At 41.1% G+C, this 68,497-nt stretch overlaps 1 protein-coding gene across 10 annotated transcripts; it reads right to left on the reverse strand.

Moving 5' to 3' along the window:
* Nucleotides 1-21,627: 21,627 nt before the first annotated feature.
* On the reverse strand, nt 21,628-41,010 carry LOC308292098 (membrane cofactor protein-like). 10 transcript variants are annotated; one of them, XM_080734330.1, is made up of 15 exons: nt 40,415-41,006; nt 35,457-35,569; nt 34,179-34,379; nt 33,803-33,902; nt 33,158-33,237; nt 32,891-33,067; nt 32,479-32,658; nt 31,129-31,308; nt 29,013-29,057; nt 27,903-27,971; nt 27,151-27,183; nt 26,796-26,852; nt 25,126-25,192; nt 24,145-24,213; nt 21,628-23,858 (listed from the first exon to the last, which is right to left on the reverse strand). In XM_080734330.1, exons 2-14 carry the CDS (start codon nt 35,506-35,508, stop codon nt 24,153-24,155), a joined length of 1,302 nt encoding a protein of 433 aa, XP_080590456.1. In that variant the 5' UTR covers nt 35,509-35,569; nt 40,415-41,006; the 3' UTR covers nt 21,628-23,858; nt 24,145-24,152. The 10 variants fall into 10 exon arrangements, with proteins under 10 accessions (XP_080590456.1, XP_080590464.1, XP_080590459.1 ...); XM_080734338.1 differs by lacking the exon at nt 31,129-31,308 and having other exon boundaries at nt 40,415-41,008; XM_080734333.1 differs by lacking the exon at nt 29,013-29,057.
* Between the last annotated feature and the right edge of the window lie 27,487 nt (nt 41,011-68,497).

The raw sequence follows: 68,497 nt of genomic DNA on the forward strand, positions 1-68,497 counted from the left end.
ACAACGCGTGCGTTCCGTAATGCAATTCCAATGGTGAAAGCCACCCGGAGAAGCAATGGCGGACCGACAGCCCCAAAATACCTGTATGAGTGTCTCAAAGAATAGGCTGTTAATTATCCAATTACACTGCTTTTTTCCCCATTTATAGCTTTGAAACATCAAACTGTCCTTCCTTCCACCCTTTAGCAGAGTCATCGGCCGCTGAACCCTTCTATCCATCTATCTGTCTTTGGTTGTCCCATCTCCTATAAGCTTTGACTTCCATGCAGCTCCCAGCGCCCTTTGACCCACACCCAGGCCACTGTTTCTCTCTACTCTAAATTACTTCATTTACACTCTGTCGTCACCAAAGTGTAAATCAGGCTTAAAACTCCTTCACCCATCCCTCTGTCAGTCGTGTGCAGCGTGTGAGAGAGGCCGGGGCAGTCAGAGTTTATGAACACATCTCAGCTGGTTGTTTTAACTGTGGGGTGGGTCCCCAATTCGGCGTAGCCTCAGCTTCCATGAAATACGTCATGTTTTCCTTCTAAGCGCCAAGACGCGCCCTGTCTCCCCCCATGTTGATGGTGAGATAATACAAGGGGGAAACGTTGAGCTGGGAATATTAGCAGTGCAAAAAAACGACTACTTTGAATCAGAGAAATAACTGGTGTCAATTATGAGATTATTATAAATTCTGAGGCACTGTATGTTTGCTCAGCCAGAGCAACTTTGGAAATGTTCTGTGCAAGAACTAAATTTGAATTGGTTAGCCTCCGGTTAGAAGATTTCACATTATACTTTCTTGTACGCTTGCCAGAGAATAAATGAGGCTTTAGTGTCACTGATGAAGCACACATTAGGCTACTACACTATCTTAACCAAAAGTCAGGGGTCTTCAACAGGGGGTCCGGGACCCCCAGGGGGTCCTCAGAGTTACTACAGGGGGGCCACCAAATCTTTGTGTGATAAGAACTACAGTAGCATCCCTATTCTGAGGAGGACATTAGCCAAAAATAGCAGATATACAAGCTCACAACGCTGTAGATCAGCTATTTTCAGCAAAGAGCTTTGGTGTAGAGTTTAAATGTCTGAAAAATCACTTTAACAGAAATCCAACATGCACTGATGTTAGTGTTGTCAAACAAGTCTATGAAGCTATATATGAAAAGGTTGAAGACCACTGCATTAAGTAATGGTGCTGCTTCATGTACCCCAAACTGTTTTGCTGCAGTTTGTCATGCCTTCCATTGCTTCTGCGACTTCTGTCCTCTTCAGAAGTTTCCTGAGGCGGCTATGGACAGGGAATGTTTACCAACTTCCTTCCTCACTCTAACATTACACTGACTGGATGCTTGGCTCTCAACAAGACAGGCAAACAATGTGACCTCTGTAAGGCAGCACAGGATAACCTCTGCTAACAGGCCTTTCCACTGAAATAATACATATGTCCATGGGGCACTTACAGGTTTTTCTCCCTGCTGGATTCTCTTTTCCACAGCGCAGAAAAGCTAGAAGTCACATACATTAAAGAAGACACAATGACAGTCCTTAAACACCAAGCTTGCATGCTGAAAATATTCAACTAAAAAGTATCATAGTAGAGTATCATTATACTACTTATAAATCTTTAAAAGGCACAAGAAAGTAGAAACCAAGTCAAACAGATAACGGCAACAACACCCAATAAATAGACTCATATTCCCAATCCCAATTCCCAAGATGCTAGTTAATGGGCTGGGTGAACATTGACAGCCGAGTAGAAGGGAATGGGATATCTTTAGAGCCAGAGCAATGATTGGAGAACTGGCTGCAAGCTCAAGTCTTGCCTTGGAGGAGGAGGGGGAGAAAGCCATGCTTTCTTCATAAGCATCAATAAACAAGAGTTCAAAATGTACTGGACCACAATGTACAATATCTGACTGTTAGCTCTGTAAATCAAGTAAATCAATAAAATAAATGGCTCAGCTAGAGTCATAAGACTCAAACAAAGCAGACTCTCAGCAAGACGGTCAGACAAGGACAAACCAAGTTACAGGCTGGTGTAAATCATGGTGTAAATATCTGTGGATGCTGGTAGGTGGGTGATAACTATGGGTTATAATTAAGGCTGCAACTATTTAAAAAAATAATAATAATCATTTTGATTAATCAAATCGAGAAGAGCAAAGAATAGACTAATGATTCATTGACCACTTAAGAGCTGTGAGCTTGTATATCTGCTATTTTTCAATAGTTAAAGCACAAAATAATGCGTAATAATGTGTTCCCAGTCTAAATGGGTTAAACCCCCTCCCCCTATGAAGAACATTCATGGGGGGCCCGCAGTGAATCCTTGTACCCAGGGCCCAGAATTTGGTGCGACACCCCTGAGTACACCACACTCAACACCACACTTCTTCACAATGTAATACTGGGTTATTGATAGAACTCGTTGCCTCCATGCTAGAGCCCACTTTAAGGCAAACTGCAAACATGAGCCATCTTTGTTGACACAAGTGTTTCTACGACTGGCAAAGGGCAAGCGTCACATGGGCACCATCTGACCCCTGTGGGATGACATCTCTCACCTCCACTTTGGTGGAATGTAACTGAGTGTTCAAAATGTAACCAAATGGACCTGTAAGGAGGACCCTTAAAATGTCCATTTGGTTCATTTTGTAGTACGCTCACAGAGTTACAAATGGCCAAATGAAGGGATTTTCGGTGATACTTAAAACATGCACTGTGTACTAGGCTACAGTACAGGATGCGTGCACGTGAACACATTTACACATCACACAATGCACATGTGAAGAATGAGGAGTGGCCCGATATACCACTAGTTCCCAAACTTTGTAGATTGACATCTAGAAGCGAAATGTTATATCTCCCTAGCTCTGGTCCATAGCGTTAGAAGGATTTCTAACACTATGGACCAGAGCTAATCTCCCTGGGACCAAAACTAGTAAAGAAATAGCAGATCTACAAGCTCACAACGTGTCACGACGTCATAGACTGTTGAAAAATCACACCCGTGTGAAGTGGAGCTGTGTGTGTGTGTGTGTGTGTGTGTGTGTGTGTGTGTGTGTGTGTGTGTGTGTGTGTGTGTGTGTGTGTGTGTGATCATGTGTACCGATTTTTGTGACATTTGAAGAAAATATGTAGGAAAAGGAGCAAAAAGTGTGTTTTGGAGAAAATTCAAGATGGCGGAAAATCTATCATGGCGCAAATGGGCGTGGCCTATATGGGGAGATGCGTCATGACCCAAGGAATCCAGGGAAAAAATAATTTAAATTTTCCGACCTACGGTTCAAGAGTTACAGGCCAAAACGTAAAGTGGGGTGTTATGGCGCCACCATGCGGCCAAATGACACAATTATTTTTTATTTAATCCTTGAAATCATTATGAACCTCCTCTCCAAGTCTTGAAACTCTAGCCCCTATGGTTTGCGAGAGACAAATAATTGAATGTGAGTTTTTGCAATTCCCATTATAAGTCAATGGGGAAAATTAATTCACTAATAAATTAATATCAATTAAAATATAGAACCTTTCTCTTAGAAAAGTAATAGCCCACGATTCCCGAGTAAGCCGGTCGATTTGACATATGGCGCGAGTGTGTGGTGGCAAAACTGTGGGACTAGTGGCGTGCCGAAGTTTAGGAAGTTCAGGCTACATACACACAGACAGACACACACACACACACACAGACAGACCCACACGGCCACGTATAGGGAGCCTGTGCTTCACACAGCTCCAAAAATATGGACGGTGGAAAGCCATTGGTTTCTATGCTGCACAAATGAAGCTTTTTTGGCTGTTGTATGGGTGACACCATCATTGTAGAAATCAACGTTCATTGGTAGAAATGATACCATCTCGAATGTTGTTGGCTGCCAACGGTCACGTGCAACCGCAGGGATACATGGGACATTGTCTTGAGCTTGCCGAAAATAAAGCACACAAAGAAGAATCATCTCAAGCCTATGATCAAAAGCCCCTCCAACAGCATACCCTGCTATAATATCAATATAATATAAATTGGTCCATATTTTCACAAAGCGCATATCATGGTGATTAAAACAAGGCTTTAAACTAGCAACAGGAACCATAAAGTATTTATGACAATCAAATGTAAAAGTTCAGGGGAAATGGATGGAATCCTATGGAGAACATGTTGCTTCTGGTGCCAGAACAGCGCAACTCGCAACTAGCGGCCAATCATAGGAACTTTCAGTTCCGTGTTGCTTCATTTTAAATCGGGACAACTACACCCCTGCACGACGTGATGTGTTGTGAGCTTGTAGGTCTGCCATTCTCACTACTTTTTAATAATTAATATTTGTTTACATTTATGGAATTTCTTGACATTTCTTTTAGAAAAAGTAGGCCTATTAAATGATTTTGAAATACATTTTTATATAAACTATACAATATATATATATATATATATATATATATATATTTTTTTTTTTTTTTTAAGAATGAAAAAAGAAATAAAATATATATTTACACAGTCACAATCCATAAAAATGGGTCCTCTGCTATACAGATTCATTCTATCAAAACAACATGCATCATGGATGGGAGAACCCAGCAGGAATGTGCTCCTCAGATTCAATGATGAGATCCACATTAAGGGAGGGGCCATTCATAAGGCAAAGAATATGGGGCCCCAGTGACTGATGTGCACTCATGAGGGAGTGGTGCCCTGACACACCCACCCGGTCCTGTCCCATCGGCCAGTCCCGCCAAAGTCTAGCCCTCGGCGCATAACTAACTTCTCACGAAACAGCCTTGTGACACATTGCTGACCCAGGATTCCATGTCTAATCAATTTTATGTATAAAATGTGATGCTGTTTTTCCCCCCAGTAATTCAGAGCACACACAAGGTCCTGTCTTTCCACAATGTATTAATGCATGACAGAATCTTAAATTGGTTTGAGATAACAACAACAACTTGTATTTAGGACTACCTTTTTAAAACTATGTTATGAAGTGCTTTACAGCAAGAAATGAAGAAAATGTACAAAAACAAGATAATATGAAAGATGTCACAGAGTGGATGTTCTACTACCCCTGCAGAGGATGGTTGCCTAAACAATGAGTAGTAGCCTATTGTAGCCTATACACATTATAGCTGATATACTATCACCAGGCCTCTGTGGTGTCATCTTATTCAGGCACATCTGCTGTAGTAGGAAACAGTCTGGAAAGCATTGTCTCATCTTTGATGCTACTGTATGTACATTGCTTGTTTGCTGCACTCATTAAGAAATGATGATCCCTCCAATTCACTCAGACATTTAGAGGTGGCTACTCGAAAATGTTCTTCCTTTTTTATGATATCATCTGCATAGTAGGCCTACTGTGTTCTATCTATCTGTCATTCAATGTTATACGACTCCAACAAGGGAAAATCCCAGTTGTCCTACGCCCAGTTGTCCAACGTCCCAGTTGTCCTACTTTGTCCTACTGTAGCCTGGCCCTAAAACAAGCCATAGGCTTTTTTGGGTGTAGCCTATATCCTTTTAGTTGACCATGTACAAGTGAACTGTAGGCTACTATCATGAAACTGTACCGTTTCCTATGCAAACTTCTAATAAAGTCATCAATCAAGCAATCAATCAATCAATCAATCAATCAAACAAACAAACATTTATACATTTGAGTGTGCCATCAAAGCATGGCATGGAGTCACAAATTGTCCATAGATAGCTCTAATGTAATCCAAGTATCTGACAAGAAGAGGAGCCATATAGTCTTCAAGGTATATACTATGGTACAATCAATAATGAGCACACACATTGATAGGCTTTAACGAGGAAACAAACCCACAGACACTGATGGTTGGTTTGTAATATGCTTGGGTTAGGACGCCCCCTGCTGTGGCTACTACCTAATGACATATCAGGGGCAAAGTTGAACCTATTTCTACGCATGCTCAGTGTTATTTGGAACAATGCAGCATCAGAATCATCAGAAAGTGCGAGAATAATATAATTTTGTATTATGATAACTTGCCATGTCTTTTTTTTAATAGAGTGGTTCCAATGCATATGATACAAAATGCAGATCAATAACAAAAATGTGATATAGGCCTATTTAGCCCATATATATTACGTGTGTGTGCAAAAAAAGGACTCAAATCGTGGTGGTTAATGCATGTTTGTAATAATAATCAAAATCTACAAAGTAACTAGTAACTAAAGTTTCCAATAAATAGCAGTGGAGTAAAAGTACAATATTTGGATCTGAGATAAAGTGGAAAAGAAGTAAAGGAAATTGGAAATAATCAAGTACAAATACATCTATCTATCTACTGCATAGTACTGTGTTCTATTTGTCTGTCATTCAATGTTATATGAGATACTTAAATGGTTTCCAGTGGAAATAAGCTTAGTCTTTTCATGGATCTCCTTTTAGTAGACCTTGTACCAGTGAACTGTACCGTCATGAAACTGTACCTTTTCCTATGCAAACTTCTAATAAAGTCTTCAATCAATCAATCAATCAATCAAAATGGTACAGTGTGTGTGTGTGTGTGTGTGTGTGTGTGTGTGTGTGTGTGTGTGTGTGCGCATGCGTGCGTGCGCGTGCTGTGCGTGTGCGTGTGTTCCTGCAGCTTTTGACAAAAACATGTTGCACATCTATGCCATCTACACTACTCGCTAGGGGCGCTGCTGCGTCTGTTAGTAAACATGCGTCAAAAGCACGTGACTCCGTCGACGCAATTCAAGTACGTTTCAGCGCAGCGACCAATCAAAGAGCGGGGGTGTGTGAGTTGTGGGAGGTGCTTTGGTGTGTGGACATCATGCGAAAATGTCGATGGAAGGATCGCAGGCACTGGCAGCCAGGCAGGGACCGTGCTGAATTAAACCACCCAGGGAGCAACAGAATGATGCTGGGCTGCTGCTGGATGGATCCACAACAAGAGACGCGCTGCAGTGCAGGTACAGTAATAAGTCCTTCTCCCCATATTCCTAGAGGATCCGTTCGTTTCCATCAGATGCATCATGGACACACACTTCACCACCATAACCGTTGGTTGGCCTGATGATGAAACTGAAGTTCATTTCCTTTATATTAAACCACTGTTTCCCAAACAGTGGGTCGGGACCCATTTGTGGGTCGCGGACACATTTTTATCATGGGTCCATTCATTTTTGTTTATGTTTTACATTAAATTCAATTATATATTTTTTCCAGTAATGTCATGAAGAAATCAAAGAAAAATCAAAGACATTCGAAAACCAATGTTTAAGAATTAGTGAAAGCTCACAACGTGCTGCGAAGCGACGCGTTGTGAGCTTAAAGTTGTAGATTGGCTATTTTATCTAGTTTGGGACCCAAGCAAACGTCTAATAATTTCTATGTTGGGTCTCGAGCTAAAAAGTTTTGGAACCACTGTATTAAACCACCTATTCCTCCTCATCGTGTTCTGTAGGCTACGTCCGACCAAAGTCAGAAAAATGAATTCAAATGGTTCTCCTCACGTTTCGTGGCGGCAATAAAACGTTTTAGAATTTAGATTGTTTTAAATAACTTTTCTTTAATAAACAGTGCAATGATTCAAGGTGGCAGGTCTGAGAGGGATGGAGAGGAGAGGAGGAGAGGAGAGGGATGCTGCGCGTGGCTCACAAACAATGTGTCGCTCATGAAGATGTTGCGCAGTTCAATTTGACCCTGTGGTTAGTCGTGCTGATGAATCTGGTAGCCCTTTCCCCCCATTATATCACTTGTATTATTATTTGTATTTATTTATTTATTGATAAATAGTTCATCATTTGTGACTGACGGTTCAGCTTTTTTATTATCATCAATAAATGACTTGACTTAAATAATATTGAAACGAATATAATACTAGGCCACCAATACGTCAAAATGAATTGTAAATGTAATTACTATTAGGCTTTGTTCTTGTTCTACGTCGTTCATGAACTTGGGATTATGTAATGACTGTTGTTCTCTCTTGTTCAACATGTAGGCCTACAGGTTGTATAAAACCTGTTATTCCTTTAAGTTATGTGAATAACTTTTACTAGTTCTCTCTTGTAGTGCCTGCTGTGTCATGCCCTCGACTCAGCTCCGTGAATCCAGAGGTTTCTATATGTGATGCGCACTTTTTATTACTGATGTAAACAAACCCTCCAAACCATTACTCGCACTCACCACGAGATGGCGCTATTCGGCGGTTGTAGACCCTGAGCTCCAACCCAGTCTATGGCTCCAACATGAGCATTTAATTTAATGTTGTAGAAAGACTCAACTGAACGCAATATTAGCCAATTATTATATAAAGTATTAAGATAATGCTACACTGCAATGAAACAGGATTGTGAGAATATGTTTGCTCCTATCAAAAAATATGGTATGATAATTATGGTGCAAACAACAAAATACTTTAACAAATGTAACTTTGTAATTGCCTTCTGCATAACAATTGATTACTTTCTCTTTTTACAGATTAAATGAGTGTCTCAACATGGTGTCTCAATACAGCACTCAGCTGTTGATTTGTCAAACTTCTTTTACAGGTAAGCCAATTATTTATTAATTGCTCATCAATGTTTGTGTGTTGAGCCTGAGGACACTCTGGAAGACGAGATGCTGCATCTCAAGTGTTTAATCCTCCAATAAAATGTTCAAATCAAATCAAAGTTGCCTTGCCAAAAATAGCTGACAAACTCTCAACAAGCTTTTGTGAGCTTGTAGATTGTCTATTTTTGATGCACAACATGACATGCAACAAAGGTATATAATATATGGAAGAAACCTAAGCATTAATAGTGTTTTATGCAATCTGTCGGCGAAGAGCTGTCATTTGTGTTCGTGCTTTTGTGGGATATGCAGCTTCCATTTCAACAACATCAAGGCACCTTCCCTGGAAGAGATTAAGATTTAGGAAGTGGACCAGACGCAGCTGTGGGATGATGTGGCTAAAATTAACACACAGTCCTGTCAATGAAGAGTACAAATAGCAGACAGGAAGCGCTACAATTTCCGTGCATCAGTCAGTCCAAAAAAACATCAACACCAATTCCCAATGTTCATGTTAAAGGCACAGGTAGCTTTGAGGGGTTTTATATTCAGAAGTGCTGAACTGAGAAAATGGGTTGCTATAATACAGTATGTGACAGTATTTACTGCTACAGACAGATTTAATGCCTACCCTATTTGCTGTATCAACCATTATTAACTCATTATACAGTGTGTAGCTTGTATTTAAACTATATTAATTGTTGCACCGGAAAGTATGTTATTTTCTTCATTATTGTTTAATTAAATATCACAATCAAAATGACTGTTAAAGGTGATACACCATGCATTTAAAAAGTATTTATGTCATATTGTTTATGTCCCAAAAACGTTTTTCAAAAGGTTTGAGGCTAAATTACCACTCCTGAATAGAGAGCCTCTCTCATTTTTGAATGGCTCTCAGAGCATTTCAGCTGCAGTACCACCTTTGGCCTGAACTGCGCCACCCCCCCAAAATCTTTTTGAAAAAAAAATTTTTTTGGAAAAAAAAAATCTTTTGAAAAAAAAATTTTTTTTTTTTGAAAAAAAAAAAAAAAAAATCTTCAAAAACGGCCGATGATGACGTCACAATCGGCAGCAAATCTGGACAGCCTGTTTTAAGAACCCGTGGGATACTTTTAACCTTTGCCTTCTCCAAACCAGAGAAAGACACAACGGTAAGAAATGGGACTTTGTGAGGATAGAAGGTGCTAGTGGGACCCCAAAAAAAGGTTTTAAAATAGGAAAAGTTAAATTTCATGGTGTATCACCTTTAAGTTTCTTTACACGCTTCCAAAATGTAACAGTATCCTGGGCTGGTACCTAGACTGAGTGTCTACTCAAGAGGAGTAGCTACTGTAGGCCGCACTCAACTGTTTGTGTCTAAAACAGTTGATCAATAATCTGATCAATAATCCCGGCATGTACGAGTCTCCTCAGAGTGATCATGCTTTGATCTCTCAGATCCCTTGCATTTCACATACTGTATAGCTTGTGGCTGAAAGCTGACTCTTTTTGCTAATACTCTCTCGTACATTAAAATCCTAAGTATTCATTTAACCCCTGAAAGTGTACAAACGGGACCGTAAGGGTCCATTTTGGTTCTATTAGTACACTAGGGAGTTAAATTGATATGGGACTTTCCTGTATATCTCACTTCTGTAACATGATGCTGTGAGGCCCAGGGCCTCAATCTCCAGCTGGGAATGAAGGGACATCGTACTATGTAATCACATCATGGTTACTGGATGAGACAATATAGTGTATCTGCAACAAGCAGATGATTACCGGTATCAAAAGTAGAGGGGGGGGGGGGGGGGGTCTGCTTTGACAGTGGGTGCAGACAAAGCTTTGAAACATCTATTGTCAGCGCAATCAAACAACAAAGTATCATATAATAGTAATTGGCTGTAGCCCAATCTTTGAGTCGTAGTCAGCAATTGTGAAGTTGGCAGAACATTTTAAACCAAGAAAATAGGTTAAATCCAGTGCTTGAACACTACTAAAATATGTGGCTTTTGAAGGCTTTTGCTGAACGCAGATTTCTGTGTGCAGCTCTTCTTGATAAATAATAATGGAAATGAACAGAAAAAACATAAATCATCTTTGTTTACACTTTGTAGGCTGAGACAAAGGTCTCGTTTTAGCTCAGCTCATAAAGGGGACTTTGTGCGTCAGAACTGCAGACAGACCTAATAACCACAGTCTTGGTGAGAACAGGGGAGCTTATAACAGGGAAAGAACAGTTCTTCCCCTTGGACCTGCTGGATGCTGGTACTGTCCTGGGTAAAGTACGTTTTAATGTTGCAGCGATAGCAGTGGTAATATTCACTGTGCTGCAACAGACAAAATTAGACATGGATTTCGAGGCCCTCAACCACGTTCCACTCGATCAGTGCATTCAAATGTGGTTTTGAATGGACAAAAACAACATTTTATTATTAGACAACTATTCCCCCAGACTAGTGTAGTTATGTTATCCTAATAGAACTTAACCACATGTGCCCTATATACTTTATTGTATGACATGTTGTGAGCCTGCTTATAGATTTGCCATTTCATTCATTTTGAAAGATTTCAAGGGAGAAGTTTTACATTTTCACCTAAAATGACATGCCAAGCCAGCCAGGTTCAAAGTGTCCCCACATGCAGTCTCGAAGTACGACTCAGTCACTTCCTTAGGCTCAGCTCCAGAGGAGGTTCAAAAGGGTTACCGTCTAGGCAGGCTCTTCCTCTACCTTTCAACCTTTCCTCTTGGCTTTCTCCAACAGTTTTGATTATCTGGAGTCTCAGGTGTGACGGTTACTGTTCAGTCTGCAGAAGCATAATATGGTTGAGTGAAAAAAGAAACTACATTATATGTTTGTGTTGTACTTCAACAGAGCTGTTTTTTCTTTCTTTTGTCTTCTCTCCACAGCTAAAAATGTCTCATTTCCATAAGAAATTAAGAAGTTGCCAAACAAGGTATGTGAACCATCAGATAAAGCAGCTAATGGCTAAATCTTGAAATAAATCCTGCTAATGATTAACAAAGCCAAAACAGACTGTCAAGACAAGGGCACAGTCCATTTAAAGATACTACTACTGTAGATCTTTGCTAAGATGTAAAACACAGAAGAGTATACTTTAACCACTTGAACCGTAGAGTACCTGTTCTATTCTGAAGCAAACATTTTGTGAAAAGTAACAAATCCACAAGCTTGCAACCTGTAGTGCTGCGACACTTTGTGAAGCTTGTAGGTCAGCTATTTTCATGAAATATGATCTAGATGACTGGAGGGACAAAATGGGGCATAAATAGACCCCTGTAGGACGCCGGTCAAATCTTCTTGTAGATCAGCTATTTTTGCTACTTTTGTGTGACACTGTATAAGTAGGGCATTAATTTACAAAAACAAACAAACATAAGAATATGGAGATACAAGGTTTCTGCTCGACAGTAACAATATATTTTATATCATCATATACGGTTTTATATATTAAATAAATCTCTGAGTGTTAACTCTGAGTGTAAGAATGTAAGACCTTTTAGTCAGCCTCCCAGGTTTTGCAAAGCTGCTGTAAACAGCTCCTAGACCTGAAACAGGAAGTACAGCAGATAGGCCTGTTCATGGTCACATGGCATCATTGACGTCACGCTCCCTATTTATTTTGAGTCTACGCCACTCTGATATCTGGAAGCAAAGATGATGGCGTTCAGATGTGGCTTTATTAGCCCCATCTCAAAACAAGATGACTAACTAGTCCCGTCAATGACGTCAACCAGAGCACCAGAAAACAAACGTAAACGTACTAGGGCATACGCTCGGAGTTTTGTGGCATCCCTCGTTAGACAATTGTTAAAAAACAAGCGACAAAAAAAAAGTCCATCTGAGTGGTTATGCAACTAACGCAGAAGTCTGCAATGTGCCTTTAAAATCAGTAGGTTGTCAGGTGATCGAGGAGGAAACAGGCAGCTCAGCTCACAGACGGAGGAGCCGGAGTTTTTCCTCTTGCTGAGAGCGGCGAGCAGAGCACCAGAGAGACGGGTAGCGGAGAGGGAGAGAGACCCAATTAAAAGCTGGCCACAGGGGGGGAATGGGGACACAGCGGTGTCACAGAATGGGCGACAGGGAGCCATGCAAGCCGTCCCTTTTAAACTGCAGCTCTGCTTGTGCTTTGCCTCCTTGCGTGGCAGCTGGCAAGTGCCTGGCTGGCTTGACTAGTTCAAGAAGCTGCTGCGTATGTGAAGCACAGCAGCGGCAACAAAAAAAAAGGAAAGCACACAGAGAAATAATTGCTGCGTCACACTGAGGAACAGGAGTAGTGGGGTTTGTAGTGTGTGGATTGTGTCTGCGAGTGCGCGCGCGTGTGTTTGTTGTGTACCGCACGTACATGCGTACTTGATCTGTTTGTGTTATGTGTGTCAGTTCAAACCAAGAAGTCTAAGAGAGCAATTCTGCTGTTGCAACAAGATAAAAATAGAGTGTGCTTGTGTTTGAGAGGCAGGCAGGGAGAGAGAGAGAGAGAGAGAGAGAGAGAGAGAGAGAGAGGGAGAGAGAAAGAGAGAGATATAGGGAGGAAAGGAGAGCAAGTCAGAGTGAGAGCGAGAGTAAGAGAGGTTTTGGATTAGTTGCTACGTCACTTTTTCACATGTGTGTTGGGGGGGGGGGGGGGGTCAGTGGCTAAGATAACAGGAGCTCAGAGTCATCGGATTTTCCACCTGAGAGTAGACGGACAACCTCGGCTTCCTCCTCCCCTTCCTCCTCCTCCTCGGTAGTTTTCATCTGCTTTGCCTGTCGCAACAATACACACGCGCGTGTGTGTGTGCGCACTGTGTAGTTCCTGTGGGCTGGTATCGGGAGTTTCAACATGGATGCTGAAGATGGTACACAGTTTCTCTGGGTCTGAGCCTGGTTGTTTTGATGGAATGGTAAGGTTTGTGTCCGGCTGGCTGAGAGGCAGCGAAAGGGTTAACGAGAAAATATTCTGGAGGGTTCTTATTATCGAGGCAAAGCGCACTCTCCCGAATGTTTTGCTGAGAATTATCGAGGTAATCAAATATCGCCGCTTTGCCAACATCACTTTGACTGACACAGATGATTACGTGTTTCGAAATAGATGAGTGTGATCTTGCATTATGTGCCGTCTGATCTATTACCAAACTACATTGCAATACGCATGATTCATATATAGGTGCGAGCAGGTAAATACTACAGCATTGTAATGGTAGTGATGAGAGGTGGCATTTTATTTTCATTACTTTCAACAATAGAGGGTAGCATTTCACCACATACTGTTGCTACACAACATACAGAAAGCACACACGGTATATACGACTGTTGATGTCTGTCCTACTTGTTGTGGTTAACTCTTGATGGAGTTGGAAAGGACAGAGGGAGGATGGAGTGAGGCCGAGGCGTCCGGGAGGGCAGGGGCAGGCAGGAGTCCAGGCTGTATGTCGTTTTTCACACAACAGACCTGCTCAGAGCCTGTGACTGGTGGCGGTTTTGTCATGTGATTCGTTTTGTCCCTCTGGAGGCCGCCGGGATTCGGCGAAACCCTTCTCAGGACACAATTGTTTCTGCGTAGTTAGTAGACACAGAGGAGGTGACGCAGTCATCTCTGGGGCTGGATTTATTCTAGTACACAGCGCTTGTACCCTCCTCTCTACCCCCCCCCCTCTCTGTGTCGTTCCCTCTGTCTTTCTTGGTGAAAAGGGGAAAATGGCATTGCTCGGGATCAGAGACAGACATAGAAAAGAGGGAGCAGGGAGAATCAGAGGGAGACAGAGAGAAGTTGTTTACCTTGTGTCTTGGTGACTCTGCATTGGCAGTACTCCAATTCACATGTGCTGGACTTCCTAATGCTGCTGCATCACGGGCCTCTGTGCCAAAGCTGGCCTCTCATTGGCTGGGAGGAGCTCCTCTAACTCTCCGAGCACCGCTGCAGTTTTTTATTGGCTAAACAGAAAGAAGCAAAAGGAGTGCATAATTTGATTGGTTAAGAAGTATTGCTCTCGTTCTAACATTGTAGGGGCAAAGTCTCATGCTGATGAGAAACAGGACATTAATATTGTACCTTTCTTTGTGCTATGTTGCTAAAAGGTTTTGCTTGTGTCCAGCTGTGTAGGTGTGTGTGTGTGTGTGTGTGTGTGTGTGTGTGTGTGTGTGTGTGTGTGTGTGTGTGTGTGTGTGTGTGTGTGTGTGTGTGTTGTAAAACTTTGTTTGCTTCCTGCTGACGCAGGCCTTGGGAGAATCATTGCAAGAAGACTGTTCCAGCTTGCAAGTCTCTCATACCAGTCTGCGTTCAGGGCAGCCGCTCAGAACATAGAAAAGGTCCCTGACACAAGAGATGACTTCGGCAAGGCAAGTTAATATGTGTAGCACATTTCATCATGCCACAGAGCCCAATAAACACATTATAGGCAAATTTATGTTCTGGCGTTCAAAAGTTGCCAGATTCTGAGATGATGCCAGAATGTCTACAGTATGTCTGCCAATGGTCTGCAATGCAGCTGCCACTGCTACAGTCCATCTCTCACTACCTCTTTGCTCTAAAGCCTGATTTATCGCAATGTGTTGTGTAGATCTGCTATTTTAGGCATGCGGCACTATCATAGAAAGGAGAATAAATTATGCGTAACTCTTTCTTGCACACACACTAGGGGTGGGCAATATATCAATATTATATCGATATTGTGATATGAGACTAGATAACTGCAATTTTGGATATTATGACACCGTCATATGGTATAAGTGTTGTCTTTTCTCACTTAAGCCTTATTTAATTAATATTTTCTAAAATTGTCAAACATTGTGAAAATAGAAGATCTACAAGCTCACATCAAGCTCACATTTGAACTTGTTAGTTTTAACAACATTTGAAAAACGTAAACGTATTGTCACAATATCAATAGAGGAATTTGGTCAAAAATATAGTTATTTGATTTTGTCCATAATGCCCAGACCTAACACACACAGCAATGCAGACTCAATGCAATGGTTTAAACTCCCTTCAACTCGCCACTGTGGGGGGCTGGAGGCTCATTTCTTATGAATTGTCAATAATGAGCCGGTTAAGCTATGGTCAGACAACATCTGAAATGCAAGCTGATGCGTCAGACATCATTTCCTAAGTGCCGGTTTTAGGGTGTGTAGTTCATTTGACTAGTGATATTTTTAGAAGTGAGGGAAGGCACGCATGCAACATGAAAACATATTGTATGCACATATAAAAACATTACATACATCATTTAAGATGCACACAAACAGAAAGAAGCAATGTGGGAACAGTGCTCTGTGCAGTGTGAATATGTAATCAAGCAACTATTGGAAACATCTGTGGAGCTGGGTAGAATGGTGAGGGATTGACTGCTGTGAGACAACGGTAACACTTTATAAAGTCGCCTCTATAATGCATTATAATCGCAATTTTAATGCATTATAATAATGCGCTTATAGGGCATTATAACCTCATTATAAATGTTTGTAATCATGTATGACAACTTATAACAGAGTTTATAATGTATTATAAGTGTTGGTCAAAATGCATTATAAATGCAACTAAAGACACTTTAGAACTAGCTAAGTTAAGGTAGTTATAATGTGCTGTTCCACTGATTTTATAATGCATTATGACCAGCACTTATAATACATTATAACCAGCACTTATAATACATTATTAATGTTGTTATAAGTTGTCATAAATGATTATAAACATTTTACTGTATAATGATTGTTATAATGCCCTATATCGCATTATAATGTATTACAAATGCGATTATAATGTATTATAGAGTATAGAAGTGACCTTTAAAGGGATATTCCACAAAACCTTTGGTCATTTTATTGTCTAATCAGGCTTTTATGAACACCCTGAACAGTTTTTAATTTGCTTGATTCAATATTTAGATATTTGATGTAAATGTTATCAGGCCCTTCAGGCCCAGTTCCTCTCCACATACACACCCAATGTAACTTCAAGCTCCATTTTAACCATGACAGATTCATTAAAAACACCCATTATTCTTTCTGGTGACTCATAGTAACCTCCTAATACATGAGCAGGCTGTGTTCTTTTCAATAACTTAAAAAAATAACAGGTGTTTTTAATGAATCTATCATGGTTAGAATGGAGTTTGAAGTTACAATGGGTGTGTATGTGGAGGCCTCCTGCAGGAGGAGGGCCTGGTAACATTTACATCAAATATCTAAATATTTAATTAAGCAAATTAAAAACTGTTCAGGGTGTTCATAAAAGCCTGAAAATGACCAAAAGTCTTTTTGAAAGTGAAATATCCCTTTAAGTAAAGTGTGCCATTGGCCAATATGGGTATCCCTGGGTGTCCTGACCGGTTACATCCTGTATCTGTTAACTCTCCATGCCTCCTGTCCCTTTAAATCTTTTAGTAGCATTTCACAACCAGGGCACGCAAGCAACAAACAACCCGAAAAATAAAACTACCGGGTTGGGTTGAGGAACCAGACACCTACTGAAACATGCAGCCGTCACAGTGACTATCAATCAAACAAACACACACACACACACACACACACACACACACACACACACACACACACACACACACACACACACGCACACACACACGCACCTACTGTATATACTAACACACCTTGCAGCTGGTTCTCTCATTTTATAAATCAAAGTAAATATGCATCTCAAAACAGGAGCCTGGGTTGTTTGGCAGCATAGTCATAACCTCCATGACCTGGCTGTGACATGCACTGTGTGTGTGTGTGTGTGTGTGTGTGTGTGTGTGTGTGTGTGTGTGTAGTGGGAATGTTGTTTGCAGTGAATTGCCAGTGGTTAACAACATGGTAGAGTGATAGCAATAACAAAAGTGGGACAAATAGGGCATTGAAGGAAGATAGTTAGATAGTTTTGTAAGTCTGCTTAAGCATTTGGCACCAGTTGTGCGTACTGGCGACTACCTGTCCCTGCCCCACCCTCTCAGCACATTGTTGCTGTCTCTCTTTGTGCGTCATGAACTCTGTGCCAGTGGCTGACAACCACTTCCTTGGTTTCTTCCGTAGTGGTGGGTGAGCCATGGACTCAATGCCAGTCTACCAAGAACTGGAGGGGAGAGGAACCTCTAGATTACATGGCAGGACATGGCATCAATCCATCTACAAGTATGTGCTGCAGGTAAGAATACATGTCAAGATAAGCAATAACCATGTGCTGTTTCAGTTGTCTTTTCAGCTCTTTGTGCATCCATTGACCATATTCACATAGTGGCCATTTTGCAGTTATGATTTTGCTCAAGGCAAAATGGCCACCATGTGAACATGGTCAACTCTGGATCAAATATCAAATGAGTGAGAAAGTTGTTGTGTTCTCAGGTTTTCTGTTTCATCACTCACTTTCTCTCTACTTCCCTCTCTTCTCTCTGCTTTCTGGCCTGATCCGTGGCACCGAGTTAAACCTTCCCTGGGATGAAGAAAGAACGCATTACATCTGGAGTACCTTCCAGAGTCCAGGAGGGTGCAGCTGAGGTTCCCTTGCTTTCATGCTGGTGCATTTAAAAACACAGTTAAATGAAATATATATATATAGTTCTCTACTCCCATTCACAAGGGTCCATTAATAATTCAGCCATGGGCATCAGCATAATGGAGGACTGATAAGGCATAAAAAACTTTAGTTTCCAGTTAACTTGCTGTTAGAGGAAGCATGACTCAAAGAGAACTGTTCTGTTGTTACGTGGGAAAGTGCACCACACTGATCTTATCTACAGTAAGTGCCACACAATGATGACAAGGGCTTAAGTTTTCAGGTGGTCACCTTCAAATGACTCTGTGAGAAACATGTGCCCCCCCCCCCTATTGTGTAGTGTGCACTCAAGTAAACTTCAACAAAATCTTCTACTGTATCATAAAATACTTAAATACTGGCTTGATAATGGTGTGCCTGTACCTCTTATCAAACGGAAACACAAATATCAAGCTACAAAATATATCAAAAATATCAAAGCTGACTTAAACGGAACCACATTTTTAACAAACAGGCCCAGATTAACCAGCCATAGGCCGTTGAACTATATAGATATTTGAGCACCCCCAACCCCTATATCCTATCCAAAACACACATTTCAGCATGAAAACAAACTGACTTGTTTTCTTTATGCACTGTAGTACACAATATACTGTATCCCATATTAATAGTATATTGAACCTCTATAATAAGTTTATAATAAGTTAAATTGGCCAATTCGTTTAACCAATTAAACCCACTAGACTTTGTAAACTGGACCTGAGTTCGCTCTATACTGTTCCAGAATATAGTTCATACATAGATTTGTGCCAGCGCAAGACATCTTTATCTCATTTCACTAGTTTGTAAAATAATGTTACATTCTTTTAAAGCACCTGTCGTGTCAAATACTACTTATACACCGGGCAGTCTCCAGAGGAGGTATCATCGGTAGCACATCTATCAGAACAGTATCGCAGGTAGCCTTTGCTACAATACAGCAGTGTTTTGTTTTATCATACAAATCTTAAAATATCTTCTTGGTGAGGTGTATCATCAACATGCAATACATGTATTTAATATTCTTAGTGTTTTCCACTGTTGTGTTGGATATGAGGTGTTTTATGTCATAGAAGGACAGCTTTGCACAGAAATACTCCCCTTGGAAGCTGGTTTCAGATGGTGGCTTAGAGTATTGTCATCTATCTAGCACCATTTGAAATCAGTGTTCTTGGGGTGGGAAGTATGTTTCTCTGTGGCACTGACCAGCACCATGCAAGTGTACAGTGCTGGGTTGACCAACTACAGTATTGACAAACACAGTTTGGAAGTATCACTCACAGATTCTTCTCAGCGGTCGACTTTGACATCAAGGCATTGTCCTCTCTCCAAGGTTGACCGATTTCTTTTGGTGTTTAGAGTGTTATTGTTTCTAGCACCATTTGAAATCGGTTACAATGAAGGACAGATCTCATCTTGAACCAAACAGGAAACAGAAGTCACTTTCAAGGACCTGAAACAAGGACTTGTTCACCTGGACATTCTAAATTAATTTGTGAATAGATGAGCAAATGTATTTAAAGCAAACTGAATAATTAAATGATTCAGTAGGATGAGGTACAAGCCAGATGACACAGGAGAAATGTTTTCAATTTTGTTAAACTTGGCAACTATTACGTTGTTAGACATGCAATTAAAATGTAAATTAAGACTTCTCAAAATACTTAAAACATGATTTACAATGTTGTTGTAGGCATGTTACACCCAGGCAAGTCCACTAGATGGCACTGTGTCAATGTTGACATATTCCAGTATTTGTTTGTCTGGATGGGAGTCTCCAGACTAAAAACAGATGATGTTGATAGAACATAAACCCACTGAACTAAACAATCCAGTGAGTGCAAGAGCAAGAATGGAATACGCAAAGCAACATGAAAAATGATATTAAGAAATATAATTGGTTGAACCAATGGCTGGGATAGTTTTGTTTTTCCAAACTACTTCCAAATACTGTATTGTTAATTATGTACAGTGTAAGTCTATTTCTTGTCAATGATATAATAAAATGTTTTGATCTTCGTATATTTTCATAATTCCAATGGACAGTAAAGTGTCATGTACAGATAGTACAGTAATTACACCTACAGTATAGATATAAATCACTGCTTGTTTGGCATGCAATGTGTGCATATAGCCTACTGTACAATGCCAAAGATTCTTTTAAGACAGGCCAAGTTCAGTTTTCATATTCAATAGGGTTATAATATCTTTATCTATCTTATATATATATATATAAGATACAGCCATTGTAATTATTTTTTTATTTTATTTTATGTTCAGTTGTATAGCGTTACTGTGTAAAACATAATTATTTTTGCCATGGACCACTTTGAACCTAGTGTTCCTATTGTAGTCCATGGGCCATACGAGTTGTCGCTCTCAGAAATGTGGCAAGGGTTACTTAGCATTTTTGAGAAGCTCTATGTCTGTAGATTATATTTTGGTATGATAACCCTTCCTGAGTCACAGCTAAATTGGTGTTATCAGCTGCTAAAGTCGTTGTCTCATTAAAGGGATATTCTACTTTCAAAATAACTTTTGGTAATTGTCTAATCAGGCTTTTGGAAACACCCAGGATAGTTTTTGAATTTCTTCATTCAGTATTTAGATATTTGATAATAATTTCCCCCCATTTTCCCACTTCCAGGACCTTCCTTTACAAACCCATTATAACTTTAAACTCCATTTTAACCATGATAGATTCAATGAAAACACCTGTCCCTTTTTCTGGTGAGCAGGCCGTGTTTTTTGATAACTTTTTTCATTTCTATTTTATAATCTTCTATTGTATTTAATAATTTTCATTTCCCCAAACAATTTATAGAAATCAATGAAAAATGTTATCGAAAAAACACGGCCTGCTCACGTATTCGGAGGGTGTCAGGAGTCACCAGAAAAAAGGAAAGTTGTTTTCATTGATTCTATCATGGTTAAAAATGGAGTTTTAAGTTATAATGGCTTTGCATAGAAAGGTCCTGGAAGTGGGAAAATGGGGGGAAATTAATATCAAATATCTAAATACTGAATGAAGAAATTCAAAAACTGTCCTGGGTGTTCCCAAAAGCCTGATTAGACGATAAAATGACAAAGTTATTTTGAAAGTGGAATATCCCTTTAACTTGACTATACAGGAAAAATATATAATTAAAAAATTAATCTGCTTTAAATAGCATATGAGGGGTCAAATTAGGGTTTTTTCATGATTCTGAATCCATTGCATGTGTATTGCACGAAAAACATTCCTTGTTCTAAGAACGGCCACACAAAACTATGGTTTAGTGATGAAAAGTGACTAATCACTTTTCAGTTTTGTAGGGACACCAACTTTAGCAGCTGATAACACCAATTTGTGACTCAGGAAGGGTCATACCAAAATATAATCTAGAGATATAGAGGGACATCTCGTATGGCCCATGGACTAGTGTGGGCATGACAGCTTTGTTGTGGTAAAGCATAAAATAGGGTCCAAAGCCCTGCCATCTTTCTCCATTGTCATTATACAGTACAGTAGTTGTGGTATGCACACATTTTAAAGGTATGTCTTCCATAGTGCTGTGTTATGGATGACCCATAGGCCATAAGTGGTTGTTTAACCAACTTGTTTTTGACAAAATTGGTCCAAATCTTTAATGTCAAAATATACACTTTGGTTTCATCTAGTCTTCATGAAAACAGAGGATTTAATTTGAGCAACACATTTACAAAATTGATAACTGAAAAACAAAGCTGCATCTATGCAAAGAACACACAATATGTACAGTATTGTTGATCTAAGATATAATTTTAAAATAAACAAAAGCCCTAGGAGGCTATAGTGCGCACTTTAACAAGGCCTAAAATAATTGCTCCTACCAAGTATCTCAAAATATATAATAGGCCTACAATCAAAATTCTCACATCTATTGAGCAGTTGGTGGTTTCATTGAAATATAGAATGGCAGACTGCCTGGAATATACAATAGCACTTTAGTCAAATAAAGTCATCATTCATATTATTGTGCAAAAAATGCAAGAGGATCTAAATTAAATTATGGTGCAGGTAGGCCAAATGATAAACCTGCTCACAGAACTATCCTCAATATGTACAAAGTTACGGTCACATTCTTGCAGTCTCTCACACAAACACCTCAGATTATTCCAGTCTCAATGGAACAGTAACAAAATTATATTCTACAAAAAAGATCAGTGCTCACAGAAAGTGGAAGAAACGGCAAACATAAAACCATTGTATTATATTAAGGCATATAACGATCCATCTAAAAAAAATGAATAGTGCAATACAATTCAAAATGTTCAACTTTCATAGTCTAGGTACATTACGCATGCAGTGGAATATTCAAAACTTTGTTTAATTTAGATTTTTTTTATGGCATACAGCTCATGAATAGGCCCTTCATAAAGTCATCTCAAACTATTACAATATTACACGAAAATACTCAAACAAGGATTTATAATAGAGAAATCAACTTTAAGTCAGAGTTGCTTTAAGTCCAGTGTTAAGTTTCCACAGGGGTGATGATTTGGGGTGCTATGACATCTGCATGCTTCTTTACACAATATTCGATATATTTTTTTTTAGATGGATCTGTAGTACTGACTGTACCTGATAATTTCAACACTTGGAGCATCAGAAGTCACACATTTCTTTTCATTTCTTTCAATACTATTACGTAGACCAAAAGAATAGCTGATCTGGACTGGCATGGCACGTTTGATCCCCACCATTACAATAATTTTGCCAGCAAAAGCCCAGTTAAGGTGCAGAACAGGTTAATCTTAATTATACAACAGGTAGTTCCGACGAAGGAATCCGATTGGTTGAAATAGCTCTCTACCCGTGCGAATAATGAGCATTACCACACAGGTCTCATCAAACAAAGCGCTCCCTCTCCCCACACTATGCTAGCGGCTAGGCTAAGTTCAGGGACATACTGTAGTAGCTTTGTGTTCTACGGGTGTTTTGTTTTTTTGTGTTTTTTTTGTTGTTTGTTTTGTCTGAACTATTTTATTGTATTTTATATGTTTATTTGTATGTCTAAAAAAAGAAAATAAACATATTGTTTAAAAAGAAATGTGGCATTAAAAATAAAAAAAATCTATCGAATATCTTAATTACAATGAAATGAAGTTGACATGTTTTTTTAAGGGCAACAGTTGTATAATGGCAATATTACACTCATGGGTGTGGTTTATAGGATTATTGGAAGTTATTTGCTGCCTACGGGCACGGCAAGCAGGTGTTCCAATAATCACGATAACCCACACCCTCTCGTGTAATATTGCTTAAGAATGGTATGGATTTATATTGAAGACAATTCTTTTCTTCTACACACTAAATGTGTTCAGTAATAACCAAATGTTCTTATTTTATGTTATTAACTGTCAGTCATTTAAAGATGGCAATTTCTGAATTATTGAACCTCAAAGTGCTACCAAAGACAACGTTTTGCCGACGTAGCTTCACTCAGTGATAATGTGACAATGTGATATATTGTATATGGGATGCCATCACTTATGGCAATACTGCTCAAAACAACAGTATCAAATAAAGGGTACAGATTGGGACCAAATAATTATCCTTTGATTCATGGACTTTGAAGTACACGGAAGATATAAACAACTGCCAGCCAATCAATGCTTGCCAACCTTTGCAGCACAGGCAGATGATGGCACCAATATTACTGTGTTGCAAGGTTTGTGGTTTCAAGTCCATCCACAGGGCTTTCCTTCCGCAGGCATGCGTTGTACATTCAAGGGCTGGTCCAGCCGTATCCTTCCATCTGGTTTTGGAACTTCATATTACGTTATAATGGTCCGTCGTCAGTAGAGATACTACACATAGAGCTGACAAAAAAACAAAGAAAGAAAAAAAAAGCAGGATATTTAAAAATAGACATATCTTCATAGATTAAGTTTCACTTTCACACAGGAAGTTTTGCAAGATCCCCTCTGAAACAGGAAACTGACTTTCTGTTTTACACGTTCCAACAGGTTAGTATTAATGGTCATTAGTAGAAAAGGTTATTAGGAAAAAGGAGCCAACAGTACCAAACAAAAAAGGCAGAGTTTTATTTTCCAAATTCTATTTTGTCACATTGTTCCTATTAATCATAATGTAATTTATTCTTACCCAGAGTGCTATAACTCCCCCTCGTCATCTTTTATGGTCACATGATTTCCTGTATAGCCACTAGCAGAGCTGCAAGCCAAAAGTGACTGGTCATCTTTGGCTTTGGTTAAATGCATTATGTGACATTTCATATGATAAGTGGAAAAGCGAGATGCATCAAAACGTTTCAGTTGAAAATATATTTTTGTTGCATGTCACTTTTCGTCAAAACATAAATAAGGCTTTAGTGAGAAGGATTGCTGGAATAGACAAGAGAGTAACACAAAGACCATCATCCCCTTTCAGTCAAAACACCATCCTAACCCACTTAGCAGACACACCAGACCTCTTGGTGGGTTTAACACCAAGTACTGTACAGACCTTTTTGTACATTCTCTGCTTATTGAGTTTGCTTGAAGCCAAATACCCTGGTCTGGTGTTTTATTTTGGATGCCAAATCTACACTAGAAAGGAGCGCATATCTCCGCCAGGCTGGGTTGCCTAGCCAGGGATAAGTAAGGCCGGAGTTGCAAGTGCCAGGAACCAAAGAAGCTGTCGGGGAAATAGCATTTGTATGAAATACGATGTAACTTTGCACATTTGTATCCCCCACTCATTTTGGAAGCACATTACTGGCAAAAAGTATGGAATATCAAAAGCCCCTTTGACACTCGAAGTCATATAATTTTGTTGTATTGTTAGGTGGAGATTAGTGGGGTCTATATGGAGAGTTGAATCATGATCCAACCAGGGAAAAGGTTAATTGGACTGTACAACCTTTAGTTCAAGAGATCCAACTGTGCACAGATAGAGACAGATGGACAGGTGCATAACAACAGACAGAGACAACATCATCTCCCTCCCGGCCTGGTTGGGATAAACAAAAAGCTCCACAAACACACATGCAACATGGAACAGACATGGCCATGCATCAAGATGGTATTGAAAGGGCAAAAGGGCCAGCTGGCAAAAGTTAAGTTTGCTGAATGGACATTCGCTTACCGTTTTTTGTCTTTGAAGCACTTAAGGGCAACCAGTCCAATAATTGCAGCCACACAACACAATACAACTATTTTGACAGGAAACAAAAGGAAACGTCTCAGTCCATTTAAAGTCTACTTCGCTAGAGTGAGACATGCCCATGGGCATAACGACAGAGGGAGCTCCTCCTCCTTTTTTCCCCTAAACGTGGCTCAAACATGGGGATTGCATTGTACTATGTAGACACCAAGATATGGAATGCCCTACGAACAGCCATTAAAGATCTCCACTCCTTATCCACACTTAAAACTAACCTTAAAACATTGCTGACCTCAAAGTACAATTGGACTAAGATTTCAATCCCCTACCAACTTGCAAAACACCACACCCCCTCAAAGAGCTTGACGGAAGGAGGCCTTGGTAGTGGCATCCTCTGACCCCACCCCTCCTGTTTCTGTAAATATATCTTTTGCTGCTACTGGAGCTTTTACCGCTATGCAATTGTGTATTGTGTCTTACTGATGAACTGAGTACGATGGACCACAATGGAAACAAGCCCCTCTGGGCTTTTTGTGTCAAAATGGATGACTTTAACAAAAGGGCATGCCACATTGATGAAAAAAAAGGCATGCCACATTGATGAAAATGTTAAGGTTGTTGTACCACGGCCTCAGAAAACAATCACTCTTTCAATATTCATTCAGTGTCTCAGACATGGTATAGCGCCCCCTGGCGTTGACTCAGAAATATTATAACAATACACTACTCTGGGAAACAATTGTATTGGCTGGTCAAAGATGGCAATGTCAATCGAGGAGTGCCCCTTATATAAAGGTACCTTTTCCGCTGAAATTCACATTTCAGACCTTGAAAAAATGTACTTTTCAAAAATCTGAAGACACCCTAACAACAGTCGTCAACTATTTTGAGCAGCTGTTTGTCGGATTAGAATGTTGTTAATAAAACAATATTGTTTGCAGGTTGTTGTTTTCTTTGGTTAAGTGACTGTGGTATAAGCAACGACAAACATTAACATTAATCATAACGTACATAGTTAATCTTTGGGATATGTTAATGTAATTAATGGTAGATTTCTTCTTTATAATAAACACATTTTCAAGTCAACTGTATATACTGTAGCATCATGTTTTTAAAATCTCTTTACCATCTCTCTCTCTTTACTCTTCAGTACCATCAGGGTTTATACAAATTGACAAATGGATTTCCGTAACTTTTAGATATTTTCAGTACTGAACTTTCCATAAAAAGGTATTCCTGTATACAAGGAAAAGTGATGGAAACTGGGCAAGGGCTGTATTTAAGTGTGATATCTAATGTGCTAAGGAGAGCTACAGTATATTTCAGGATTTCACAGCTTCAGGTGGCTTAGATTTGCTATTAATCGATTGTCGCCATCATCTCCTGCGTAGTAACTTCCTTTTTCCTACCAATACATCAATGTGGTTGGCACATGATTAATGTGGCATCGGTGGAACATACCGTATCAGGAATTATTTTGACAATAACCAATTTTTAAGTTATTATCGCATGGGGTTAGAATTCTGCAATTAACTAAAAATGAATGACATTAAAATATTTCTATTAAGTTCCATTATTTTCCCGGCCTAATAAAAAAAACTCCCAAGATTTTTCATGACCATATAGACCCTGTAATGTGAATGTGAACTTACCCACTACAATAATCCACACTGTTTTTGATGGTGGTGGTGTTGGATCCACGCCATTACCTACAATTAACAACAGGACAGAAAAGTATTGTTTTGCAAATTGCTGTGGAAATGGAGGTACTTATTGATAACAGCTTTTGTCAAAACAATTAATCAATACACAATTATACACACAGTAGTCTATGCATAGACTGTATATACAGATACAGTGTGTGTGTGTGTGTGTGTGTGTGTGTGTGTATAGGCCTATATATAAACTGCTCAAAGAAATGAAGGGAACAGAAGGTTCCCTTCAATTTTTTGAACTTTCTTTGAGCAGTACTACAGTATACTATACTCAAATAACACACAGACATACTTGTTTTGGTAGGAGAAGGACCTGCACCATCATCTAAAGCAAAAGAACAGCAAAACTAATTCAAAGCCCAAGAAATAGTTCTGTCTCAACAAACAAGAGAGCATTCCACTCACACAGTGTCAATGTTGGATTATGCTTTGATCAATGAAGCAATGAAATAATAATGTCAAGTAAAGTAAATACAGCACTGTCTTAATTTAACTCATTCATTGCCTTTTCAAAATGTCCGCCAAGTTCCTCACTGCCATTCCATGTAATTTTTAGTGCACAGATCAATTTTGAGTGCACGGATCGTGCACGCCCATGCCTAGATCATGCACCATATGTGTGCACGCTGTTCACAGCTTTCAAACAAAAGAATCCGCTTGGAAATCCGTTCAGGCATTCATGAGATAGAAGCCATTGTTTTCTTCAAATGTAAACAAACATGGCTGCCATTTTGAAAGATGTGGTTGGTAATGGGGTATGGTATGGGGGTTAAACATGCAATTTCGCGATTGCGATCATGCCTAAAACATTTTTTGAAACTCGGGAGGGGGCAGCAAATGAGTTAATACAACAGAAATGTGAATCCCCAAATCATAGCCAGATTCAAGCAATGTCAACACATACTACAGCTGGGGTGTCAAAATAATTGAAATTACCCCCCCAAAGAAAATAAGAAACAAAAATGAATCCCATGGGCCAGACGTTGTTGGTGATTTGACACCCCTGTTCAACGTTTTACAAGATGTAATGACAATATGGACTACCTTGCAGGTGTTTTGTAGTAGTACGAGGGGTTGTAGTAGTTGGGGTTGTCGTGGATGTGGTAGTAACATCTATAAAAAGTTATAAAGCTTTTTAGGCCAGGAATTCCCTTTTAACAAAAAGATTTAGTAGCATGGCTTTATGACATTACTTGACTAAAAAACCAAAAGGTTAAAGTTATACCATGTAACTTTTTTTATAAAACAAATCTTAAAATTGTCCTAACTGTTAAATCGCTAAAGTTTTAGAACACCCACTCTGTTATTTTCAGCTTCTAAAGCCTTCTCTTTATATGTTTTCTATGAGTTGTGAGGGGGGGAGAATTTCCCGGCAAAATGATGTCATCTCCCACATGATACACTACCGGCCAATCACAGTGCCGATCATACACCACCGGCCAATCACAGCGAGTCTTGCTGTCTCTAAAGGAAGTAGCTTCCCTCAGCAACTGTGTTTACATTGGTGAAGGAATATTGCTTGCTACTCCCTCAATCCTGGTCTAAAAATGATGGGAGACGGCTCTACGGAATCGTATCGGCGAGGCGGAGGTGCTCGCGACGGCCGCGGTGGTCCGCGGACCACTGGAACGGGGGTCCGCGGCGACTCCGGCTGAAAAAAGCAATACCGCTACTGACCACTAGTTGAGCAGCTTCCACAGTACAGCTTTAAAAGCCACAACCAAGGTTTGCCGTTACAGGGATAGTGCAATCAGAAGATTACCTAATTATTAATTTGACGTTTGGTCTCAAAGATGCATCAGCAGCACACGCATAAGAATTCCCAATTAAGCTTCATTCGTCAGCTTCATTATTCATGCCAGCCAGAGCTTATACAGAAGGCAATCAATGACTTCACTTTCTCTTTTAGTTGACTAAAAAATCTCCTGCAAGGTCTGTGATTCACTCTCCCTTGACACCTTCTGTTCAGCAGGTGTTTTTTTACCTGCTGCCCCCATGTATGCACAACAGCAGTTGGCCAAGATGAGTAGCTACCATACATGGATAACTAGAAGTGAATATTTGAATGATCTCCCCTCACAAAAAAAACATGACCTTGCAGGAGATTTTGAAAACCCTTTACAGAATGTTAGATATAATGGAAATATGGACTACCTTTTTTCTTTGTAGTGGTAGGAGTGGCGGTGGTAGTTGGAAGCGCTATAAAAGGCGGGCAGGAATCTGTGTCAATCAATTACATCTCCAAAACAGATACAGTATGTGTTGAGTTGCGCAAAAAAGCTGATGTTTTACAATAGAGCTGTCAGTTTGCCTCTAAAATCCCATTCGAATTTCATTCATTCATTTTTACAATTTTTCGAAAATAGTCGAATAGTTGATTTAATATATAAAATGTAGTTTTTTTTTTGTTGTTTTTTTTAAATATGTATATATATTTTTTTATAAAATGTATAGTTGTAAAATAATAAGCACATTATGTGCGCAAATTCAGATGCTATAACAGGCAGGGAAAAAAAGCTAAGCTACAAGCCCTAACTACATTGCATCGACGGGCTGTGGGCTTGTAGATCAGCTGGAGGCGTGGCTAGCAGCTATATTGCTTGTTTAGACAGCATGCTGCACGTGTCTGTCCAGCGCGTGCCAGAGAGCAGTGCGGAGAGAGAGAGGACAGAGGAGCAGAGCAGAGCGTAAAAGCCAGCTCCTCTAGTTACTGACGGACAAATATTACATTAGTCTTTGGCTGTCTGCTGTTGTAATAAGTTTCTTAAATGTTACTTTCAAGTGAAGCTGGGAAACAGCAGGAGAAATAGCCAAGTAGCTAACGCTAACCAGCTAATACAATGAAGAAAGGAGAGGAGAGCAGGGCTCCGCACAGCAGCGATGCAAACGGTGGTGTCGGGTGTCTCACACACAGTGCTGTGGCATAAGTTTCTCTGTGTCCAGTCCACTGCAGTGCATGCCACGTACACACGTAATTGTTGATCATTTGTGACTTGATGAAAGCATTTATTTTCGCAATGGGAGGTCAGGAAAAACGTTTGTTTACTTTTTTTATATATAAACTTTTTTTTTCTTTTTTTTTTTTTTACATTTCGAATAGTAATTGAAGTATTCGACTTTCATCCATTTCTTTAATATTCGAATTATAGTCGAAAAACTAATTTCATTCTGACAGGCCTATTTTACAACCATGTTTGACTAAAAGCCATCAGAAAAATGTCTGTTTAACACAGACTGAACACAACTGGAGTAGAAGGATAACCAGGAATAATCAAATCAAAGAATTACCTGATGTCGCTGGACACAGAGTGATGAAAAACAACAACTACCCTCAACTGGAGTATTTAACAACAACTGAGTACACAATTATACTCAATTATAAAAGCAACTTCAACTTTCAATTTTCATTTCCCCATAGATACGGTAATTCAGAATTAGTTTTCAGCAACCTCGGACTGAAAAAAAGAAAAATGTAAATGAAAGTCCAACATCAAGTCATGGCCATTACTTAAAGCGGAACCATGTAACTATATAGCATACTATGTCTCCCAAATGTATAACGCTCAATTTGTAAGCAATAGCAAACACCCTTCCACAACTTTATAGACTCAGCGGGTCCCTGTAGGGGCTTTACTGTATTACTACAGTATGTATAGGGGAGACAATGAGGCTGTAGCGGGCAATTGAGCTCTAGGGTAGCACAGATAGGAGCGTCAAACACTTAAAGGATTCTCTATTCATTCATCGTTTCACCTGGGGACCGCCTGCCCCTTATACTGCGTCACACACAAGGACTGCCTGATGTGGTTTCTCGTTTGGACACTGGGCACATTGGAGTTAAAGTTATACTATGCAACTTTTTCAATTAAACAAATCTTAAATTTGATCTAACTATTAAATCGCTAAAGTTTTAGAACACCCACTCCGTGAATTTCAGCCCCTAAAGCCTTCTGTAAATACGTTTTCTATGATTCTGGCCGGGGACCGGATTTCGCAGCAAAATTACGTCATCATACACTACCGGCCAATCACAGCGTGGATTATAAACTGCCGGCCAATCACAGCGCATCTTGCTGACTTCTCAGGAAGTCCAGAATGCCTGGACGCACGGAAACCAGGGACCCCTCTAAAGATACATCTCGGATAGAATAAATTCATGAAGGGGACCGCCCCTTCCTCTCACAAGAGAAGAAGTCAAACACAACAAAGAACTTCCAGTCAAAGCGATGACTGGCCAATCACAGTGTGTCCTCGTCACACTGAAACTTACCTTTACATGTTGGAGGTGCAAGCCACTGCCCATCAGTTTGACAGTCCAACGACCTCGGTCCAACGAGTGTGAAACTCTTGTTATCACATGTGTATGTCACAACAAAGCCATAATCATAATCTTCTCGCACTGGACTGTATTTGCCGTTTAAAATGTCATCTGGCTTTCCACATTTAACCACTGTAGAATAAAAGAGAATATGCAACTTTTTCAATTAAACAAATCTTAAATTTGATCTAACTATTAAATTGCTAAAGTTTTAGAACAGCCACTCTGTGAATTTCAGCCCCTAAAGCCTTCTGTAAATATGTTTTCTATGATTCTGGCCGGGGACCGGATTTCGCGGCAAAATTACGTCATCATACACTACCGGCCAATCACAGCGTGGATTATAAACTGCGGGCCAATCACAGCGCATCTTGCCTCAACATAACACCACATACTCGGGTGAAGGAGTCCGTTTCTCCAGAATGCCTGGACGCACGGGAACCAGGGACCCCTCTAAAGATACATCTCGGATAGAATAAATTCATGAAGGGGACCGCCCCTTCCTCCCACAAGAGAAGAAGTCACACCCAACACTTCCAATCAAAGCGATGACAGGCCAATCACAGTGTGTCCTCGTCGGGTGTCTAACTAAGTTTCTCTTGACTTTAGGACCTTTTACAAACTATCAAAAACAATGAAAAAATAGTCAACAGTGGAATCCATAAGCAGCAAGAGCGATCTCTTCTTGTGTCCCCGACTCAGAGTCGCGTCCCCACGAAGGGACGAAGGTTAGCATTTCACCAGGTTAGCTTTCAACAGCGTCGGCAGGTTAGCATTTAACCTGCGTCCTCCCGTGGGGACGGGAGGGCGCGTGGGGGACGGAGCGTCGGCAGGTTAGCATTTCACCAGTGTTAGTTTTACTCAGGTTAGGGTTAGGTGGTACCTACTCATGTGCCGTCCTCCCGCGAGTCGCATCCCCACCGTCCCACGAGGGGACGAAGGTTAGCATTTCACCAGGTTACTAGGTGCTGCCTGCCGGCGCTCTGTCCCCCCGTGGGGACGCCAGAAGAGCTCGCTCTCCCTCTCCATAATAGCCATTGACAATGGTAAGATGACTGACTGTCTAATGTATATATTCTTTGGCAAAAAGGTGGATTTTACACAAAAAGGTGGGGTTCTGAGAATCTTCCAAGAGGCTTTCAACAACCTATAACAGTCTTTGTTACCATGAGCAGCAAAAGTACTATTTTCTTTATTTTATTTTAGACATCACAAACCTTGTCAATGAGGAAATATATTTTCCCTGGCATAGCGTTAAAGAGACCTCGCTAAAGCAACAGACCAGAGCTACATTAGACATACCTTTGCATGTTGGAATTGGAGGTGACCAACTCCCACTAATTTCACATGTCACCGAGGGTGAGCCCTCCATCTGAAATCCAGCATCGCACTTGTATGTCACATGAGACTTATATCCATAAGGGGGTGGACCCCCCTGAACCCGACTGAGATGTTCGACATCAGGCGCTGGACATTCGACCACTGTGAGAACAAAGAAAAACAATTTTAAGAATGGCAAAAAAGGGACACATTGAGAGTAATAGCTAATGAAATTAGAAGGCTTTAAAAAATATTAATTATAATTACATATAATAATTGTTTGAGAAAGGGTTGGAAATATTGAAACTAATTACATATAATAATTGTTTGAGAAAGGGTTGGAAATATTGAAACAAATGTTTGAGGAATGGTTGAAAACAACACTGAAACTTACCTTTACATGTTGGAGGTGCAAGCCACTGCCCATCAGTTTGACAGTCTAACGACCTCGCTCCAACGAGTGTGAAACTCTTATCACATGTGTATGTCACAACAAAGCCATAATCATAATCTTCTCGCACTGGACTGTATTTGCCGTTTAAAGTGTCATCTGGCTTTCCACATTTAACCACTGTAGAATAAAAAAAGAATACATCAGAATGTAGAAACTCAGACATAATCTAACGTTATGGTCTTATCCAAGTGTATTTCAATTACCAACCTTCACATCTTCCAAATCTGCCCATCCAGTTCCCATCAGCTCCACAACTTCGTTGTTTAGCGCCGCCTACCAAATTGTGACTGGGGGAAAACAGGGCGAAGACATTAAGCGTCTGTAATGCACTTTGTAAACTCACTGAGTGTTAATTTAACTCTGGAAATGTATAAATGAACACCGAGTTTATTTGTACATTCCAGCAGGATTTGGACAAAATGAGCTTGCAATTCTACAGTGTTCAACTTGGGACAATTTATTTCCAACTACCCCTAGGTTACTTATTATACTGCCTTACAATACCACTTTGCATAGTTCCTGCACTTAGGCAAAATGATAAAAATGTCTTTAAAGGGGAAACCGCCCCCCCCCCCCCCCCCCCATTTTCAATATTGAACATGTCATTAATATACCTTAGAAGAGTTGTGTGGAAAATAAAACAAAGTTCCCCCCCTTCTGTGTTACCTAGAACTGGAGGATTGATTTTGGGGTTTGTATTGCAAAGTACACCGTGACCGGTGTACACATTGTGCAAGTCCATAGAGCAAAATGTACATTAAATATACCCCAAATTGTCAAACATGAACATCTGAAATGTCATTGATCAAGATTATGAAACACGATTGATGGAAGCATCAAGTCATCACTAACCCAGCATTGCAGACGATCACAGCCATGTCACCAAACTGACTACCATCAGGAAAATCTATTCTTCCGTTATCTGGTTCCGGAATTGAGCCACAAGTTCTCCCTGAAAAAACAAACAATAATAATAGCAAATCTTAGTAGGAGAAATCCATTAAGAATGGCATTGAAAAATATTTTATAGAATATGGTTGCAAGTGTCATTGGGTGATAAGCTGTGATTAAGTGTCCTTATACATTTCAGAGTTCTCACACATGTCTGGGTCTCAAACCAAGATAATAGAGGTCATTTTCTCAGTTTGTAGATCAGGTGTCCTTGGGATGATTACTTCTGTTTTTACTACCAATAGCATGTTTAAGAATATAAAGTATAAATATTTACTGTCGCATTGCAGTGTCACAATAGCAGGATCCCAGGTTCCAGCGGTGCATCTTTGTCTCCGACTGCCCCCCACTTGTGAATAGCCAGCCTCACACTCCCAGCCAGCGGTAGCTCCATCTGGAAATGTATCTTTGACGATGTCGGCACTAACCAAAACTGTGTTTGCAGGTCCATTTCGGGGTCGGGGACAGTCTTCTTGAGCTATGAAAAAGAAAAAGATACGTGTTGAGTTGAAGAGGAAATGCGTCAAGTTTCATGTGTTGTCCGACCTGGGATTCACTAGTCTAGTCTCATGCTAGGTTGAGCAAAATTCTACAGCTCTGGGGTTGCACAACTTGCACAATACTGCTCAGGCCAGCACAATATATAAAAAATGTATCGTCGTCACAAAATCAACAAGCATTGTAACAATCCAGTTATAAAGCATGTTTTTGTTTGGATTAGAAGAAAATGTTTTAAGGGGAACAGTGAGAAACTGTAGACAGTAGTGCTAGGTTGGTGGTAGATATAGGCTATTCATTGTCAATAGCAGCTGCACAGGTGCAATGTTTTCAGCAAAACCATATACAGTGATCCAGTTCTTTCTTTTTTTTTTTTTATTCATTTTCTGGGTTCAATGTTAGCAGCAAAAACCTAAGTCAGAAAGACATTAAAAATGTATACAATATTTGTGTACTTATTGGTCATCATCTCAATATTCAACAATAGCTTTTTTATTATTCTTATTACCAATATGATATGAAAACAGCATGTTGTTAAGTTTTACTGTCAAGAATTCCTGCTTAAACAATGGCTATATTGTGCGTATGTGTTCTGGCACTTTGGCAAAGGCAGGATACTATACTACTCCTATAGCAACCACCATACGTACGACGGCATATACAAAATAAAAAAGCATAAACAGATCATTTACAGCAGTGGCTCCCAAACTTTTTAGCTCATGACCCAAAAGAGAAATTAGATGTTTGCCCGGAACCCAAACAGCAGATCTACAAGCTCACAACGTGTCGCTTTGCGCAGCGTTGTGAGCTTGTAGATCTGCTAATTTCACTACTTCTTAATTATTAGTTTTTTATTTATGTAATTTCTTAGATTTGTTTATTTGTTTGTTTTAAAATGCATACCATTCTAAAGAATAATATATATATATATATATATATATATATATATATATATCACACTGTATAAAATGGGATTTTCACCCATGTAAATTGCTCAGTGACCCACAATAGGACCCACTGTTTGAACAGCAGTGATTAACAGTAGCCTACTACTTACCATGAACAGCAAGGACTGTTGCTAGCAAGTACAAGACGCCCACAGAGACCATGACGTCTGGATGGGGTGTAGCAGCAGTAGGCTAGATTGCTCTGCAGGAAGCTGTTGATTTCCTGGCAATGACAATGAACATCAACAGACTCTGAGTTTACTTGACTTGATTTTGCATTAACAGTTAATACACGTTGCCCGACTTGTAATAAACAGTGTTGGGTAACGCGCGTTAGTAATATAACGCATATTACTAATATATTACCGAAATGCGGTAATGACTAACATAACGCCCTACTAAAAAAAACATCGGTAATATAATGCAGTAATGATAACTTATTTACAGCATTACTTTCCGCGTTACCAACCAGGGTCCCGTCGTCCCGTTTTAAGCCAATATGGTACGTTTTTTTGTCGTGGGAGGTTTACCTCCTGTGCTTTCAGCCTTCCTCTCAAGCTCTGTGGCTGCGCGCTGCTGCTGCCCCGCACAGAACGGCACATATACGCAGGGACGTGCAGAGAATGTTAGAGAGGCAGGGGGCTGACATGTTAGAGAGGCAGGGGCTGAGGCAGGGCTCAAGCCTCCTTTGATGTCTATGTGTGTACATGCCTGTCGGGTGGATTGGAGTGCCTGGAAACCATTTGCGCACAGCGAGTCAGCGCACCCAGGTGTTTAGAATGATTATTAGCCTAGTAAGCTAAAGCTACTAAATTCCACAACATTTCAACAACTGAAGGGAAAATGCTAAAATGTATGCATTACTGAGAACTATCAAATGCCTGGTTTATATCTCCCACCCATGAACTGTGGCGCTGTGTTGGTGGATGTTTTCTCCGACGCACAGGCTGTCAGATAAAACATGCCCAAAACAAGAGCTCATGCAGACCTTGTTCTGTGGACTTAGGCATAGAGGTTTGTGTCTTGTCAAACTTGTCATGTCATTATAGGCCACATTTAAGAAGGTATAGGTCTATTGTGTTTCATATGAAAAAACAGACAATAAAATATAAAATAAAATAATAAAATATATAAAATATATAAAATATAATGATAAAATATAATTATTTGTTCAATTTGAGCGTTTATTTATTTTTTTACCAAAAAGTAATAAGTAAAGTAATATTAATATATTACTCCTACTCGGGGGGTAATATGTAACGAAATGTATTACTTTAAAATCAAGGTAATATGTAATCAGTATATATTACTAAAAAAAGTAACGCTACCCAACACTGGTAATAAACCATAACAAATTACCACTTGCAAGGTCACCATAGCTGCTAGACCATACATGGGCAACTGGCGGCCCGGGGGCCACATGCCACCTTCATTTAATGCGGCCCACAGGTTAATATCAGAATACTGATATATTATTGATTTCAGCTGTTACAATTCCAAACATGCACACATGATCCGTACTTCAGTCGATAATAATTCTTTTGGTCATATTATGACCAAAATAATTATTGATTTTATATTATTCCTATTTCCTAGTAGCTATTTTTGCTACTTTTGTGTGACAAAGAATGACGGCATATGGCATTCATTTACGAAAAAAAGTTAAAATACAAGATAATGTGGCCCTCTGGAGTGAGTGGGTGTGTAAATGTATGTAGTGGCCCTCTCTCCATCAAAGTTGCCCACCCCTGTGCTAGACGATTCTGAATTGATACAGTGTCAAGTTGAACAAAAGAAGTGGTGGAAAGTAATTTACTTAAGTACCGTTTTGCCTGGAGTATTTCCAATTATCAGTACTTTTACTTCTACTCCACTACATCTCAGAGAGAATCAGACAAAATGTTGTATATTAATTAACCATAACATTTTTTTTAATACTAGCCATTTAGTTACTTTGTAGATTTTGATTATTATTATTATTACAAAACATACATTAACCACTAAGGTAGGGTTAGTGATTTAACCTAATGTAGGTGACAGGGGCCTTCTTCCAATCATGATAAAGTGGGGGCAGGCCTTGGTGAGCTTAAAGGGATACTTCACTTTCAATAAAACTTTTGGTCATTTTATCGTCTAATCAGGCTTTTATGAACACCCTTAAACGGTTTTTAAGTTGCTTTATTCAATATTTAGATATTTGATGTAAATGTTATCAGGCCTTCCTCCTCCATTATTTTTTCTGGTGACTCATAATACCCTCCTGTCCTAATATGTGAGCAGGCCGTGTTTTACTTTTTTCATTTATTTTTAATAATTCATTTTCGTATTTAATTTTTTTCCATTTTCCCAAAAGATATTAAAAATAAATGAAAAAAGTTCTCGAAAAAACACGGCCTGCTCACGTATTAGGAGGGTATTATGAGTCACCAGAAAAAATAATGGGTGTTTTTAATTAATCTATCATAGTTAAATTGGAGTTTGAAGTTACAATGAGTGTGTATGGGGAGCGGAGGAAACCTTGTCGCCCAAAAGTTTTAGTGGAGCAACAAACTGCTTTTTCTCCTCACAGGGGATAAGGCTGAAGTCCAAATATGGACCAAACACTCTATAGTTGTGACCATACGTCACCATAGGTCGCAGTTTAGTAGCCTATGAGAAGCGGCACATCATGTCTCCGTCCAACCGTTTATGCTTTTTGAAGCGGTGAAAGCCGCTTCCAAGGAATGGCTTTGTGTGTCCCGTACCTGTCCCGTGCATCCCTGCGCTGTGATTGGTTAGTTTTGTCTGTCCCGTACATGTCTCATGCATGCAGAATTGAGGATTGGTCAAGCTTCACATGACAATTTGGCCCTCCAGACAAAATCATTCATTCATTCAGAATCCATAAAAATATAGAACTAAAGCATAGAAAGTATAGATCTAGAACACAGATTTCATAGCTCTAGAACACATAGAATAAAAACCGCTTCACTTCGAAACGAGGTTTGATTTTTTACTTTGCCGCTCTGATCACTGTGATGTCAGGGGAACCACACTAACAGAATCCCTATACGCCCATATATGGATCCCTGATGTCATCAATATTATGCCCATATCTAACAGGACTTCATGGGAATGCCCATATATGGAGGCCACATCGTCCACATACCACACAGAATCCATATATGACCAAGACACATGGCCAAGAAAGCCCATTTCTGTGTGGCTGGTTCTACAGACAGGGATCTCCGTATATGGGCATAAAAGGGATTGTATGTATGTCAGATGTCATAGGACTTTCACATAACGAATACTGAGTAAGCATGTTTGGGCTCTCACAGCATATGGGTACCAGGGGTCTCCATATATGGGTAACTGGTCCGATATACATCACTGGCCAGATGACCAAGACATGGCGTGACCGTCGCCCTTATAGGCCTGGGGCCAATTCTGATATCTTCACAAATTGGTACCACCCAAGGTGACCGTAACATTTTTAGATTTTTGACTTCCTACATGTCTCTAGTTTACATTTTGGTATGATAACCCTTTCTGAGACCCAGCTTAATTGATGTTATCACCCGCTAGAGTCGGTCTCCCATCGACTTTCTATACAGGAGGAAAATACCCTGAAAACTTTTTTTTTCTGGGTATTTAAGTAGGATGTGAGGGGTCTAACTAGGGGTTTGTCATGATGCTGAATCCATTGCAAGCATTTGTTTTGCACGAAAAACATTCCGTGGGCTAGAAATGGCCTCAGAAAACAATACACGTATATGGGTGAGTATTCATGTTAGTTGGAGGCCTTAGGGTTTTTTTTCTCGTGCTAATCAGTCTAAAAGTGCAAAATTTTGCACAGATGTAGCTCAGGGCATGCTCTAATGATTTAGCTAGGGTGCCCGAGTCGGCGACCTTCGGGGTCACCACAGCACCCACAAAACTCTGAAAAGTGATGACTCATCACTTTTCATCACTAAAGTCTATGGGAGCCCAACTTGATTTGGCCGCTGTGGCGACCCCGAATGTCGCAGACTCGGGCGCCCTAGCTAAATCATTAGAGCATGCCATGAGCTACATCTGTGCAAAATCTTGCACTTTTAGACTGATTAGCACGAGAAAAAAAACCCTAAGGCCTCCGACTAACATGAATACTCACCCATACGTGTATTGTTTTCTGAGGCCATTTCTAGCCCACTGAATGTTTTTGTGCAAAACAAATGCCTGCAATGGATTCAGCATCATGACAAACCCCTAGTTAGACCCCTCACATCCCACTTAAATACCCAGAAAAAAAACTTTTCTGGGTATTTTCCTCCTGTATAGAAAGTCGATGGGAGACCGACTCTAGCGGCTGATAACATCAATTAAGCTGGGTCTCAGAAAGGGTTATCATACCAAAATGTAAACTAGACATGTAGGAAGTCAAAAATGTAAAAAATGTACGGTCACCTTGGGTGGTACCAATTTGTGAAGATATCAGAATTGGCCCCAGGCCTATTAGGCGTCTTACTGGTAACTAGTAGACTACTACAAGAACATAGACCCATTTTGTTATTATTTGAATTAAATGAAATCACTTACACTAATGTAATCCCTATATACATTTCAGCCATTTGAAAATAGCCAATCTACAAGCTCGCTCGGATAATGGATGAGTAGCCTACTTTTACTTTTGGTATATTTAAGTATATTTTGATGCCAATGCTTTTACTCAAGTAAATTTAGAATTCCGGACTTTTAGGCCTATGCCTATACTTACTAGTATTTCCACATTGCAGTATTGATACTTTTACTCAAGTAAAACATTTGAGTACTTTTCCCACCACTGAACAAAAGACGCGATTCGACCGATGTGGTGCCAGAGCCGCCAGCAAGGCCCTGGCTGGCATGAGTGCCTTTGTTGTTATTTTGTTAAAGCCAAACAGACAGCTACCACCCCGCCGCCCATGTTTATTAAATAGCGTGGCGACTCGAGTCTCAGCTAACGCTCAGTTTATCTCGTTTTAAGCGAACGCGGCCCGCTGATAGCTTGTAGATAACCACCACCGGGGACAAGCTATAACGTTAGGCTCGAGATAAGGATACTTACTGTGATCCAGAGGGCTGTGTCTGTGTCGCGGTGTTGTCGCCAAATGAGCTCGGTATGAATGGTTCGGGTAGGCTGGGCAAGGTAAGGTAAGGTTGTGTACAGTAGGTCAGTAGGTTTGTTCTGCACTCTGCCAGGCAGTTAGCTTAGCTGCCACTCATAATATATGGGTGCGTTCGGAAACCCGCACCGGGTGTGTGCTCAGTGTAGTGAGTGCAGTGGGCGTGGCGTTGGAGAGTGCGTTCAGTGTAGCCTCGCGTAGCCAGGCTTACTCATCTCCGAAGAGATATGTGTTCAGTGTGGCTTAACCTCGCCTACCAGGCTTTAAGTGTGGCTTATTTACGAACGACCAGTTAAGAGTCAGCTGTGTGCTTTTTCACTCTGAACTCTGAAGGTAAACTTCCTTAAAAGCAGCAGTTGCTAACGTAACGTTGATATTGAAAGGAGATGTAATTCATAATATTGGCATACCTGCTGTTAGTTTACATGTTGATGCGTGTGAAACTATCAAGCCCAAACGACCAATAAAGCTGTAAATGCTGCATTTGCGGTCATTTCCTCCATTGTTCACAGCTGAGAAGCGCTCGAGACACGGCGATGAAAACCAACCAATCAACACCACACTGACGTGCCACACCGCCTAACCCCATCTTCTGAGTAGGGAGGGTGACACACCAGTGCGCCGCGCACTGGATTTCCGAACGACAACGCACCAAGTGCACCGAATAAACGAACGACAACATGGCACACCAGTGCGTTGAGTGCGCATTTCCGAACGCGCCCAGTGGTGACTGGTGAGTCTTTTCCGGGTCCAAGAGGTGCGGCCTTAAAGGCACAGGCACACACACACACACACACACACACACACACACACACACACACACACACACACACACACACACACACACACACACAGAGTAGTGGATTTATTACAGTTTAGAACAGTGTTTCTCAAATGGGGGTACGTGTATCCCTAGGGGTACTCAGAGGTACTACGATGAGAAAATGGAAATGTATTTTACTGTTAACGTTGACAAATGTAGTAGGCCTACGTGAATGTGCTGCTCTGTAAAGCCTTTAAATCATACTGTTACTGAACAGGCTACTTACTTTTATTTTCAACATATTGACATAAAAACTGGACTTTTGATGTCAGTATTTTCTAAACAGAATGTTGTTGTCGATTCATAATTATTATCAGGAAAAGGGGGTACTGAAGCCCAAAAAGTTTGAGAACCACTGTAGTGTGGTACGATGCGTCCAAAAAACAGCTCCCGTAGGATTTTTGTGCTAAAATTGATTTTTTTGCAGATCCTGGTTCTATAGAGTCCAAACTATGAGAAAATGATGGGTGCCAACTTTTCCGGACCCCCGCCCCCTTTCTGGGGGTCATCTAGTTTGGGACCTCCCAGAACAGTACGCCAGCCAGTTAATGTCCAATTTTCTTAATATTAGGGTTGTTTTGTAGGTTTTAAAACCTCCTGAGTTCATTTATTACACTTTTGAAGCAGCCAGAATAACCTTTCTGACTTTTGGTTGGGGTCTTTCCTCACCTGGGACCCCCCAGACGGACCCCTGTGCCTATCTCAGTACTCGCTCTGCTCCTGCTCCAGAACAATGTCATATTAGATCATAATTGAAGCATAAACGTTTTTTATGAAAACAAAAATAAGTATTAAAAAATACCAGGGGTCTTCCACAGGGGGTTCGGGACCCCTGGGGGTCCTCAAAGTTACTACATAGTGTGATACGAAGTGTACTTCTACGGATTTCTTTGCTAAAATGTATTTTTTACTGCTTTGGCTTTTATAGGGACCAAACTGTCAGAAACTGATGGGTGACAGATTTTCCTGACCCCTGCCCCCTTTCTGGGGGGTCATCTATTTTAGGACCTCGCAGAACAGTATGCCAGCCAGTTAATGTCCAATTTTCATAATATTAGAGCTGTTTTGAAGGTTTTAAAACAAGATCATATATTGCACTTTTGAAGCAGCCAGAATAACCTTTCTGACTTTTGGTGGGGGTCTTTCCTCACCTGGGACCCCCGTAATGACCCCTGTGCCTATCTCAGAACTCAATACAGTCCTTGCTCTGCTCCTTCTCCAGAACAGTGTCAAATTAGATCCTAATTGAATCATAAAAGCTTTTGTACCTGTAGTAGCTAATACCAGGGGTCTTCCAAAGGGGGTCCGGGACCCCCAGGTGTCCACAGAGTTAGTACAGGGGGCCAGCCAAATGGCTATTTCAGTTTTGGCCCTATTCTTGCAACCAGTTCTGCAATTTGCTATCTATTTTTGAATAATATTAGAAACTGTTAGTTTTATGCATCCTGGCTTTATGTAGTGTACTTGATGGTTTATTAGTATTCTCAGTATTATTTACTAGTAAGATGCCTCAGAGCACCAATTCTTTGCCATCTAGCCAGTGATGTATATCGGACCAGTTACCCATACTGTAGGAGACCCCTGGTACCCATATATGGAGATCCATGTATGTACTGTATGGAGATATGCTGTGAGAGCCCAAACATGCTAACTCAGTTATTTATTATGTGAAAGTCCTATGATGTCTATGACAACTGACATCATACCCTTTTATGCCCATACGTGGAGATCCCTGTCTGTAGAACCAGCCACACAGATATGGGTTGTCTTGGCCATATATGGATTCTGTTAGTGTGGCATGTGGCCGATGTGGCCTCCATATATGGGCATTCCCATATGAAGTCCTGTCAGATATGGGCTTAATATTGAAGACATCAAGGAACTCCATATATGGTCATAAAAGGGATTCTGTTGGTGTGCCATCACAGTGAAGCCAGAGTGTGATGCCAGAGCAGGCACGCAGAACAACATGTCCATTTACCACACACACACGCACGCACACACACACACACACACACACACACACACACACACACACACACACACACACACACACACACACACACACACACAGTCATCTTGTCATACATCTTGAATGTATGACCTCAGCATCAAAGGCTGGATTGGGGTATGTCCCTATGACAAACTATTATCATGTCCACTGTCCAGGGGTACTTGTACATCAAGCTGCCTCACAGACACTGGACATAGACTCCTGCCATATGAGCCTCAGGGCTGGGCAAGGCAGACTTATTTCCATCAACATTGGAGTCATTGGAGCACTTTGGTCCAACAACCCCACATCTGTGATAATGCAGGGTAATGGGATGGGATTTCAGTCAAAGAGCTGCACTGCTACCACATATCCTCCATGCCGACCACGTCACAATGCAGTATACATGATACCTGACAAATTGCCCAGAGCTTCCACCAATTGAAGAAAATGGAAGGAATTCAGAGAGTGGAGGGTATTTTCCAGTCAGATGTCTTGGCTGACTGGGAGGTTGGGATGATCAGAGATTTGGCTGGCCCCCTGTAGTAACTCTGAGGACACCTCCCAGACCCCCTGTGGAAGACCCCTGGTATTAGCTACTCATTTTTGTTGTCAGAGCCCAGCTACAAAAGCTTTTATGCCTTAAAACCTTCAAAACAGCTCTAATATTATGAAATTTGGCATACTGTTCTGTGAGGTCCTAAAATAGATGACCCCCCCCCCCCCCAGAAAAGGGGCAGGGGTTGGGAAAATCTGACACCCATCATTTTCTGACAGTTTGGTCCCTATAAAAGCCAAAAAAATCATTAGAAGTACACTATGCAGTAACTCTGAGCCCAGCAACAAAAACATTTATTCAATTATGATCTAATATGAAATTTTTCTGGAGCAGGAGCAGAGCGATTACTGAGATAGGCACAGGGGTATGTCTGGGGGGTCCCAGGTGAGGAAAGACCCCAACCAAAAGTCAGAAAGGTTACTCTGGCTGCTTCAAAAGTGTAATAAATGAACTCAGAATGTTTTAAAATCTACAAAACAACCCTAATATTAAGACAATTGGACATTAACTGGCTGGCGTACTGTTCTGGGAGGTCCCAAACTAGATGACCCCCAGAAAGGGGGCGGGGGTCCGGAAAAGTTGGCACCCATCATTTTCTCATAGTTTGGACTCTATAGAACCAGGATCTGCAAAAAAATCAATTTTAGCACAAAAATCCTACGGAAGTACACATCGTACCACACTACTGGTTTAGAAATACAAGTAGAAGTCCTGTATTCAAAATGTAGCTACTTGGGTAAAAGTAGGCTACTGGTATCAAAGTACCAAAAGTAAAAGTACTCATTAGGCAGAATGTCCTTTTTCAATTTTTCAAATATAAAAATCTTTGGAAAATATAGATCTACAACTACAAGCTCACAATGTGTCGCATCAGCCATTTTAAAATGGTCAAAATGTAGCCTATAGGGCCAAAGTGGATATGCCAAAGTACTAGGCCTACTGTATATTTGGATCCGAGATATACAGTAGTGGAAATGGAAATTGATAATGACATCCATCAGATGCCATTGCTTCATAACTCAAACATATCCCACCGTCTCAGAACTAAAGAAAATGCCATTTAAGTTTAAATGGGGTGGCACTGGCTCCACTAACTAAAATGATGATTGATACTGGTCAGTCCAAGGAATTTAAATGTGTGATTTGTGAAAGCACATCAATCAGCTGATCAGTCAATCTAGTGGTTTTCATTTCAAGGACCCCATTGGCATATACATCATGGTTTGGAATTATCTCTCATGAAAAAGCACTAAGTTGGACTCTCATAACATATTAAGAGCTTTTATTTTATTCCTGTGAGGCTGTGACAGCTAGTATCAGTGTTAAACCAACATTGGTGATACAAATCTATGACTCCGGAGGGTCCAGCTCCTGATTTTATCTGAAATTGCAAAACAGTAGGCCTACCATATGATACCACATAGGAGTAGAGTCATACAAGTAAGATGCCTAAAGGCGAAAAGCGACCAATTCATCGCACCATCGGTCTTGGCCATATGGATTCTGTTAGTGTTGTTCCCCTAACAGGGCATCATCTGGGAATAGGCACGAACAAAAAGCATAGCCAGTCTGCAGTCAATCTGGGAACCCATCGTCAAAGAAAGGGCGACACCTACTCTGAGGCTGTCTCGAGAGATTAGTCTGCAGTAAACTGAGTAAAACTGAGTAAAATTGAGCTATATTTTGATTGAGGGTGGAGACTGTGGGGTAATAGCATCCATCTATGAATTATGTCAATATAACTCCAAGTTGTGTTCAAAACAATACTGGATTGGTCCCTTGGTGCAATCAGGTGCAATCAATGGTTTACTAGATAAACTTCGGTCTCATTGAAAAACTGTTTGGTCTGTAAACGGAAATATGTTTGAATTGTAGATGTAATTACCTGGTAGTGTCACGGTTCACTCTTACTCATAGCTTCCTGTCTGTGAGGTAACCACGTCACTGCCAATTCATTATTTGTTCAAGACAAGAGATACATTTTCAAATTCTGGAATGGTATTTGCATTCTTGTATCTCTGTGGAAACAACCTTTGCTCCCAAATAGGCCAAAATGTTGCATAACATCAATGAATGAGTAAATCACCAAGTATGAACATATTATACCTGCTGAGATCCACATATTTTGTGGACATCTCAATGTCATGCCAATGCCATACTATTGAGTCGTCTCATATCATAATAAAGGTTAAAGCTGAAGATAACAGAACAGAACGAAAATTAAAACGTGTGTGTGTGTGTGTGTGTGTGTGTGTGTGTGTGTGTGTGTGTGTGTGTGTGTGTGTGTGTGTGTGTGTGTGTGTGTGTGTGTGTGTGTGTGTGTGTGTGTGTGTGTGTGTGTGTGTGTGTGTGTGTGTGTGTGTGTGCCAGAAACATCATGATATAATGTGTGTGGTCTGGCTGGAAGTGCTATGTCATTTCCGGACAGGATCTGATGGGTGTGTCTTGCCATTGTGCAGCAAGTACAGCATCAGAAAACCTGAAAACACACTTGTATCCTCATAATGCTCAATTGTATGAGGAAGGAATGTTGAATATACACACTAGTCATGGCTTTGTTAGTTTTCTTTTTTTCTGGATTATCGTGATATAACATTTTTGACAGACTGTCTATTAATGTCCTTTTTTCTTTACATTTTCAACCAACCTTTCAGTACACTGTTAAATTCAGATTATTTTACTCAGGATTTTGCATTGTCGGTTCTCACCATGGTTAACAAAGGAAGTGAAAACCTTCCACTTACCGGTAGTCTTCTATACCAACCTAAACTAATACTCAAAAGATAAAGTTAAAGATAGATATGTGGGCGCAATAGCTCCCATGACATACGTGGAGGTTGATTGCGACCGCCAGGTCGCAAGTTACTATGAAAACCTCCACCGGTTGTCTGTTAGTCAGTCTGTCCGTCACATCACAATTTTGGCCCTACTCTTATCTCCAGCACCGTTGCCCCTATCCATGCCAAACTTTGCACACACACTCCTTGGCTGGCAACCCACAACCTGCCCCTGATTTCTCACATGCCTGTTCTAGCGCCACCATGAGGTTGCTAAGGCCCGTGGTGTCTCTGTGAAAATAGCTGATAACCATTATTTTAATCACAAATAATGATTTGTTTAATGTAACTAGCCCTTACCCGTTCAAAGATATGAGCTCCGAAAAGATGTGCAGTGTGTGGGTTATGGGATGTGCACTGTGCACACAGTATATGAGGGATGGAAAGTAACTTTAACTGGTGCTTGCATGATAATATGTAGGAGCATCAATGTAAGAAATACCCGTTTCGTTTAATGGCTACAGAGATACTGTGTACCCCCCCCCCCCACCCCCCACCCCACCCGCCTGCACACACACACACACACACACACACACACACACACACACACACACACACACACACACACACACACACACACACACACACACACAGCTGGTTAAACATGTTGCCTCATGCTAGATGAAGAATAGATATGCCTCATGCTAGATGCAGAATAGATAGTAGATACACCATAAAAATGCTAATATGCAGCATATGATTTGTGAAAGTGACGAACGGGCTTCACAGTTATGTCAGGTGTGTTCATATGCTAATGGTGATGCGATTTCAGATCAATTGCTCCAGCCACTGAGGAGAAACGCTGTGACAGACAGACAGACACTCACTCACTCAGACAGACAGACAGACAGACAGACAGACATTCGGAAGATTATATGTTTGATGATGAGCACTATTTACATTAACAAGGTAAATAAGTGCAAAGAGATGGCACTGTTTTATGTACTGTAGTTATTCACTTGATCCTGGCTCCGGGCCTGCATGGTTGGCATACAGTATTTCATGCCATTGAAAATATGTTGCAATATCACAGGCAGTTTCAGTTTGTGTGTGAAGAGAGATCACGTAATGAGCAGTCTGTCTCTCTGCACTGAGCGCTCATTCTTTAATGAATATCTGTTGGCTATTGAGTGTTATTGAATGTTTAAAAAAAATGTTAGTTTAAATGAAAAAAATAAATTAAAAGAAATCTATAGATGTAATCAAATATCAAAAAAAAAAAAAAAATAAATAAAAAAAATATATATATATACCGGCTGCCCTTAAGCTGTACAACGAGACACATAACGGACGCTTGAAAAGGTCTCCCTTCCTAACTTAGACTGACGGAAACATTGCTGTATTGACTTTGACCTCTAAGGAACTATTGCTGTATTGACTTTGACCTCTAAGGACCGTCCAGGAAGAGTGCTCATGTGCGTCTTGCGGTGACACGCTTCCTAGTTTCTTCTTTTTTCGCACTGATTTTTGACATTGCACTATGTTGTGTTGGTAGTTTCTGAGTATTTTTGCTTTATTTAACAATGACAGTGAGATACTTGTTTGCACTAACTAGCATTGACTGCTATGGTCTCTTTTGCGAGACACTTTATGTATATATACTTATATATTATTCGCCCCCTCTATTGATGCACCTTCTCTTTATTGTCTCCACCAGCCGAAGCCTGAGGGAGAGTATGTTTTCCCCTCCGTCCGTCCGTGTGTCCGTCCGTCCGTGCGTCCGTGCGTGCGTGTGTCCTCGCAGTTTGTGTGCAGCTAATCTCAGTCACCGTTGGCCCGATCGCTGCCAAAGTGAGCACACACATTCCCTGGATGCCAATCTAGAACCTCTGCCCCACATTTTTCAAATCAGCCTCATGGTGGCGCTATAACAGGCCGATTTGTGTGGCCTGGTGGAGACCTGTGCTCGGAAGAGCACTGCTTCTAGTTGGTACTGTACTGCTCTTGTCTTTGTTTTTTGTTTTTTTCCCTCTTATCTATCTTTTCTTACGTCTCTGTAACTTTGTAAATAACTGTATACTGCTGTGCTTCTACTGGACAACTGAATTTCCCCCTTGGGATAATAAAGGTATCTATCTATCTATATATATATATATATATGCTGCGATGCTTGGCCAGAGTGACCCTTGGCTTACAACACACTTTGACACTTTGGACAAAGCCAGATGTTGGAGCTTAGCTCCTTCCAGGAGCACCGCTAAAAAAAAACATAGTGTTCAGGTTGTTCAACTGTTCGTCATTTTAACTGGGGACCCCCTGGAACCCCCTCAAGGACCCCTAGAGGTCCCCGGGCCCCACTTTGAGAACCGGTGCACTACATATGGTGCTCTGTTGCCATTAGTTACGGTTTTAACTGTGGAACTTCTTAAGAAGAATAGTATGTTTGTTACTTCCTCAATTCTCACGTAATAATTTGTACATTCTGTGGTAAACTGTCTCGGACGCACACACACACACATGTAGGCCGAAGGGAGTGTCCAATTGTATTTGAGGAAGTGAAACTTCCTAATACTGTTCAGATCACAAACAATTTCAGCCAGATATGCAAATTCAGTGACCAAGATGATCAGTGAAAAAAAACAGCTCTGTGCAGTTCTGGAGAAGTAAAAACTTAAAATGGAACTGTGTTGTCACGCTAGTTTAATGTATGCATGTCTATTCAGAACAATACATCAAACCTCAGAGTGGTGAAGTAGAGCTGTGTTATTTTCACTCTGCAGAGAAGAGACGTGTTTGCCAACGACTCTTCTTGACAAAATAGACGGCTTTCATGACAGTCCATGACATCTGATGATTCAGCACTCATTTCTTCGGCAACAAGTGACTCCCTGTGAATACACTGAAAAATAATGGTGCAGCATAAACGGCCATAATGCTGAGTGCGAAATAGTCATCTAAGGACATCACAACACGCAAGCGTGCTGTGTGCGGCTTAGATGGCTAAGACACCTGAGCAGCATGGGGGAGACGGCACGGTCATCGGGGCTTGAATGACGTAGGTGCCGGCTAGGTCATCAGGGCTGAGATGACATGGGGGTGCCAGCGTGGTCATCTACGGTCACGCACTATTCTGTCCCCTGCGTGTGTGGCTCTACACGAAGTGACAGATAGCTAAACAGATGTACAGTACTAGGCATTGAAAAGCTTCAATGATGAGGCGTGGTAGTAAAGTTGAGGCTTGTTTACTTGGCAATCTTCATCAACTTGCTTACAATGCTTTTCCAGACATTTTGTGAAACTGAAAATAAATGCACAAGAAAAAGTGCTCTTAATAAAAATAATACAACATAAATGTAATGCCTAAATTATGCAGTTAGAAACAAGAAGGCTGCACAACAAATGACAAAGTTGGTTGTAGTAAATGGCATGGTAGGTAATTAACCACAAACTTTACAAGTGTAAAATAAAACACCTAAATATGCATCATTATTCATTCTTAAAGATGAAACATGTAATAGTAACTCACAGACAAAGCTTCTCCAAGGCTCAAAACAGGTGGAAGGCAAAAGATTGAATATTCTGGAGCATATGTGTGTCTCTTTCACAACAAAGCTGACCAGGATGTAAAGGCTAGCACATGTGAACACAACAGCCAATAAGAACAAGGTAAACTACACATGTGATCACAACTCCCAATAAGAACAAGGTAGACATTAGCTGGTAGCAATCCTCAAGGCAACCACTAGGGGTGCTAAAAACTCTTTATATTCAAGTAAACATGACACTCCCCGCCTGGTATTAGATAGAATACCACTATCAAAGTTAGGGCAAGAAACTGTCCATGGTAGGGCTTAGGGAGACATTAGTAACACCACTTCAGTCACTGGCCTGAAGAAAGTCCTCACAGATCCCCCTTTAGTGACCTTTAACTCAAGCTTTCTGACCCTCCCGTCGTTGCTAGGGTGAGCCTTGATGACGAGAGCCATAGGCCACTCATTCCTCTTGACCTGGGTGTCTCTGAGCAGCACCAAGTCTCCTTCCTTTATGTTGACTTGGCTATCTTGCCACTTGCTTCTGCTCTGGAGTGTGGGGAGATATTCTCGCCTCCATCTTGTCCAAAAGGCATTTGACAAGTGCTGAACCCGTTTCCATTGCTGGCGATGTAGATCCGCACTCTCAAAGGATCCTGAGGGAGGAAGAGGGGTGCAGACCTTCTGTGTCAAGATCATCGCTGGAGTCAGAAGAAAGGGCGAGTCTGCATCGGTCGAGATTGGGGCGAGGGGTCTTGCATTTATTATGGCAGCGACCTCGGCCATGAGGGTTGAAAGCACTTCGTGAGTGAGATGGGAGGAACTGATCTGAGATAACATGGAGTCAAGGATCCGTCTTGAAACCCCAATCATTCTTTCCCACACTCCTCCCATGTGGGAAGAGTGGGGTGGGTTAAACAGCCATGTGCATCCTTCTTCACTGAGATACTTTGACATGTTTGTTTCATCCTGTAAGATTTGCAACTCTTTGCAGGCTCCTTTTAGGTTTGTACCGCAGTCAGAACGGATCACCTTTGTGGGACCACGCACAGCAAAGAAGCGCCGTAGAGCATTTATAAAGCTCGATGTGTCCATCGACTCAAGCAGCTCAATATGCACAGCACGTATGCTTAGGCATGTGAACAGTACTGCCCACCTTTTACTGTTAGCTGCACCTCCTCGGGTACGACGAGTGGAGATGATCCAGGGTCCAAACACATCCAAGCCCACATTTGTAAAAGGGGGTTCAGTGCTGAGACGATCAGAAGGTAGATTTGACATCTGCTGTTCTGCTGTTCTACCACGGAGTCTGTTGCACGTGACACACCTATGCAGATTCCTGGAAATGCATTTCTTTGCTCCCACAATCCAGTAGCCGTCTGTGCGTATAGCTCCTTCGGTGAAGATTCTGCCTTGATGTTTAACTCTCTCATGGTAGTGATTTACGAGTAGTGTTGCAATGTGGCTGCGGCCTGGGATAACGAGAGGATGTTTCTCCTCCATTTCAAGTGTAGCATGCTGGAGCCGACCGCCTATTCTCAGGAGTCCATTCCCATCAAGGACAGGGTTGAGCTTTCGAAGGGAACTGTTCTTGGGAATGGCTTTTCCCTTCTGCAAACAACACATCTCATTTTGGTATGCTTCCTTTTGTACACACCCGATGATGGTATTCTTTGCCTGTGACAGTGTGTCAGCTGTGTGAGGCTTCGAACAGTGATGCCAGCCAGTGCAATCTTGTTTGTTACCGTCCTTCTCAGACTTGAAGACCTGAACGATGTGGATGAGGGAGGCCACAGCTCGAACCAGGGAATGCCATGTGGAGAACCTTTCAAAGCGATGTGAACCAATGCTTCTCTGGGAGTCTGTGGCTGTAGTGGTGTGGCATCGAACGTCCATATCAGACTCTGAATCAATGAGGTCATAGAAAGTTTCTTCAGCTGTGTCTGACTCAACGGAGTGTGCTAGGAAATCTGGACCGGTGAGCCAGTTGGTGGCTGAGAGTTGAGCAGCAGACACTGGCCTAGTGGCCACATCTGCAGGGTTTTGACTGGTGTGGACATAATGCCACTGTTCAGGGCGTGTGGACTTTCTTATCCGTTCGACCCTGTTGCTGACGTACACATAAAACCTCCTGGTTTCATTATATATGTACCCTAGCACCACCTTGCTGTCGGTGTAGAACTTCAAATTGTTCAGCTTGATGTCCAGCTCACTTAAAATCAATTCACTGAGCTCCACTGCCAGGACAGCAGCACCTAGCTCAAGTCTGGGGACAGTGTGGACTGCTAAGGGGGCTAATTTGGCTTTCCCCATAATGAAACCAACATGGCATTTCCCTTCAGCATCCGTAACCTTGAGGTATGCGACAGCTGCAATGCCATTTATAGAGGCGTCTGAAAAGATATGGATCTCTCTATGTTGAGCTGTTGAGAGGGAAGCTGCTGTGTAGGCTCGAGGGGTTACAAACTGCTCCAAATCTTGCAGAGAATCTCTCCATACAATCCAGTCGGTCTCCTTTTCTGCTGGGAGAGGAGTGTCCCAGTCGAAGGTACCGCTGGTGAGCTGGCGTAGTAAAAGCTTCCCTTGGATGGTAATAGGAGCCACAAGACCAAGTGGGTCGAACAGGCTGTTAACTGTTGAAAGCACTCCTCTTCGAGTGAATGGCTTCTCAGTACTGGCAACACAGAACGTGAAAGTGTCGTTCGCAAGGTCCCAGCTTAATCCAAGACTGCGTTGTACAGGGAGTGAGTCAATGTCGAGATCAAGGTCTTTCAGATCCTTTGCATGGTCTGTTGAGGGAAACGCCTGCATGACGACTGGACTGTTGGATGCTATTTTATGGAGTCTCAAGTTTGAGATGGCGAGCATACTTTGGGCCGATTTTAGTAGGTTGATGGCTGCAGTTTCAGATGACAGGGATTTGAGTCCGTCGTCGACATAGAAGTCTCTGTGTATGAACTGTTTTGCATCTCCACCAAACTCGTTTTCCCCATGGAGAGCTGCTTGCCGTAGCCCATAAATGGCAACCGCAGGAGAGGGGCGATTGCCAAATACATGGACTTTCATCCTGTATTCCACAACTCCTTGAGTGGTGTCGTTGTTTCTGAACCACAGGAATCGGAGGAAGTTCCTGTGGTCCTCCCTGACAACGAAGCTGTGGAACATTTGTTCAATGTCTGTTGTGATGGCCACCTGCTCACCCCTAAATCGCATTAGCACACCCAGCAAGCTGTTGTTTAAATCGGGTCCCGACAGCAGCACATCGTTTAATGAGAGGCCGAGGTGTGAAGCGCTGGAGTCGAACACGACTCGGATCTGGCCAGGCTTTCGTGGGTGGTATACACCGAAACTAGGAAGGTACCAGCATTCTTCTCCATCCTGCAGCGGTGGAGCCAATTCAGCATGGTCGTGGTCAAAGATTTTCTGCATGAAAGACAGAAAATGGCTTTTCATTTCAGGCTTTCTTTCGAGAGTTCGGCAGAGGCTGGTGAAACGGGTCAGAGCTTGTTCTCTGTTGTTGGGGAGGCGTGGTCTGGGTGTGCGAAATGGAAGGGGAGCCACCCAACTGTTAGTATCGTCTATGAACATCTCCTTGTCCATCAACTGTATGAATCGTTTGTCTTCAATGGATGGTGCAATCTTATTGTCTTCCTCTGTTGTTTCGAAGATCCTACTTCCCAATTGATAATCAACAACATTCTGAACTGGGCTGTGGGAAGAGTGAGGGTGGCATAGGTTTTGGGAGCTTAAGGGCTTCTTAGCCGTCTTTACTGTTACCTCTTTCAAAACGAGGTGGTTTGGGCATGGGCTGAAGTGTGAGTGGCGGCCATTTTCCAGAACATTAGTCCGGTATGTGCTGACTCCCTTTGGCTTGTGAGCAGCGCCCAGGCAGACTTCTCCAATGACGACCCAGCCAAGGTCAAGTCTTTGGGCATAGGGGGCGTTGTTCGGACCATTCCGCTGGTCTCTTACCTTGTGGACTTGTAAGATGTCCCGACCAAGGAGTAGGAGAATCTGTGCATTGGGGTCAAGGTCAGGTATGAGATTAGCTATAGACTTAAGGTGAGAGTGGTGTTTGGCAGCTGCAGGTGTAGGTATTTCTGACCTATCATCCGGTATATGGTCGCACTCTATGAGTGTGGGAAGGGGCACGTTGACTCTTCCGTCTAAAGTCTGAGCTACAAAGCCGACTCCTCTTCTGCCAGACATATGTGTCACTCCAGAACATGTGCGCAGTGTGTAGGGAGCATCTGTTCCATATGAGTCAAACAGGTCGAAGAACTCGGGTCGAGCGAGAGACCTGTTACTCTGGTCGTCGAGCACAGCATAGGCTCTCACCGATCTCTGTGGTTGTCCTGCTGGATACACTTTTATGAGACAGATTTTAGAGCAGGAACGAGATGTATTGGTTCCGCCACATACTTCTGTGCATTTGGAGACTACGTCGGGAGAAACATCTCCACTCTCCTCCCCGCCATGCTCTGTGTCAGAGTCTATGGCGGTCCATGGGGCTGGTCCTGGATGGAGGGCCGTGACATGTCCGTTGCTGTCACACTCGTTGCACTTAATGACTATTTTACAGTCCTTAGCCACATGGTCAGCTGAAGAGCAGCATCGGAAACAAATCCCACTCTCCTTAAGAAATGTTTTGCGTTCCTCCAGTGTCTTAGCTCGGAAGCCTCTGCATTGTCGTAGTGGATGGGGTTTGTTGTGAATTGGACACTGCCTGTTAATGTCCAAGTTACTGCTGCCAGTCTTCGTAAACATGCTTGCTGGATTTGGCATGATTTCTGTTTTGTGGGATGAAATTTGACCTCTAGAGGGTGTGTAACTTTTCACAGCGCTGGTTGGTCTTACTGCCATCATGCCAGATGAACTGAGTGTGAAACTCGGATCATTACGAATGTGGGCCTCTCTGCAGATGAAATCGGTGAAGAATGAAAATGGTGGAAATTGGACGTGGTTGTGAAGCTTATACAAACTCCCTTGTGTCATCCATTTCTCTTGAAGCCCATATGGCAGTTTCTCCACTATAGGATTGACGCCTCGGGGTGTATCTAAGTAAGCAAGCCCAGTCAAATAGCCCTCTAATTTGGCTGACTCCAACTCCTTTAACAGGTCGCCAAGGTCTCTTAATTTTAGGGGCTCTTTGTTGCTGATCTTTGGGAACCTCTCAAGTTTGTCTAAAAGAGCCTTTTCAATGGTCTCAGGAGACCCATAGGACTCATCAAGGCGTGTCCACGCCATCCTGAGCCCAGCAGCAGGGTCACTGACATGAACGGCTCTGATCCTTCTGACCTGCTCTGATGACTCGGAGCCCAACCACCTTGTTAGAAGGTCGAGCTCTTCAGTATAGGTGAGTTTCAGTCCTTGTATGACATTCATGAAGGTTGATTTCCAGCTCCAATAATTGTCTGGGCGGTCATCGAACATGGTCATCCCAGATGTCACAAGCTCACGACGAGCCATGTAGATAGCAAAGTCATTTATGCCTGTGCTGTCAGGAACAGATGACTGTGGTGCTTGAATGTTAATAGGGGGCGTATGGGTCTGGGGCCTGTTCATCGATGAGAGGTTGCCTGGATGGATCCCAGGGTAATGTTGGGCAGCTGAATGATTCATACTGTGTACTCTGGAGGAGTGTTTGTTTTGTTCGGCATGAGCTGAAGCACTACTCATTCCATCCCTGGTCGTATGAATTTGTTTACTGTCTTGCACAGGTGTGAGAGGGGCGCCATGTAGCTGATTTGGTGTATTGTTCTCAAGATGGGACGGTGACAACTGAATAGAGTCAAGTCTGGAATGGCATTCGACATAGTCACTTGTTCTTTTTTCTCTGGACTCATGGGGAATTGCTGCAATGTTCAATGACCTCGCGTTTGATTGAGATCCTAGTTCTGCAGCAGCTGATTCAAGAACCTCGGCCTCAGCAACGGCAGCTGCACACTCTTCCTCTTGCTTTAGTGTGGTTAGAGCAGCCTCCAACTGGGCTTTTTCGACCATGAGCTCAGTCTCTCTTTTAACAAAGGTGGTGCGAGCACGCACTGCTTCAGCTCTGGCACGTGCTTTAGCTGCTGCTAGGCTCGCTGACGATTTGTTAGAGCTGCGAGAACTTGCCTTAGATCTTGTTGTGTACGATGTTGTAGATGAACTTGTAGATTTAGCTTCCTGTTCATCGTTTGTGTTTGCTTCCTCCATCTTGTGTATGTATGCTGTACTCCAGTTAGGCTATCGTATGAAGAGGACAGATACAGGGCCAGGACAGTCAATGGAGAGTAGCTGTCTTGTTTGCCAGAATCACAGTAGTGGCCTCAGTATGGTGCTGTCTTTTCACTATTCTGTCCCCTGCGTGTGTGGCTCTACACGAAGTGACAGATAGCTAAACAGATGTACAGTACTAGGCATTGAAAAGCTTCAATGATGAGGCGTGGTAGTAAAGTTGAGGCTTGTTTACTTGGCAATCTTCATCAACTTGCTTACAATGCTTTTCCAGACATTTTGTGAAACTGAAAATAAATGCACAAGAAAAAGTGCTCTTAATAAAAATAATACAACATAAATGTAATGCCTAAATTATGCAGTTAGAAACAAGAAGGCTGCACAACAAATGACAAAGTTGGTTGTAGTAAATGGCATGGTAGGTAATTAACCACAAACTTTACAAGTGTAAAATAAAACACCTAAATATGCATCATTATTCATTCTTAAAGATGAAACATGTAATAGTAACTCACAGACAAAGCTTCTCCAAGGCTCAAAACAGGTGGAAGGCAAAAGATTGAATATTCTGGAGCATATGTGTGTCTCTTTCACAACAAAGCTGACCAGGATGTAAAGGCTAGCACATGTGAACACAACAGCCAATAAGAACAAGGTAAACTACACATGTGATCACAACTCCCAATAAGAACAAGGTAGACATTAGCTGGTAGCAATCCTCAAGGCAACCACTAGGGGTGCTAAAAACTCTTTATATTCAAGTAAACATGACACGCACCACCATGCAAGCATGGTGTGTGCAGCTTAGATGGCCAAGGGCATGAAATGACACTGAGTGTGTGGTCATCTAAGGTGCAGCTTAGATGGCCATGGGCACGAGAATGGCATTTGGGTGCTGGCATGATCATCGAAGGTGATCACCACACGCAAGCGTGAAGTGTGCAGCTTCGATGGTCAGGAGCACGGAAGGGGGATGGCAGGCATGAGGAGGGAGGTTCCGGTGGGTCGCAGACCCAGATACTTTGGCTTAGGGGTCAAGAGCATGCGTTTGTGCTGAAGAATGTAGAGAGACCCCACCTGGAACCTGTAGAGAGGATAGAGGTAGAAAATAAATGTAGAAGGAGGGAGGGTGGGTTACTGGAAACTATGCACGCCGCCATTTTTCAAGTTGGGTTTTTATACCACCGTGAATGGTAGAGGAGGAGTTGTCGGCTTGATAGGAGATAGGTGAGTGGTTGGCAAGGGGTGGCATGGGTGGAGTTGCCAGTGGCTGGTTAGAGATAGTTGATTGTCCTCTGCTTGGCCACACCTCCCGAACTTCAGTTGTTCCAACTCCATTTTATTTAGTAAATGGTTATCATATTAGTCATATGCCTTGAAAGAACCGTGTATGTCAATAGCAGATCTACAAGTTCACAAAGTGTCTCAAGTACAGACCACTGGGAGACACCGGTCCTTGAAGTATATACAGATCCATCATCTCCCTCAGATAAGGGGTCCTTGGGCTGAAACAAGTTGAAGACCCCTGATATAAACCATACTTAAGGGTATCCAGGAGAGTAGTCAGGCGCGCTACAGACAGTTGCGAGAGCTATCGTGTCCGTATCCTCTGAGAATGAGGGGCGGAGGGGAGGTCCAATTCATTGTCAATGAAGGTCACGTGGTTTTTTTGTCGTTGCCGTGTCTCTTGGCCAAAAGACAGCCTTCTGTTGAGCGGGTGTCGCTCTCCATTCCGACATGTCGCCACTCCGAAATTGACTTCTTATTGTCGGAGTGGCGACACTTCCATAGGGGTTAAGTTTAGGGTAAGGGTTAGAGATAGGGTTAGTGTCGGAATGGAGACATGTCGGAAAGGAGACATGTCGGAGTGGCGGGTGTAACCCTGTTGAGCAAGAGACACGGCAACGACAAAAAAAACATGTGACCTTCATTGACAATGAATTGGACCTCCCCCTCGTCCCCTCATTCTCAGACGATACGGAGACGATGTCTCACGTGTATGTCTGATTGCGGCCTCTCAGAGTCCAAGCATGCAGGTCAGTAGCCAAACAAATCCAGAAGAATGACAGAGAGAGGAGTGGCACTGCAGATCTATTCTGGAGTGTGACCAAAAACAAGCAATCAGAATGACACAGAAAAATGCTCTACAACAAGGTACGAACAGCAACTATGAATACTTCAACTATACTTGCCAGGTATTTCTATGGGAAGATCTGGTGAGGAGTGGGCGATCTTGAAGGCTCTGGTGTTGATCTGAGAATGAGAACACGTGTGCATTGCCTCACCCAGTCAGCTCGCCACCAGGGAGGAGAATAATGAAGTGAACCTGTGTCTAGGTGGCAGAGTGAGAACGGTGCACTGGATTGTGCACATAAATGGAAGGTGTCGGTGAAGGGTTCGAAACTGTAAACCCCCACATGGCTGAGATTCTAACTAGAACCCTGGCAGCAATGATCAATGATGCACAAATAGAGCATGCAGACAAGACTTGTTGACCTTCTGAATAGGCTAGAATATACGCTTTTATTATATTATTCAACAATAAGTGTGCTTGCAACCATGGGGGAAACAACTTTAACCACAAAATACAATCCTATGTAAAATAACAAATAACTTTTGAGTAAGACAGAGGTTAACAAGCCAAATGGAACATTTGTCCAAAGTACATCTGTCCCTTTCTCATGAGAAGTTCTTGATTCTTGCCACGGTACATTTGTTCACCATCCACACAGTTGCCAGTAACAATGCAAAGGAACCCCAACGGATCAGTGTATACCAGAGTGGCAGGCCTTCCCATGTCCTGAAAAGAAAAAGACAATAAAAGAAAGAAATACTTAGTAAAAAAATAGTTTTATTTCCACCAGGATATTATTTTATTTTAATGGTATCTTTGAAGAAATGTATGTTCAACACACAGTGACACGATGAATAATAGCTATATTTAGATATGTAATCCAATGAGCGGAAGAATGTTTTAATGAGACCTGCTGTCAAGCAGTTGCCAGAGTGTTTGATTGGTAAGAGAAGTGTGGTTTCCGCTTTCAGAATGATAGGCTTGCTGCGTAGCCAGCCATGTAGTCTGAGGCAGAGAAGAGGAGGTGCTGGTCCTCATTCTATCAGTGCAGTCATAAATGGGTTGGCCTGAAGGAAAAACTAAATATTATCTTATCAACTTGCACCGTGTGCAATAAATTATAAAAGCTTCATGACAAGACATCAGTAAACATTTTCACAGATTTAGGATTGCTAGATTATATACCTGACATAGTAATGGTGTAAACACAGTTGTTTTCTCCTGGCATTAGAACCAGCACAGACAGCATTTCGCTCATCTGGGTGCTTATGTCATCACTGGCAGTGCAGTAGTAATGAGTATCGTGTTCCACGCTTCCACAGTGCAGACTTAAATTAGTCAAGCTGTGTAGTGGGATGTCCTGGGATGGGGTGTGTTGGTACCAGGTATAATGAACACGGGTCCCCTGTGTACTCCCACAGTGTATTATCATAGGCTGCCCCCAACATGTATTCACCATAGATGTCAATGGCCAAATGATGGGTTTGGACACAGGCACTGGGGGGAGAAAGGAGGGGTGAGAGAGAACAGCATATGAAGTAAATTATTTTTTACCACACAGGTAGGATCCTTGCTATTGACATAGTTTTTAACAATATAACAATATAAAAACAATATTCTTACCATCAGTGACAAGCACGTTTATTGAAGCCATGATGTCAGCATATTGCATTCTGTCAATCCCGACCCAATATTTTCCAGTGTCTTGTAATTGAAGACCTGTGACTTTTACAACTATCCCCCTTCTTCCAGCATCTATGATGTGAGACTTGTATTTGGCCTCTGCTTTGGCAAAGCCCTCAGAATCCATTAAAATCTCACATGTGGCTCTGGAATGTCCTCGACACCAATACTTTTTACTGTACAGAAATCTTGTGTTGTAATTGCAGACTAGTTTGAATTCACCCCCAACTATTACTTTGATCTGTGTTTGATCACATTGGAGCTGAACACTCACTGGAAAAAAAAGATAAAGAAATGTATATCAATGTCATTGTATGTGTCATAATACATTCAGCAACATTGACATGGTGATGGTCCTCAAAACAAATATTAATAGGCTATAGCAGCAGTTTGACAACATTACTAATTAATAATGATACATGATAAAAGATGCTATTTGTTGTATACCAAAATTACAACTGTAAATTAATTTGGAAGTAAAAGCCCACTTACCATGAAAAAGCAACATCAGATAAAATGTCTTCATTGTGTGAAAAAGTGAATTGTGACAAAAGATTTTCTAAGAAGGATGTAGCCCCCCATCTGTGACCTGCCCCTTCGCTACAGCTACTATAGGGGGAGGACATAGATGGGGTTAATAAGGATGTTGAAGCGATGAACTGTGGCTTCCTGTTACAGATGTAGAGCAGCTTTGGTATTTGTCTTCACGGTTCCACCTGTGGCTTACTGTAGCCTACCTATCTCATATCAGCCCACAGGAAGCTTGCACACAATAATTTCACACACTCCTTTATACTTGGTATAAACGTGTCAGGTGACAATAAAATTGAGTTAGAGTTTGAAGTCATCTTTGACATTAAATCCAAAGACCTGACAGACTTTTCTTGCAATATTGCATGCCAGGAAACTGTCTGACTATAGGCCAGCTGCTGCTACTCAGTACATTATAGGCTATGCTATTTTGAACACTACAAAGTGTATATGGAGTAATAAAAAGACTACTTTGTTTTTTACAACAAGGGTTCATATTTTAGATTGTAATTAGAGAAAAGAAAAGATGAGTGTTAAAATGTTTTCATTTACTGCTTTCTATCGTTTTAGACATTTTATTCATTTTTATTTCAGTGGTTGGGGGCATTGCATACAAGTGGCTAAATAGGTCTTTTTGACTTGACACAATAAGCCCATTCCCAAGATGCACCGCAATCTTTCATGGGCAGATGTGACTTATGGGCGTAGTAGTGTTACTGTAAGAAATCGATGGCTTATTGTGTCTAAAAATACATATTTAGACACTTGTACGCATGCCCCCACCCACTGAAATCATCTTTCAATCAAAATGAAAGCTTTAAGGTTTTTAAGGTAGGGTAAGTGATATCTTTTGGTTAAGTGGTTAAAGACATTTGCAGGTGTAGGCCTACAACAGGAATCTAATGCAACAGAGAGAGAGGATATCCGAATATGAACACTTCTCTGTTAAAGGCTTAATCTCTTGAGTTTTCAAACCTTTGAGGTCACGGTTTTCAGATGATTGGCTCTTGTGGAAAAGAGAACATCTAGCACTGTAGCACAGTGGTTCTTAAACTTTTTAATTTCAAGGTCCCCCATAATTCAAAATTTAACACTTTTCAGAATTACAGACACGTAAGGGTCCATTTAGAACTCCCCTCAAGGAACCCTGAGGGTCCCTGGACCTCACTTTTAGAACCACTGATCTAGCACGTAATCAGAATGGCATGGAGCAATTGATGAAGTGGAGGAGTGGGGTTATGATTGGGGTGTAGACTCATAAGTAGAAATATTTTTCACCGGGTAAAGAGGAGTTTAAATAGGGATGTTTCAGTAAAGCATCAAAATGTTAATAAGCTAAATTCACTTTTCTTTTATCTGCTAACGTTTAACAAGAAAATAGTCAGGATAAGGATAATACACATTACACACCATTAATAGATTTTTTTTGTCAAATGGTACAAAGACTTTCATCTGGGAAAAAATAAGAAAAAAAACAGCATGTAACCTATTGTTGCAACAAATGTCATAAATCATAGTAAATTAATGTAATACTACACCAGTGGTTCTCAAAGTGGGGTCCAGGCACCCCAGGGGATCCCCAGCAAAGTTAGTTAATATACTGTAGCATCAAATCTATCGATCTACAAGCTCACACAACGCATCGCAATGTGTTGTGAGCTTGTAGACCTGTTATTTTCAAAAGAATCTAAGGGGAAAAAGTGACAAATTTAAATTGTTTTGAAACATTTTAATAACACAAATCTTGTATGGGGGTCCACGGCCAAAGACATTAATTTGGGGGTCCTTGACATAAAACCAAAGTTTGGAAACCACTATACTACACCACAATCACAAAAAAATACAGAATACTATTATTATATTAGTAATAATAATGAATTGGTGGTGAGGTGGTTATACAACATATAAAGTATAGCTATAATGTAAAGGTTTTATACTATGGTGATCATCAATAGCGTCAGCACAACTTTATAAACCTATCAACAACAAAAAGATTGTCATTAACCCAGCAGACAGTATCCATTCACAGGCTGTAATTTAATTTTACTGCTTTTCAACCACACACATGCACGCACGACAGGAAGCTATGAGTAAGAGTGAACCGTGACACTACCAGGTAATTACATCTACAATTCAAACATATTTCCAAACAGTTTTTCAATGAGACCAAAGTTTATCTAGTAAACCATTGATTGCACCTGATTGCACCAAGGGACCAATCCAGTATTTTTTACCCCATGCCCACGGTCCCCACCCTCAATCAAAATATAGCTCAATTTTACTCAGTTGCAGACTAGCTATGCTTTTTGTTTGCGCCTATTCCCAGATGATGCCCTGTTAGGGGAACCACACTAACAGAATCCATATGGCCAAGACAGATGGTGCGACGAGTTGGTCACTTTTCGCCTTTAGGCATCTTACTTGTATGACTCTAGACTAGTGTGCATTGCCACACCCAGTCAGCTCGCCACCAGGGAGGAGAATAATGAAGTGTTGGACTGTGGCTTCCTGTTACAGATGTAGAGCAGCTTTGGCATTTGTCTTCACTGTTCCACCTGTGGCTTACGCCTACCTATCTCATAACAGCCCACAGGAAGCTTGCACACAATAATTTCACACACTCCTTTAAACTTGGTATAAACGTGTCAGGTGACAATAAAATTGAGTTAGAGTTTGATAAGTCATCTTTGACATTAAATCCAAAGACCTGACAGACTTTTCTTGCAATATTGCATGCCAGGAAACTGTCTGACTATATAGGCCAGCTGCTGCTACTCAGTACATTATAGGCTATGCTATTTTGAACACTACAAAGTGTATATGGAGTAATAAAAAGACTACTTTGTTTTTTACAACAAGGGTTCATATTTTAGATTGTAAAGAGAAAAGAAAAGATGAGTGTTAAAATGTTTTCATTTACTGCTTTCTATCGTTTTAGAAATTTTAACAATTTTTATTTCAGTGGTTGGGGGCATTGCGTACAAGTGGCTAAATATGTCTTTTTGACTTGACACAATAAGCCCATTCCCAAGATGCACCACAATCTTTCATGGGCAGATGTGACTTATGGGAGCTAGTAGTGTTACTGTAAGAAATCAATGGCTTATTGTGTCTAAAAATACATATCTAGACACTTGTACGCATGCCCCCACCCACTGAAATCATCTTTCAATCAAAATGAAAGCTTTAGTGTTTTTAAGGTAGGGTAAGTGATATCTTTTGGTTAAGTGGTTAAAGACATTTGCAGGTGTAGGCCTACAACAGGAATCTAATGCAACAGAGAGAGAGGATCTCCGAATATGAACACTTCTCTGTTAAAGGCTTAATCTATTGAGTTTTCAAACCTTTGAGGTCACGGTTTGCAGATGATTGGCTCTTGTGGAAAAGAGATCATCTAGCACAGTGGTTCTTAAACTTTTTCATTTCAAGGTCCCCCATAATTCAAAATTTAACACTTTTCAGAATTACAGACACGTAAGGGTCCATTTAGAACTCCCCTCAAGGAACCCTGAGGGTCCCTGGACCTCACTTTTAGAACCACTGATCTAGCACGTAATCAGAATGGCATGGAGCAATTGATGAAGTGGAGGAGTGGGGTTATGATTGGGGTGTAGACTCATAAGTAGAAAAAAATGTCACCGGGTAAAGAGGAGTTTAAATAGGGATGTTTCAGTAAAGCATCAAAATGTTAATAAGCGAAATTCACTTTTCTTTTATCTGCTAACGTTTAACAAGAAAATAGTCAGGATAAGGATTGTAAAGTTGCCCGAGCAGCCAGGCTCCAAAAACAGTCAAGAAATGATCTTTAAGGGTTTTTATTTTACCCAACCTCTCCCATCAGCAGTGCAGATTACAATGCGTCCACATAGACAAAAACATAAGACTGGCCAAAATTAGAAAATAGAACGAGCTGCAAAATAAATAAACACTTAGGCGAACACTAACATTAACCCAACAGGCAAAGAACTCTCTTCGGGTAAAACCAAGTCTCTGCAAGGCCCCGTAGTTCTCCCTTCAGGGAATGCTCTCTTGTGTTATTTGCCCACATCCGACCTAACATGTCTGTCACTGCAGTCTCCGTTATATAGGGAGTGGATCCTACCACAGGACAGCACACATTAATTAGTAACTATGACTTCCAAATACTTCCATATAACATTCCAAAATAACCCACAGCTAGTAAGAGAACTTAAACATTCTAAATGATGCATGTTACACTTACACTTGGGTGAACTTCAAATGAATGACATTATAACTAAACACAACTCTGAAAACAGAGGAAACACCCCTCTCCTCCACAGCACTTGGCCCATCTAACATATAATTCACCAAATGTCTGAGTGAGTGTCTGAGTGAGTGTCTGAAACAGCGTTTCTCCTCAGTGGCTGGAGCAATTGATCTGAAATCGCATCACCATTAGCATATGAACACACCTGACACAACTGTGAAGCCCTTTTTTCACTTTCACAAATCGTTTAATTGATATTAATTTATTAGTGAATTAATTTTTCCCATTGACTTATAATGGGAATCGCAAAAACTCACATTCAATATTTTTTTTCTCGCAAACCATAGGGGCTACAGTTACAAAACTCTGAGAGGAGATTTATAATGATATCAAGGATTAAATAAAAAATAACTTTGTCAGTTGGCCTCATGGTGGCGCTATAACAGTCCACTTTACGTTTCGGCCTGTAACTCTTGAACCGTAGGTCGGAAAATTAAAATTCTTTTTTCCCTGGATTCCTTGGGTCAATACGCATCTCCCCATATAGGCCCCGCCCATTTGCGTCAGGATAGATTTTCCGCCATTTTGAATTTTCTCCAAAACACACTTTTTGCTCCTTTTCCTACATATTTTCTTCAAATGTCACGAAAATGGGTACACATGATCTCTGAACCCATGCAATGAACATAGTCAAGGGATATTTTGATAGTCCATACCGTTCGTTCGTAACGGGCTTCCAAAGTTAGCGGGAGGGGCCCGTTTTGCAAACAATAGCCATAAATCACAAACAAAACGTCGAGTCAACACTGAATTTCTGCCACAGGTTGCGGGTGGCTTACTCAACGAATCCCCAGAAGCATTTCCAATTCCACCCGTAGAGGGCGTCACAAACGCGCAAAACGTAACCGTTTCGTTCCAAAACGCGTTTTTCAGGCGGACCGACCCTCTCAAAAAGAAACACAGACTACTCTGCGGATGGTCTCACGGTCCAAACCGCTGCACACACACACACACACACACACACACACACACACACACACACACACACACACACACATAGCCATTAAACGAAACGGGTATTTCTTACATTGATGCTCCTACATATTATCATGCAAGTACCAGTTAAAGTTACTTTCCATCCCTCATATACCGTGTGCACAGTGCACATCCCATAACCCACACACTGCACATCATTTCGGAGCTCATATCTTTGAACGGGTAAGGACTAGTTCCTATTAACCAAGGAATTGCCACCGGCTGTGAAGGAGACCCATAGAGTACCAGGAAAATTGGCCACACCCATTTTCACCAACACCCCAATGATTCAATAAACCAACAGGAGAACATTAAAATGCATGTAAACCCCATGTTAAGAACACTGTCCATTAACCCACACTTTCACACAGTCATTTCCCAAAGCCGGCCGGCAAAGTTAGTCAAATGGTAGACGCTGTGTAGATGAGTGAACACTGTCCTCAATCATTGTAAATATATACTGTATGTATGTATAGGGCACGGGCTGCCCCGTGACAAGGATAATACACATTACACACCACACAGCATTAATAGATTTTTTTTGTCAAATGGTACAAAGACTTACATCTGGGAAAAAAACAGAAAAAAAAAACAGCATGTAACCTATTGTTGCAACAAATTTCATAAATCATAGTAAATTAATGGAATACTTCACCAGTGGTTCTCAAAGTGGGGTCCAGGCACCCCAGGGGATCCCCAGCAAAGTTAGTTAATATACTGTAGCATCAAATCTATCGATCTACAAGACCTGTTATTTTCAAAAGAATCTAAGGGGAAAAAGTGACAAATTTAAATTGTTTTGAAACATTTTAATAACACAAATCTTGTATGGGGGTCCACGGCCAAAGACATTAATTTGGGGGTCCTTGACATAAAACCAAAGTTTGGGAACCACTATACTACACCACAATCACAAAAAAATACAGAATACTATTATTATATTAGTGGGGGAGGGGAATTTCACTAATTGAGCAAATGTCTCACTATTAGGACATCAATAAAAATATGCCATGAATAAAATATGTTGTCAGTTCTGTTTATAAAGCCCTGCATTTTTGTTTTCAGCCAGCAGGTGTCAGGGCAGGCCTGGTGTAGACCTCTGCTACTAAAATAAAACAACTCTCGAACCTTTACATGGAATTGTTATTGTTAAGTAGGGCCTACAACAACCAACCAACCTAAAACAATACAAAAGCAGATTACATGATTGCATTACACATAGTTATTGTAAGTAGTTTACATTCTGTCAGTGACTGGCTGGAACAGGCTATGGGAGAACGGGGTATGAACCTGTGGGTAAGATGAACCACCCCCTTTATCTTTAAAACTATAGGCTATACAACACATGAATTGTCGTTTGACCTTAAAATAAGAACTCAATCATTTCCACCTGGCTGTGGAGTTGACAGACACATGGGCAAAGTGGCAAACATATTTCTACACAAAAAAGTGTTTTTTGCTGTTCGAAGTAAATTATTTACTTTTTGGTATAATGATTTTTATGTTAAAGCAAATGTACCCAGGTCTAAACCTATATATCGTGCATGTTGGTGATATGACAATGTATAAAACTACGTGAATCATTTAGCTAAATATCAGCCTGAAGCATTAAGCTAGCCAGGTTTTGTCAAAATGGTGGCTGTGGGGCACGATGAACCAAATGCCTTGGGGTAAATTGAACTATGTGAATCACCATTCATATTTTTTATTAGGTCTTTGCTACTCAAATTATGCTGAATGATCTTTCATTTTGATGAATACACTCATTTAAGAGAAGTTTTCAATATTATATTAATAATTGAAAATATTAAAAGGTTCTGAATAACACATTTTATTTAATTGGTTTTAATATTTTTTCTTACGCTTTAAATAACCATAGGAAAATAAATAAGACTATTTGCAAAAGGGAAATGTGCTATTAAAATATTTCTGATAAGTAAATACAGTATTTGTTCAAGTTTAAACTGTTAAAGTTAAGAATATCATGTGGGTCAACTTACCCCTTGGTCTTGGATCAACTTACCCCTAACCTGGGGTAAACATAATTTCAAATGATAGAAGACATCCTGAAATATGTCTAGATATTTTGATTTTACTGCCATCTCACTTTTTCTTGCTTCCAGGGCAACTTAAGCAAAGAGTGGTTCATCTTACCCCGTTCCCCCCTACTATACTGGTCCATGGTATTAGGCCTGTAGTTGGTCCATGGGAAAATGTTTTAAAATTAATAAAATGCCTTTGTTAAATACGTTTAAATATTTCAAAAGTCCATCAAATGTAACAAAACATTTGAATGAATAGGCATGGTGTGGGAGAAAAAGCTTAACATTAACTAATGGTTGAGAACCATTGATCTATTCCTATTATTATTAGATCTTATTCCATTCTCTTACTGTATCCAGCCCTTACTCTAAACACTTGCTGATATATTGATTTATCTTATGTATGAGTGAGCAGATACATTATTATATGGGCACATTTCCTAATAATATATGACTCAATCAGGCACTCCTCATATTTCTTGAAATTTGAAATCCCTTTTCTGTGGAATTACACCCCTAATACATACATAA

This window comes from Nannobrachium achirus (assembly GCF_963921795.1).
Source record: "Nannobrachium achirus genome assembly, chromosome: 9".
Taxonomy (NCBI): domain Eukaryota; kingdom Metazoa; phylum Chordata; class Actinopteri; order Myctophiformes; family Myctophidae; genus Nannobrachium; species Nannobrachium achirus.

Bases quoted from the DNA above. Each gene is read 5' to 3' on its own strand.
- LOC308292098 (XM_080734330.1), bottom strand. From the start codon at position 35,508: ATGGTCTCTGTGGGCGTCTTGTACTTGCTAGCAACAGTCCTTGCTGTT. The intron at 33,068-33,157 runs GTTGGTAATTGA...TTTATTCTACAG, and splicing joins CAGATTTGGAAGATGTGAAG to TGGTTAAATGTGGAAAGCCA. The intron at 29,058-31,128 runs GTAAGTTTCAGT...CGCCTTTTATAG, and splicing joins TGCACCTCCAACATGTAAAG to CGCTTCCAACTACCACCGCC.